Raw genomic sequence first — 72,089 nt, 5'->3', positions numbered from 1 at the left:
AATATATTTTAAAAAAAAGAAAGGTAGTACACACTGCTGCCTCTGAAGTAGTCTTGCCATAAAATCACCAGACTGTGATCAAGCCTCCAGCTCTAACTACCAATTTAATATATAAACAACAGAAGAACTCACAACATCACAGTTACCACTCAGCAAAATCTAGATTGTAGAAAATTCTACCAAGCAAGCTATCCAGTTTCTCTAAATTAATTGTAAAGGGAAAAAAAAAACAACAACAACCCACCAACAACAGATGGAGGGGGAGACTTTAAAGACATATCATCAGGTACAATGTATGGTCTTTATGGATCCTGGTTTAAATAAACAAACTGTAAAAGTAAGTTATAAGATAATCAGGAAACTTTGAATACTGACTGGGTAATTAATGATGTAAGAAATTATTGTAACTTTTAAATGTAATAATGGTTTTAAATTATATGTACTTTTGAAATTCTGGTATTTTAGAGAAATGTACCCAAGTATTCAGGAAATAATAAGATGGCTAGGATTTGCTCCAAAATATTTAGTGGGGGAGTAGTGAGGAAAGTAGTGATGAAGCACAATTGGCCATGAGTTGATAATTTTTGGAACCAGGATATTAGATTGGTGCAAAGGTAACTGTGGTTTTTATAATTATTTTTAACCTTTCAGACCGCAATTACTTTTGTACCAACCTAATAGATACATAGAGATTCATTACATTATTCTCTCTACAGAAAGAGGATGCCAAAAGCATGTACACACATTTTCAGAAAGGAAAAACTGTATTAAAATTGTAATACTCCATCTATACCAATAACAAGAGATGAATACAAGTCACGTTGACTTCTGCAATTGCAAGAGGTGCTCAAGGTGGTTATGATCAGCATAATTTCAATACAATTTTTTCCTTTCTTAAAGTGTGCATACATTTTTTGGCACCCTCTGTACTTTTTTATAAGTTTAAAACTTTTCATAAACCATGTTTTTCTTAAGGGAAACTAAAATGGTAGAAATAGAAGACACATACATATACAATCTAGCCTGCAGAAAAAAGTAGTATTGAAGGATAAGGTATATTTTTCTATTAGTTATGGTCTTAAATGCATGTATTAGAATGAAAGGCTGAAAAATAAAGCTATCAGCATTCAATTTAAGTTAGACAATGACAGTATCTTATCCTCCCCCTCCAAAAGTAGAAGAAAGTATATAGTAAAGGTAAGAGCAAATATTAATGAAAACAACAATTAATAAAGCCAAAAGTTGATACTTTGGAAAGGGTAATAAAATTGACAGGCCTTCGGTAAAATTGTTCAAGAAAAAGAGAGAGAAGGTATTAATTAAAATACTAAGACTGAAAGGGGGACATACTACAGATATAAGAAGAGATTTCAAAGAAAATAAGGGAATACTAAGAACAATTATGTCAATATATTTGAGAACTTAAATGTAATAATATACATCTTTGAAAAATATAGCTTGGAAAAGCTGGTACAAGTAGAATTGAAAGTGCGAATTGCCCAGTAATTATTATAGAATATGAATTAATAACTTTAGGGTTTTGTTTTTTTTCCACATAGAAAATATCAAGTCCAGGTAAGTTTCACAAATGTTCAAATTAACACGTTTTATTTCAATTTTGTAACAATTCTTTCAGGGAAAAGAAAAGAGGAACTATTGCCCAACTTATCTGACTAAGCTAGCAGACTTTCAATAAACAACATCCTAGATAAGATAAAATTTTAAAAGGAAAACAGTTGCCTCATCCATAAACACAGATGCAAAAATCCTGTACAATGCAAATGCATCATGAACAAACTGAGTTTATCCCAAAAATGTACAATTAATTTAACATAGAAATTTCATTATAGAAATTATTCCCATGACAATTTTGGAAATAGCCAATGCCTATTCATTCTTAAGGGAGAAAAATACTGCATATGAATATGAGGAAACTTCAGATAGAAAGAGAGAAGAAGACTTTCTCTCTCTTTTTTTTTTAGTTTCAGGTGTACAATACAATGTAATAGTTAGACATTTCACCCCTCAGAAAGTGATAACCTCCCTCTCCCAATCTACTACCCCTCTGACAACTTATATAGCTGTTACAATTCCATTGACTCTATTCCCTATGCTGTACTCCAGATCCCGTGACCATATATATATATATAATTATAGTTGACATACAGTATTATTCAGCTTCAGCTTCAGGTGTACAGTGCAGTGGTCAAGCATCTACACTGTCCATGAAATGGTCTCCCTCATAAGACATGAGCCTATCTGACACCCCACAAAATCTTTACAACATTATTGATTGTATTCCCCAAACTGTCTTTCACATCCCAGGGCAATACTGTAGTTACTAATTTGTGCTTTCTAATCCCCTCCCCTTCTTTCTCATCCCTACCCCACTTCCTTCTAGCAACCATCAGTTTTTCCTCTATATTTCTGAGACTATTTCTGATTACTTTGCTCATTTATTCGGTTCTTTGAATTCCACATACAAGTGAGATCATATGGTATTTGTCTTTCTCAGACTGACTTGTTTCACTTAGCATAATGTTCTCTAGGTCCATCCATATCACTGCAATTGGTAAGGTTTCATTCTTCTTGATAACTGAGTAATGCTCCATTGTATAAATGTACCATAGTTTCTTAATCCAGTCATCTACCGATGGGCAGTTCAGTTGTTTCCATGTCTTGGCTATTGTGAATAGCGCTGCAATAAACATAGGTGTGCATATATTTTTTTGAATCAACGTCTTGGATTTCTCTGGATAGATACCTACTGTGTTTCCCCGAAAATAAGACCTAGATGGACCATCAGCTCTAATGCATGTTTTGGAGCAAAAATTAATATAAGACCCGGTCTTATTTTACTATAATATAAGACCGGGTCTATATAATATAATATAATATAATATAATATAATATAATATAATATAATATAATATAATATAATATAATATAATATAATATAATATAATATAATATAATTAATATAATATAATTAATATAATATAATATAATATAATATAATATAATATAATATAATATAATATAATTAATATAATATAATATAATATAATATAATATAATATAATATAATCTTATAATATCTTATATTAATTTTTGCTCCAAAAGACGCGTTAGAGCTGATGGTTCGCTAGGTCTTATTTTCGGGAAAACACAGTAAGAGTGGAATTGCTGGGTCTTAAGGCAGTTCCATTTCCAGTTTTTTGAGATACCTCCATACTGATTTCCCAAGTGGCTACACCAATCTGCAATCCCACCAGCAGTGCATGAGGGTTCCCTTTTCTCCACATCCTCGCCAGCACTTGTTGTTTGTTTATTGATGACACCCATTCTGACCAGAGTGAGGTGGTATCTCACTGTGGTTTTTATTTGCATTTCTCTAATGATTAGTGAGGTTGAGCATTTTTTCATATGTCTGATGGCTATCTGTATATCCTCTTTAGAGAAATGTCTCTTCATGTCCTCTGCCCATTTTTTAATTGGGTTGTTTGTTTTTTTGGTGTTGAGTTGAATGAGTGTTTTATAAGTTTTGGATATTAACCCCTTATCATATGTATTATTGACAAATATTTTCTCGCATTCATTTAGGCTGCCTCTTTGTTTTGTTGATGGTTTCCTTTGCTGTGAAAAAAACTTTTTAGTTTGGAAAGACTTTTTTTTACTCTTCCTATTAATTCACTCTATCTTCTGTCATGTACCCCTCTTCCTTATCTATTTTTACCCATCCTTCAAGTCTGAAAGAAATCTTCTCCTCAGTTCCTTGTTGTAACATTCCCAGGGCATATTATAATCGGTCATTATAACAGTTCTCAAGCTTACCATACTGTAAACTTTTGGAAGGTAGAGATCATGTCTATTTTAGTCACCCCTAAATCCTTATCCCTAGCACCGAATCTGACACATTGAAGTGAATAAATGTACAACTAAATCATGAATAAACAAATCTTGAATGCATATATGAAAACTGGCCATTTCTATTTGTAGTGTTATTGAGTTCAATGTTTATAACTTGGGGAATGTAAACTGAAGCTAAATTTTTGCAAACAAGTTTATTATGTAACATTTTACAATATGATTTTTAGATTCCCATAATGAAATCTTCCATGGTCCAGGCACCAAAACCATCTAAAATGAATTGCCAGACTAACCTAAATTTGTCAAAAGTTTCATGAATGTGGTTGAGAGGAGAGGTGTGTTATCACCATTCAAAGTGCCAAAAAGAGAATTTTTTACTCATTTTGTGATTTAAGAAAAAATTTTAAAGTTGTGATTTTTGTCACTATATTCCTGTGCTAGGCATAAAGTGACAGTTAATAGCTTGAATTTCTCTAGGATAATAATATTGTTGACCAACAGTTGCTATTTCCCTTAACTCTGACATAAAATACTCTAAGCTGAAAAGGTATGCTAAAATACATTTTTGAAAGCATTCTAGGGAAGAGTAATTTTTCTAAAAGTAGATTTATAGTACAACTTTGAAGCCTGGATTCATTTTCACCAAGTAATCTAACAGCAAATAATTTTGAATAAAAAAATGCCTTCAAATGCAAGGTGTATTGGGATTAAGCAATAGCAATGTGACAGAATGGAAAGGACATCATTAGGCTATTTGCTTGAAGACCCAAGCTCTCATTCCAGCTCTGTCTCTAGCTATGTAACTATTGGGTTGGTGCAAAAGTAAGTGTGGTTTTTCTGATTGAAAATAATTGAAAAAAACCACAATTACTTTTGCACCAACCTAATACTGAGTCGTTTCAATTCTGAGTCTCAGCTTCTTGATATATAAAACAAAGAAGTTGAACATATATAGTTATCAATACATGCTTGCAAAAATTCAAAACAAAGTATGCTATAAAATTTCATTATGTATGTTTAGTTAGGCCCAATACCTTTTGAAAGATCTCTTCCAGTTTTGCTTAAGTTGGAAGCAGTGGTCGTCCATTCCATTTTCCCAGCAGGACCAAGTGTTGATTTTAATTCTTATAATGTGGCTATAACTTCCAAAGACAGAGACTCAAGAGGTTTGCATTGATAGAGAACCCTTGTGGCCACTCACTGGTGAGTCGTCTGGTCTCCCGCCGAGACATGAACCCATAGCTGGGAAGGCACGGGTGTTCTCTGGACTGCTCTGTGCAGGAGACTGGTTGCCAGACGTGCTTAAGGAGCCATTTTCCACAATAGCCATCCCATCCTGGAAACAGCTACAATTCCAGCTTTTACTAATTTGAATGCAGCTATGTGAAGTTTAAATTTTGGAGTGTTTATGTTTTTCCCCAAAGAGCTGTTTGAGCACAGAATCCCCATTCTATCACCAGAGACAAAAGAGAAGTGAGCTGAGGACGTTGTTTAAAATCTCTTTGCCTTTGCTATAAAGAATGCATCTAGTAAAGAGCCCATCTCTGGCAGTCAATTTTCTTTTGTCCCTTAAAGGAAAGGGAATATGAAGGGGGGACTGCTTTACAGTACTTTTGAAATTTTTATTTACATAGAGTGTCACTTGTCTTTCGAATGGTTAGTTTGGATTTTCAATTCTGGTTGGGAACCGTGGGGTGAGGGATAGGAGGAAGTGGGACAAAATTTCATTTTCAGAACTGGTGCACAGTAATTATATAAAAGCTTCTATCTTCTCTTCCTCCTCACATTCGTATTCAATGCCTTGGAATGATCAAAGGAAATTCACTATTCATTTTAGTTATTTCATCCTTTTATTTATTGAACATCCACTGTATGAGGTCAGACAATTAAATTCGCGAACTCATCCTAGAAAAAGTACATGCCTCATTGCTGAATATCACTATGGTCACTTTTGAAATACTCCCCTAGAGAAGCTATGCACTGACACCAGCACCTACTCCACCCTTCAAAGTAATTTTGAAACTCTTTTTCTGGAATGGCCATCAGAGTTGTCATCGTATTACCCTTGATGTCCTGAATGTCATCAAAATATCTCCTTTTCAATATTTCCTTTATCTTTGGGAAAAGAAAGAAGTGATTGAGGGCCAGCTCAGGTAAGTAGGGAGGGTGTTCCAATATAGTTCTTTGTTTACTGGCTAAAACAAACACAGTGCTGTGTGAGCTGGCGCATTGTCGTGATGCAAGAGTCATGAACTGTAGGTGAAAAGTTCAGGTCATCTAACTTTTTCACTCAGGCTTTTCAGCACTTCTAAATAGTAAACTTGGTTAACTGTTTGTCCAGTTGGTATAAATTCATAATGAATAATCCCTCTGATATCAGAAAAGTTTAGCAAAATTGCCGCAACAAGTTTGCGAACTTAATTGTCAGACCTCATATGTTAGCATTGCCCATAGTGCTGGCCAATAATATAATACAATAATTAATAAATAGCTACCATTAAAAAACTCACAATCTATTGAAGGAAAATGACAGACAAAAAATTAACAATACAACATTGTAAGTTCAGGTGTGTGTGTGTGTGTGTGTGTGTTAAAGTATATATACTTAAAATTTCTCCTGAGAGTCATGAAGAAGTTTTGAATAAATGCAAAGACAGAAACAATCTTTGTACAGAAAGGTTTACTATTCTAAATACAACCATCCTCCCATAATTTATCTACAAACTTATCACAACCCTACTTAAAAAGCCACCAGGATTTTTTAAACTAATTAAACTGTTTCCAAATACCATATAGAAAAGTATGTGTTTAAAAATACTGAAAAAATGTTTTTAAAGAAGAGTAAGGTAGAGGGACCAGCCCTACCAGATATTAAAATATATTTTCAAGCTACTGTAATTAGCATGAATAAACAAATCAATGGACCAGAACAAAGTCCAGGAATAGACTCAAAAACATCTGGAAAATTGGTATTGGCTAAGGTGGCATTTCAAAGTAGTGGGGAAAAGATGGTTAATTTTGCATCATTCACAGATTTAGCAGATATGCAATTACAGTGCATAGCTTGTGTCAGGCCTTTCACTGTCTGAGGGTTCATTCAAATGATCTTACTAAACTGGTAGATGCTTTTGGATTTAGACGCTCTTATTCACGCTAACAATCTGGATGGAAAATGGTCCCAAACTGGCAAACATTTTCGTTTATGTCATATTGAATTAGTCTTCCTCTGCCGATTGGATTTTCCAAATTAAAAGTAATTATTGCATTTCTTCTTAATCGGTTTATAGTTTGTAAATGATCATAAATGTCTCTAGTGTGAAAGGATTATTTTCAGTTAATTTTTTATATGTAATGCATGAAGTAGAAAGCTAAATTTAGGTCTTTCCAATTTAATTTCAAAGAGTAATTGGAACATGTAAAAGAAGTGTTTTATCCATGCAAATATATATATATATATACTCAGTTCCAATATGTGCCAGGAACTGTGAAAATGGTGAAATGGTGGAAATACAGCAATGGAAGTACTTAGTTACTCTTATTCTAGTAGGAATTAAAGTCAAGGGCACCCCAAAAATTATATAATAAAATGTGGAAGTGCTGTTAGAGAAGGGGGAGCTTCCATCTGTCCTATGGTGGGGCAAACTGGTGAGAATGGAGAGAAGTGTCAAGAAACAATTTCCCTAGTAGATGATACGTAACAGTCATGACTCTAAGTACATATCTATACTGTATGTATACATACACATGGGATAGTTAAAGCTCCTGAATCATATACTTACAGGTAATTCTTACTGGGTCTATCTGAGGGACAACAAACCATTGTGCACTGATAATAGTCAATGGCATTTGCAGAGACTAATAAAGGCCCTTTTTTACCAGACGAATGATGCCACTGTTTCTTGAATACTGACCAACCCCTTCTGGATCTCAGGGAGAAAGACTACATAGCACAAAAGGAAACAAAAAGGAAAACCTGCATCTATTTGGCTACCTTAATTAAGCAGGTTGCCTAAATTTTCTAATCTACAAATAAGGAATGGTAATACTTATCTGGCCCAGTAAGAATTAAATGAGGCACTGTATTTATGAGAGAACAATATTTTGAACTGTTAACCATTGGTATCTCAGTCACAGGAACCCCACTCCTACTCATCGGCCCTTTTCCTTTCATTGCAGGCCTGAGGGTGAGGCTCACTGCCTCCTGGAGACCAAATACAAAACAGTCATATGACTCCCAGCATAAATGTTGAAACCCCACAATGGTTGTGTGTGTGTGTGTGTGTGTGTGTGTGTGTGTGTGTTTCAGAAACAAGTTTTGATGGCCAGGGTTTTTGCCCATAAAAAACATTTTATGTGTTTTTATTTGCTTCGGAAATAGAAATGTTTTTTTGAAGAACAAACAGTAAAGGATCTAAAGAACTCAGGGAGATAAAGTTTGTACCATAAACACGAGTGTTAGAAAGATGCCTAGTGGTGTAAGAGCCAGTTTTTTCCTCCCCAAAGGAGGTAGAGTTTGGGACGGTCTGAGTAGAGGAAGAAGAGTTGAGATGGAAAAGGAAAATAATATAATTCAATGCTGGGGAGGCACTCTGAGATGTAATACTATTCAAGTCCTGAGGGAGAAGATTAAAACCTCAAATAGGCTTGGGAGTTCCAAGAACAGCAAGAACATAATTCTTACTTTCCAAGTAAAGCTAGGGACAGTGTGGAAGCGACTAGGAACAAGTGACAGCCAGGCCTGTCTATGCAGAGGGGCTCTCCCACAATCCCAGCAAGCTGTGGAATCACACCCAAGGGTGTTCTGTGCCCGGAAAGGGTCCCACGAAGGCTGGCAGAGGTTCTAGACTGCAAGGTCCTGCAGTTGTGCTGAAGGGACAGCAGCAGCAAAGGCAGAGTGAAGTTCATGGGCCAGAAGGCAGGGTGGCCTGCTGGCCTTGAACAGTGACCGTGTGGCCATTGACAAAGAACACTGAAGAAGTTAACACCAGTGATGGATTGAAAATTAATATTGGTCAGCTGTCTCTTCCCCAGATACCATAATACCTGCCAGCCCTCGGAGTTTAGATGTCACTCTGGGGAGGAAGGAGGGACAGAACCTTACATTTAAATCCTGATTGGGTGAATTTACCTAGAAATAACTAGACAAGGCTTTTCTGCTAGAGGGCAAAGTGGGAGTTGGAGGCGGAACTTAAATCCTGACAAAGTGACAGTTTTGCATGATTGACATAGTAACCGTTTTGCATGATTGAAGGACTGTCGCTAACATTTGCAGGCTTAGAAAGACCTACAGTTAAGGATGCAGGAGCTGTGAGATTGTGCGATGTGGTATTTGTCCCAGTTGTATATGTAAAAAGCTTTCAAAAGAGCCTGAAATTAGTAGATGTAACTAAGCAGTAGCTATTATTATTGTTGACATTTTGAATTTTAGATCAATGGTTATCAATATTACAACAACACCTATTAGAAAGCCGGAATTAGGCTTGAGCACAAGAATAATGGAAACAGAATATTTGCAAATACTTCTTCTTGGGTGCCTTTGGCATTTGAGATCTGTTACAGCAGACACTGGTTAGATGATTGACGGATGATAAGTGGGACAAGAAGGCCTGTTGGTCAAGTGCACAACATGACAGTTTCTTGTATACTTATCTGTGAACCACTGAAAATATATAAACAAAATACAGTGCTATAAAAATTAAAATTCACCCCAAATTGAAGGAAATATAAGCACAGCTCATTTTACTGTGCTTTGCTTTATTGCACTTTGCAGATACTGTGATTTTTACAAATTGAAGTTTTGTGGCAACCCTGAATCAAGCAAATCTATCAGTGCCATTTTTCCAACAGCAATTGCCCACTATGTCTCTGTTTCACATTTTGATGACTCCCGCAATATTTCAAACCTTTTTTCATTAGTATTATATTTGCTATGGTGATCTGTGATCAGTGATCTTTAATGTTACGATTGTAATTGTTTTGAAGTGCCACGAACAGTGCCCATAAAGACGGCAAACTTAATCAATGTTGTGTGTGTTCTGACTTCTCCACCGACTGATGATTCCCCCATCTCTCTCCCTCTCCTTGAGCCTGCCTATTCCCTGAGATCCAGCAATATTGAAATGAGGCCCATTAACAACCTTACAATAACCTCTATGTGTTCAAGTGAAAGGAAGAGTCACACGTATCTTACTATAAACCAAAACCTAGAAATGAGTAGCTTAGTGAGGAAGGCTTGTCAAAAGCCAAGACAGGGCGAAAGTTAGGCCTCTTGTACCAAACAGTTAGTCAAGTTGTGAATGCAAAGGAAAAGTTCTTGAAGGAAATTACAAGTGCTACTCCAGTGAGTACATGAATGGTAAGAAAGGGACACAGACTTACTGCTGATATGATGAAAGCTTTAGTGGTCTGGATAGAAGATCAAACCAGCCACAATATTCCCTGAAGCCAAACCCTAATCCAGAGCAAGGCCCTAACTCTCTTCAATTCTCTGAAGGCTGAGAGAGGTGAGGAAGCTGTAGAAGGAAAGTTTGAAACTAGCAGACATTGGTTCATAAGGTTTATGGAAAGAAGCTGTCTCTATAACATAAAAGTACAAGGTGAAGCAGCAAATACTGATACAGAAGCTGCAGCAAGTTATCCACAAGATGTAGCTAAGATAATTAATGAAGGTGGCTACACTGAACAACAGATTTTCCATATAGATGAAACAGCCTTCTGTTGGAAGAAGATGCCATCTAGGAATTTCATAGCTAGAGAGAAGTCAATGCCTGGCTTCAAAGCTTCAAAGGATAGACTGACTCTCTTCTTAGGGGCTAATGCAGCTGCTGACTTTAAGTTGAAGCCAATGCTCATTTACCATCCTGAAAATCCTAGAGCCCTTAAGAATTATGCTAAATCAACTGTACCTTTGCTCTATAAACGGAACAACAAAGCCTGGATGACAGAACATCTGTTTACTGCATGATTTACTGAATATTTTCAGCCCACTGTTGAGACCTATGACTCAGAAAAAACGATTCCTTTCGAAGTATCACTGCTCATTGACAACACACCTGGTCGCCCAAGAGCTCTGATGGAGACGAACAATGAGATTAATGTTGTTTTCAGGCCTGCTAACACAGCGTCCATTCTGCAGCCCATGGATCAAGGAGTAATTTCAACTTTCAAGTCTTATTATTTAAGAAATACATTTCATAAGACTATAGCTGCCATACATAGTGATTCGTCTGATGGATCTGGGCAAAGTAAATTGAAAGCCTTCTGGAAAGAATTGACCATGCTAGACGCCACTAAGAACATTTGTGATTCATGGGAAGAGGTCAAAATATCAACATTAACAGGCGTTTGGAAGAAGTTGATTCCAACCCTTATGGATGACTTTGAGGGGTTCAAAACTTCAGTGGAGGAAGTAACTGCAGATGAAGTAGAAATAGCAAGAGAACTGTAACTGAATTGTGCACATTTTAACAGGTGAGGAGCTGTTCCTTATGCATGAGCAAAGAAAATGGTGTCTCGAAATGGAAACTACTCCTTGTGAGGATGCTGTGAAGATTATTGAAATGACAACAAAGGATTTGGAATATTATATAAACTTAATTGGTGATGCAGCATCAGGATTTGAGAGGACTGACTCCAATTTTAAAAGTGTTTCTTCTGTTGGTCAAATGCTATCAAACACCATCACATGCTACAGAGAAGTAGTTTCTGAAAGGAAGAGTCAATTGATGTGGCAAACTTTACTTATCTTATTTTAACTTTACGTTATCTTATTTTAAGAAATTGCAACAGCTGCCCCAACCTTCAGCAACCATCACTCTGATCAGTCAGCAGCCATCAACCCTGAGGCAAGAACCTCCACCAACAAAAAGGTTATGACCAGCTGAGGACTCAGATGAGCATTGTTTAGCAATAAAGTATTTTTTAATTATGTTTGTAGTTTTTTTAGACATAACACTATTATTGCACACTTAATAGAGTACAGTATAGTGTCAGCATAACTTTTTATACAGTGGGAAACTAAAAAATTTGTGTGACTCACTCTATTGTGATATTCTCTTTATTGAAGTGGTCTGGAACCAAACCTGCAGTATCACTGAGGTATGCCTGTAATTAGATCAAGAAAATCTCAAATGATCTTTGATTCAGGAACATTTACTGCTAAATAGGTCCCTTGTCCTGACTCAGGATGCCATGGTAGATTTATGTTTTTAACTTTCATCACCAACAGATTTTCAAATTTGTACCAGAGGCAATGATCTTGTGCGCAATGGATGGGTTGAGGGGCACATGTTTCTCAATAATAGACCATATAGACTCCAAACTTAGTAGGTAAAGATGGACTCTTCCAGGAAAAGAAATTTATTTGTATCTAAATAGCATTCATGTGATGAACAAGAGATTAAAAGAAAACCCTTATGTACACATAAAGCAAAATGTCAGAAGAATACATTTGCCAAGAGCATGGCTTGCATGCAAAAATCAAACTTCATTGACAGTCCAAAAAATAAAGTTTGAGTAGAACAAAAGACTAACTCCTTTCATGTCTCTAAAAAATTAGTTTTGTTTCAGAAATATTATATTATATCTGAATCAAGCAATATTAACACATTTGTGTAAAACGTATCGATGTTGATATTCATAACATAAGAAACTGTACAGTCATCAGGTTATTTATGTTTCTTTTTGAAAGCTAAAAAGACATTTCTCAAAATGTTGTTTCAAATTTGACCCCTAATTACATGGAATCTTCAGGTTGAATATAATTTAGCAGTACCTAGACATTCTATAAAATAGCTGATTGCAAACTTTTCTTGTAGCTTAGATAGACTAAATACAAGAAAAAAATGAATTGTTTGGCCAAAGAAGATGTGGAGATGACAAGTGAGCAGGGAAGACAAGTTAGGGGGGACAAAAAGATTGAAAATATGAGATTTCAAAGTGAATCTGGCCCTTATACCTCACTCCATGAAGAACCACAATTCCATACTCAATTTTAAACTAGACTTTCTTACCATACACTTGTCTTTTGGAGAAAATGGCTAAGCCCAGAATGTCTATTTTCCCACTGGGGCCATTTGAGCCCTACCATATCTTCTTGGACTATTTAGTTCCCTAATCTCACCCTTGTTAAGACTCTTCTAATTACGAGTGTAAGTTTGACTGGATTTCGTCATACTGTACCTTTTATGCAATAAGTCAAATAATTATTTGAAAAGAAAAGAAAGTTAATAAATCACTAGTTATCTTAACTGTATTGTGGTAATCATTTTGTAATGTATACATGTATCTAATCATCACATTTTACACCTTAAACTTATATATGTTATATGTCAATATAGCTGAAAAAATATCTCAATAATATCTCAATAAAGCTGAAAAAAATGAATAAATCACTATGTACCCCGATAAAGAGCAAAAAGAAAAGGTACAAATAACCAAAATTAGGAATAATGATGGGTGAATCACTCATGGACGTGAGAAAATTAAAACAGAATCGTGAGGAAATACTTTAATAAAGCCATGCTAATTTAAAGATTTTGTATTCCATGTTTAAAGAGACACTGTAGACGTGATTAAATTAAAGGCCTTGAGATGGGGAAATTATCCTGCGTTATCCAAGCGGATCCAATCCTACTACGTGAGATCTTAAAATTGAAGAACCTCTCCAGCCTGTGGTCAGTGCGAGATGTGATGATGAAAGAAGGCCTAAGAGATGCATTGTTTCTGACTTTAAAGATGGAGGGAGGAAAGGGAGAGAGGAACAAGTGGTGTAGGTGGCTAGTAGAAGCTGGAAAAGGCGTGGAAACAGATTCTCCCCTAGAGTGTCCAGAAAGGAATGCAGTCCTGCTAGCATTGATTTTAGCCCAGTGAGACCTTAGTTAAACTTCTGACCTATAGAATTGTAATATAATAAATCTGTGTTGTTTTAGCCCCTATTTGTTACAGCTACATTAGGAAACAAATATACTCACTTCTGAGTTTTGAGTGCTTTACAGTGTACAAATTCTCCTATCTGTGTAGGCCTTTTTTGAAGAAATGGACAGATTTAAGCAAAAATTAGTTCAAAATAATAGAAAATTAGAAGCGGACAATTTCCAGAATCCTATGGTTAACTGATGAACCCATGCACACAAAAAAGCTGAAATTTCTGAGTGTGTCTGAGATGAAACGAAACAAAAACAAATTCAGAGAACATCTGTCTCTGCTAAGTGGCTGCACCTCAAAATGTCAAAGGCAATTTTTCTGCAGATATTTTTAAAGCTTACAAAGGGCTCTTTTATAATATAGAATCATTACACATAGGTCTTGGCTCCAGAGCCCTGCTGTAGAGCAGGCCAGTGGTCCTTGCTCTTTTTTTTCTTTTTTTCTAATGCTTACACATAGATCCTCCAACAGAACTTGCTTTTTTCTCTTCTTGGTAACTAACACCATCCAGCCATCCTGTAAGGTGCGATTCCCCCAACCAGGCTGCAGGGTAGCCAGTCCCCCCATGTTTCCCACTGCCTAGCTGCGTCTAAAGACAAGCACATGGTCTCATTTCATTTGCAGGCTCTTCCCTCTAGGTGCTACAGCAAAACAAAGAGGGAATGACAAAAATAGCAAACATAGCGAAGTCTCACAGTCTATGGCTTCTAACTGATTAAAATCATAACTGCTGAGAAGCAAAGCTGAGAGTGAACAAAAAGCTAAAGGGTCATAGACAGACAAAGGATATGAAATTGAAATTTAGTAATTGAGAAAATAATAAATAGCTGTGATGTTGTGCATGAATAGATATTCTGTGTGTGTGTGTGTGTGTGTGTGTGTGTGTGTGTGTGTGTGTGTGTGTGTACATATATAATAATTCAGCAGCCCTGGACTTTTCTCTTTTTCTCCATGGTACAATTGTACAATTATACAATGACAACACTGGAAGAAGCCATAGAGGTCATTTAGTTCAACCCCCACAGTTTGTCAAGGAAAGATTGAAAGCCAGACAGATGGAGACTTGTCTGTCCTTTGACTTCCTTTTCTTTGCTTTTCAATCTTTTCCCATCAGCAGCCCATCAACCAAATGATCAGATGAGATTATGCAGGCGGGGGTCATCCTATTCCTTATTCTTATTGACCAGGACAATCGCTTCCTTTAATGCCTTTCCTTCCTATCTAATCTTTAATACTATTAATCCATTTCTTTCATGATTAGCCTCTGCCTGATTCATCTTTTACAGATGAACTGAGTCATCTGCAGGCATTTTGCTGGAAGTCAGACTTGTTACATGTCTAGCTCATAGAATTCTGTGACTTTCTATCTTATCCTATCTCCTGAATCAGAGGTTTTTGTTGATCTAACTTCCTTATCATGTCAAGTGTTAATCTTCTTTTAGTGATAGAGGAATTGCCAAACTAAAGTACTTTGGAAAAATGAATACACTGACCTGTCATTTCAAAGCCCTCACACAACCAAAGTCCTACTTGTCCTATAGGCACATCTCTACTGAAAATGGGAAGAGTCTCCAGAGTCACAGAAATCTTGCAACCCTCGGAATGGATACTCTGAAAAAATATCAGGCCTGGCTATTTTACTCAGTGGAACAATCTAAACCTTGTATAAAAAATAATGACAGCTGATATTTATCTAATGCTTACAATGTGTTTGGTATTATTCTAAGCACTTTACATAGATTGTCTGATGAAATCCTGTGAGGTAAGTGCTATTATTGCCTCCATTTCATATATGGGAAATGCAGGCACAGAGCAGGTAAACTACTTGCCTAAAACCCAGAGACAATCAATGGTAGTGTCAGGATTCAGAAAATTGCGGTTAGCCTCCTTACCCTTCTGCCAAACTACCTCTGATAGAGAGGCTAACGTGAATCAACCTGCACCCACACTTTATATTTAGAAAGAGCAAATTTGGAGATATGGCCTATGGACGATGGAGATGCCATAGTTGCAGGCTCCAGGGAGTGTATACAACAGGTTTCAAGGCACCTGAAGCGGCCACACACTTTTCTGTCTTGTGAAGACACAAAGGAAAGTGTCCTAATGCTCTAGAACTGCTGGTGGGATCCATGATTCAGCAGTGTTGTCAGGAAGGACAGCTCTTAAACTGCCTTCACAACTTTAGATGCACTTTATAGAGCATTGGCTAATTCTTAGAAGTTCAGCTCAGAGATTGAGGTCTAACTTGGATGGGACACAGACTTCTGGATTAGCCCTTGCCTCTCCTTGAATGTATTGGAGTCTAGAGTCTTACTTTGCAGAGGCTCAGAATTGGAACAGGACCACCTGCACCTCTAGCTTGTAAGTGATGTCAACTGGGAAGTGCAGCTGCAAAACAACCTAATTTTCTCCCCTGGAAGTTAGTCCCTACGAAATCAGGAATAGTATGTAGGCTCACACAAGCTACCCAAACCAGCCCTGGGGCTGCCTTTGGCTCATTAGCCTGCCATGTTGGAATGTTCACCAATCAAACAAGGGTAGAAGCTTTGTCTACTGCACTTTTGAGTATCACCTCTTCGGAAATAATTTTCAACCCATTTCTTCAGGAAACGCCTCTCTTAATAGTATTTGATTCATATTTCCAAGTTGGTCTAAAATAAGAGACATTTTCTTTCTTATCTTACGAAAGGGCTCCAATAATCTCCACACTGGACCACTCCAATAACCTCTTAATTGCTGTCTGCCTCCATACCTTCTGCTTCCAGTGTTGTTGTTTTTTCTCTACCTACTCCAGCCATTTCCCCCAATTACAAAGGTAACTATGTGATTCCTCTGCATAATTACCTTGCGTATCTTCCTATGAACATAATCTACAAATTTTTATGAGGCATATAACTTCTCTCACCATCTAGTTTTGACCTATATTTTGGTTCATCTCCCACCACCACTCTCTATCACCTCTTCCATACTCTCCCAGAGAACAGTAATCATTTCCATCATTACGTTCTCATTTCTTCATTACCTCGTAGCATTTATCACATTATAATAGATCATTTTGTGTGTCTGTCTCTCCCATTTCTGAAGCATACACACTTCATGAAGGAAGGTCTTGTTTAGTACATTCAATCATGAATGCCAAGCATGGGACCTGGCATTTAGAAAGTACTCAAGTAACATTTTATGAGTAAATGAATAAAGGCAAGCAGTACGTAATTTTGTGTTAGCCATCAGGAGAAAGTTTATGTATATATAATACTCACATATCATTTAATCAGTTATTGAGTATATGGTAGGCAGTAGCAGGTCAAAAAATCATTTCCACAGGTGAATGGATAAAGAAATGTGACACACACATACACACACACTACAAAAACACACAATGAAACATTATTCAGCTATAAAGAGAAGGAAATCCTGGTATTTGTGACTGCATGGATGGACCTGGAAGGTCCACTTATGCTAAGTGAAATAAGCCAGACAGAGAAAGACAAATATTGTATGATATGACTTATATGAGAAACAACAACAACAAATGCTGACTGCATAGAAACAAAGACTAGAGTGGTGGTTGCAAGGGGCTGGGGGTGGCGATTAAGGAGATGTAGGTCAAAGGGTACAAACTTTCAGTTATAAGAAGAGTAAGTTTGAGAATCTAATGTACAGCATGGCAAGTATTGCTAATAATTTGGTATTGCATACTTGAAAGTTGCTGAAAGTAGATGTTAAGCTTCTTACCACACACACAAAAAAGTTAACTGTGTGAGGTGATAGATGTGATAGATAGACAAGATTAACTTATCTTGTTAATCATTCCACAATGTATATGTATATCAAATCATCACATTGTATACTTATTTGTCAATTATTCCTCAGTAAAGTTGGGGAGAATAAATAAATAAATGTAAAAAAAGGTCATGGACTTTGAAGTTAGATACTTGGTTGAAAATTCCAGCATTTAAAGTTATTAGTTAGGTGAGCATGGGCAAGTCAGTTAAGCTCTCCAGTACATTTTTTCAACTGTAAAATTTGGATAACAATATGCCTTATGAGTGGGGCAACAATTAAAGGCAAGTGTGAAGCAATTTACCTCTGTGACTAACAGAAGGGTGGTTTGTTTAAAGATGGCAGTATGGCAAAATGACTCCCATGAGTCACCTTGAATAATTTGCAGCCTTTTCAGTTCTTTTTAATCCGGCTCTTGTGATTTAACTGAATTAAACATTCTATAGCCAGTCTCTTAATAAGAAAAGAAGCTCATTTATTAGTGAGATGGACAACAAAGTAAAGATTAAAATGGCTGCAATTAACTAGACTCCCATTTTCCTACACCTGGACCCTGGATGGAAAAATAAAAACTGTGAGGGATCCACGCATTCCCAGTAGAATGAAAATATGATGTACCCGATATTTGGAAATCATGGGCTATAGATCCTCATATTTTCTGTGTAAGAAGTAGTAGGATCTTGGGTTATGGAGCCAGACTACTTGAGTTCAAATCCCAGCTTGCCAAGTGCAAGTGCGTTCCATGGAAAAGTTTCTTAAACTCTCTGCCTCAATTTCATCATCTATAAAATGGGGCTAAAAAGAGTACCTGCTTCATAAGGTTGTTGTGAAATCAAAGCAAATAATATATTATATTGATGACTAGTATATAATAAGTGCTCAATAAATGATTCAAGTGACTGTATCATTTATCATCAAAGTGGGACAGTTTTGAGAGGGAAAAGATGTGCTAGAATCTAAATAGATAAGAAAGAAATGGAAGATCCTACCAGCTGGGGAGGTAACTACAAGATAAGACAGTTAAGATTAAGAAAGACCTTGATATTATGGAATGAAATACACCTATTTTTACAGACTGGGACACTCAAGCTACTGAAGGAGTCGGGCAACAAGGATAGAACCCAATGATTCTAAGGCTTCATTCTGGGTTTATTTGATACCTAGCAGATCTGCCATTCTAACTGTAAAGGATTTTAAAATATTTAAATAGGCAACATGAGATTATTGTAATTGTTCCTTTATTAGCCTTGTCTCTGTTTAGAAAAGGTACAGGGGAAAATTGTCTTCTAGAGAGAAATTCCTTTCAAAATTAAGCACAAGCTCTAATCTGTAAGGTGACATCCCAGCAGAAGTCAAACAAGATCTTCCATTTCGAAATGCATCTGATTTCAAGCTTGATGTCCTTAAAACATAAAAACATAAAAATTGCAAATAGATTGGCTTCCCAATGAAGGAGAAAAGTTTTCTTGGAAGAACAGCTTTCAAATCTGGCAAATAACTCATATCAGTTTCTGCAATGTCTTCCCCTGGCAGTCATTCATAGAAATTTACTACTTGGCAATTGAGTCAACCACATATTATTGCTTAATTAAAAGTGCTTCTTTTAATAGATCAATAGACTTGCTTTCAGCAGCTGCCATGATAATACCTATACTTTTATTCTAAGTGCTAAAAGGTAGTCAGGAGGGATGACACATACAGGCTCAATGAAGTTTGAGCTAAAATGCACATGATACAACATGTTGTTTTGTGTCAGGGTGCACGTAACACAAATCATAGCTCTTTGAAACAGAAAGAAAAATCTGAGCCAATTCAAACTAATGACCTGGCTCTTGTTTCTGAAGTGGGTGGGGGTTTGCAAAAAACCTCTGCATGCCACTCCTGCTCAGGGAAGGGTTGGCCAAGGCCAACCAAGGAGTGAGAGAAGGTCACACAAAAGGAGGAATAAGATGACATGTACTTTTCCATGCTCTGAAAACCTCTGTCCTGTTCTTTCTTCCCTTTTATATATACTGTTCAGTCTTGCTCCTATCAGATTTTCTGTTCTTTCCCTTCCTGGAAAATTCGTTGTAGATAAGTGATCTTTCACCTTTTCTTGGGACACAAATCCCTTTTGAAAATCTGTTCCAAACTATGTAGAAAAATGAGCATAAACCCAAAAACTTTGTAGAAATTTTGAGATCCACAAATACTCTGAAATACATGTAGACCTCCAGTTAAGATCCCCTCCAAATATTCCCCAGTAACATTGAACGAGGAAAAAGGATAAGCCTTTAAAGTTACTCTAGACCTGCGTTAACTCTGAAACGTATTTTGTTCATGATTCATAGCTTAAACAGAGGAGTGAGTTCATAACTATCTGGCTGGTCAGCATGCCAAGTGTTGCTTCACCTAAATTGTATTCTGACTCTGGAGGAAGTCCTATGTATTTCTCTACCCCACCTTTAGGCAGTGGCCATAACAAAGTTTATTCTGAGGCCTGCCTACTATTGCCCTGCTCCCAACCAGTCATAGTCCATTGTAAGGAAAAGAAAGGGCATGTGTATCTAGGTAAAATTGTTTTACTCACTGAAAGAAGCTTTTCTGGAGGAAGTGTTAGATTAAAATAAAATTCTTTCAATTTTAATGTAAGCTTTCTGGTTGAATCTTAAACCCAAAGTAAAATCCAGGTTTCTAATCTTAACATCAGATGTTGGTTTGGCTTCTTAATATATGAAAGCCAATGTCCTCTTCTTCTTATAGACATACAATATTCAGCAAAACTCTGATTAATAGGACAAATGGAATGTCAGGATGTTCTTCTTACCTGTCAAAAACACCACCATGTGTGACATAATCACCTCATGAAACAGAGTCTTCTGTGACGCGACGTAGGCCATTCAGTAAATAAACTGTGCTTCGGGGAAACCTGCCCCACCCATGGAGAACACAGCCTCATTAAATGCAGAGCCATAAAGCCCACTGGCTTTACTGGCCCATATATTATTCCCCCTTCATCCCAGGGTATGATTCTACTAACAGATGAAAATAGTTAAGAGTGATAAATTGTTGAGTGCTTACTGTCAGCTTCCGTCAATGTACTCAGTCTACCACCTCCAGTTAAGATTGCCTATTCTGCCTATTATACAGATGAGGAAAACTGAGCTTAGTGAAGTTAAGTAACTTCCTCAAGGTCCCACATCAGTAAGTGAGGTTGTATGACTTAAATTTAGCCATCACTCTACTGCTTTCCCATGCTTTCCCTGGTCTAGGTTTCCAGTGACAGGAGATGAAAACCTTTCAGTGGTTTACACAGAAAGTTGACCTAGATGCCAAGTAGACCTTCTCTTCTAGCCAATGGAGAAACACAGGCATAAGGTGTGTGTTAGTCCTGTGGACCTTGTGTCTTTTCCTATTTCTATTTGGTAGAAGGTAAAAACAGAATCCCCAATGTGTAGTGATGTTTTGCATACCCTATGGAAGGCTTTAATTTGCTATTTCTTTTCTTTACAGAAAATTCCTTTTAAGTCATAGTAAATGATCTTGCCATTGACTAAATTATTTTTGAACTGAGAAACATAAAATCAATTTCTTTTTTTTTTTCCTGAAAGAAGTATAAGGCAATCCAAAAACTAGCATAGAGTAAGTTACTGCAACAGAAACAAAAAATAAAGGTTAAAATATCAAAAAATGGGATTCGATGGAATTTATCCTTATTCTATATGAGCCCCCAGACCTAATTATTTTCTTTTATTCCTTTTTAAGAACATGTAGCCTCTCCCTTTCACAGAACACCCATTCTAATTGTCTCCGCCACTTTCTTTGCTGATAACTATTATGTCCACCAAAAGAATAAATAATAATCATAACAAAATTTATTATTTAAAATAAATAATAAACCTTCATGGGTCTGTAGTAGTTTTTATTTCTGATGGTGCTTCCACACAACTTCTCTCATGCCTCCTTCCTTCAGAAATACTGTGTGAAAGACTTGTTTTACAGACGAGCAGAGCACCCTTCTAATTTATCTTGATATCAAACAGAAACCAAATCCTGGGGCAGAAGAACTTTTAAACAAAGTGGGAAATTGTGTAAAGGTACATTGCTGTCAATGTGCGCGTGTGTGAGTGTGTGTGTGTGTGTGTGCGAGAGAGAGAGAGAGAGAGAGAGAGAGAGAGAGAATATATTCACAGGGAGATGACAGGGAATGGTTATTATGAGGAATTACTGTTTGTTGTTTTACGTAGATCATCCCATAAAGAAAATTAATCAAGCCAGATTAAATATTCATGAAGGATATAATTTTAAAAACCACATCTGTAAAACCACATTTTAAATCCAACACTTGGGAAACGTGCACCTTTTGTCAGTATCCTGCATGACACATTTTCTCCCACACTGATGTCCAACACTACACACAAACCTGCTTTGTCCATAACGGGCAGAATTGCCTGCAAACTTGTCTGCAAGGTAAAGGAGGATTTTTCAAGCTGTTATTTATAAAAATAAACTTTCAGTGTTTTTTTCCCCCAAAAAGTCTACTTAAATGCAATCGCCATTGTTGAAAGTGAATTAAATAATTTTTGCTCATTTCGTTCTTCACTTATTAAATGAACGTTATTTAATATTAACTAGTTTCACTACTACCACTCAGCATATATAAAAGTGTTACAAAAATCATCCCTAGAATTTCTTTTCTTCCTAATTGGACTTTCTGCCAGAGTAAAAAATACCCTTTTTGGTTCAATGGGTGCAAAGTCTCAGTTACGCAAGATGAATGTGTCCTAGAGACCTGCTGGAAAACACGGTGCTCACAGTTAACACATATTGTGCATTTAAAAATTTACTGAGAGAGTATCTCTCATGTTAAGCGTTCTTAGCACAAGCAAGAAAAAAAAGGGGGACACAAAAAACCTTTTGGAGATGATGGACGTGTATTACTTTGTTGAGGTGGGAGTATCACGGTGTAGGCATGTGGCCAAACTTGTCAAATTGTATATATTAAACATCTACATCTTTAATAGCGATTATACTTCAATAAAGTTGTTTTAAAAAAAACAGCCTTTTGAATTTCCAGTCGACTTTAATGAGGACACTAGCCATCAGTGAAATAAATGATGGCATACAACAATCATATAATCTTTCCCTAGTCTACTTTCCCTCCTACTCTTCCTGTCCATCATTCATACATTCTCCTCTGTATCTGTGAGCTTTTGATACATAGCAAGGTATCCCAATACATAGTGGCTTAAAGCAGTAATTATTTTATTTACTTGTTTTTGTGGATCAACAATTTGGGTCAGGATCAGCTGAGTAGTTCTTTTGCTGGACTCACTTGGTGTCACCCATGTGGCTGCGGTCATTTGGTGACTCAAATGGGACTGGTTGATCTAAAATGACAATTGAAGGGGCGGCTGGTTGGCTCAGTTGGTTGGAGCGCGGTGCTCATGGCACCAAGGTCACCAGTTCGGTTCCCACATGGGCCAGTGAGCTGTGCCCTCCACAACTAGAGTGAGAACAATAACTTGACTTGGAGATGATGGGTCCTGGAAAAACACGCTGTCCCCCAATAAAAATTTAAATAAATAAATAAATAAAATAAAATAAAATAAAATAAAATAAAATAAAATGACAATTGAAAGGATATATCTTAGAAAAGAGTGACCTGAAGGATAAGGGAATTCTAGGCATGAGCCCAGAACATGCCTGTTTTGGTGTTTTCAGGAACAAGATGTGGAGCAATCTGGCTGTGATAGAGGAGCCATATGATGCAAAATAATATAATGGGACTATGGCAAATGCATGGGAAGTGTCATGTTTTGAATTATCATAAAACATGATCAAGCCCCAGGTCCACCAGATGTCCAAAAGAATACAGGAAACCAGACTAGTTTGACAATATGATGAGTTTTTCTTATGCATTTGGGTTCTTGCATTTATTCCTCCTACTGAATTACATATTATTTTCTTTTTCATTCCAAATTCTGCATATGTTAAGAAAATTGAAACCACTGTGCTAATACATTTTTCTGATTTTAATAGTTTCATCAAGAGCAGAATTCTTAGGGAATAGAGTCAATGGAATTGTAATAGACATATATGATGTCAGAGGGGCAATAGATTGGAGGCGAGGGGTTGTCACTTTGTGAGGGTTGAAATGTCTAAATATTACATTGTTTTGTACACCTGAAATAAAAAAAAGAGCAGAATTCTGGCTTAGTGATTGTTGATCTGCTATTATATTTCTAAAAAAAAAAAAAATAAAAAAAAAAAAAATAAATGATGGCATATAAAATAGAAATGTGCATATCCCTCTAACTGCATTAACCAGAATGAAAATGCATGTGCGGCACAGGTACACACACACCCCACTTATTCTTGAAACTTGCCTTTTTCTTGAAACAGTCCCTGATGGCAAGGAAACAAAAAGCTCAAGGAATCTGTCAAAGAGATGCCCAGGATATTTTATACTGTGTTTCCCTGAAAATAAGACCTACCGCAAAAATAAGCTGCAGTTAAGATCCTCAGCCAGACAGACACATTTAGTACATTATGACGATGTTCCAGAAGACGACATGACTGTATTTGAATAAATGTAAATTGTTGTACACGAAGAAATAAGACATCCTCTGAAAATACGCCCTAATGTGTCTTTTGGAGCAAAAATTAACATAAGACCCAGTCTTATTTTCAGGGAAACACGGTACTTTTTTAGATATCACCTTTTCTGTGCTTTGATTTTTTTTTAATCACCAGCAGGCCAACCTTTCACAAAAGCGTGACACTCCCTTAGGTCTTGGTACATAGCAACTTTCCCAAGTGCCAAAGAGCCCCTGGAGAGCAGTGTGCGGTCCTCTTGAGGTGTACCTGACAAGAGGAATGCGTAAATTCAGCGGCCAGCCTGTTGGTGTCAGAGTGTGTGCACGTGTGTGCATGCACACACCCAACACGCATAGGCAGACTCGGTATTCTCAGTGCTGGGCGATTTCATTTCAGTAGCCAGTTGTGACTTCGGTATTTCCAAGAAGAAAAGGAAAAAATGGCTGATACAAAAGGGAGTGAAAGTAACCTCACGGAACAAATAAACTGGCAAGTGTATCTAATAATTGCCTGGGTTCAGCATTTTTCTGCGATAAATGAGTAAACTTTAAATGTATCTCTGAGATGCACTATCACAGGCATTGCCGTGGGCAAGTTTTATCCAATGATGAAACAGCAAGGCCTAGTGAGATAAAGATGATAGAAGGGGTACTATCAGGTGGCAGCTGGGTAATTACAACTCTCTATTTGGGCTCTGCAGTGATGCTGCATGTGATAAGTGGAGAATAATGAAGAAAAAGGAGTAGTGATAATGCAGGAGCTAAATGGTAGAAAATAGCCTATCAGCCCACAGCCCTCGGAGTGCCTGTGGGGACTTTGAACTATCTTCTTCAGTTTTCATCCACAGAGAAAAAAATTCTCTCTTTCTTCTTCCTTCGCTAAATTTATGTCTGCTGGGACAAAAGGAAAAACTGAAAAGAAATCAAGGGTATGTGAAGAGAATATGACCTTTACAAATAACTCTGAAGGTCAGTATGTAATTATTCTAAAATAAAAGTATCCTGTAATCTCGCCCATACTCACAAAAGATGCAAGAGCATTTTTAAAATGTGATTTGGCACAATTTTGTTGGGGATCATGGCTTATGAAAGGTCAAGTAAAGTATTTCTAATTATAGCCTGTCAAGTACAGCCTCAGAACACTCCAACCATTTGTTACTATTGAGTCAAACTTCACTTATAGCAGAAGACAGGCTGAAGACAATCCATTATGGGTAAGAAAAAGGACTGCTTCTGGCTGATATTTTAGGCCCAGAGTTCTAAAACAAAAAACCCTGTGTAAAAGTTGAGGTTTTGTAACCTTGTTCCTTTTGTCATCTAAAGCAGGTTAAGAGTGGACTTGACTTGCACATGGGCCTGAATTTGGACTAATTTTGTGTTTTTGTTTTACTTGGAACCATTTTGAACCTCACACTGATGATGAATTAAATCAAAGGGGGGAAAATGTATGTGTGTGTGTGTGTGTGTGTGTGTGTGTGTGTACATATGTGCGTATGTGTCTGTGCATGCACACGTGATGGCTAAGGCCCTTTTAAAGGTTTTTTTTTAATTGTGACAAAATAGACATACCATAAAATTCACCTTCTTAAATGTGTAGTTCACTAGTGTTAAGTACTTTCAGATCATTGGGCAACAATTTCCAGAACTCATTTCATCTTGCAAAATTGAAACTCTATACTCATTAAACAGCAACTCCACCTTCCCCACAACTCTGGTAACCACCATTCCTTTCTATCTATTTCTATACATTTGACTCCGCTAGGTACCTCATATGAGCAGGATCATAGAATATTTGTCCGTTCATGATCGGTTCATTTCACTTAGCGTAATATCTTCAAGGTACATCTATGTTGTAGTGGGTGTCAGAATTTCCTTCTTTTTTAAGGTTGAATAATATTCCATTTTATGTACGATATACCACATTTTGTTTATCCATTCATCAGTCAATGGACACTTGGGTTACTTCCATCTTTTGACTATTGTGAATAATGCTGCCTTGAACATGAGTGTACAAATATTTCTTTGAGCTACTGCTTTTAATTATTTTGGGTATAATCCCAGAAGCAGTATTGCTGGATCACACGGTAATTCTATTTTCAATTTTGGGGAGGAAATCACTATACTGTTTTCCACAGTGGCTGTACCATTTTACATTCCCACTAGAAATGTATAAGGTCTTCAATTTCTCCACATGCTTTCCAACACTGGTTATTGTCCTTTCTTTTTTTTTGATAGCCATCCTAGTGGGTGTGAAGTGGTATCTCATTGTGGTTTGATTTACGTTTCCTTAATGACTAATGATGTTGAGCATTTTTTCATGGGCTTATTGGCTATTTTTCTTTGGAGACAGGTCTATTCCAATTCTTTGCCAATTTTTAAATTGGGTTAGTTGTCTTTCTATTGTTGAGTTATAAGAGTTTTTTATGTGTTCTGGATACTAGACCCTTAACAGATATAAGATTTACAAATATTTTCTTCCATTTTGTGAGTTGTCATTTAACTTTCTTGATAGCAATCTTTGCTATTCAAAAACTTTCAATTCTGATGAAGTGCAAATATTATATATATGTTATGTGCAATTATATATAATGTATATATTATATACATTATATATAATATATAATATGCAATTATATATACATGTATAGATCTATAAATGGTACCCTGAACAGACATATATATATATATATATATATGTATTGCTTATGTTTTATTATATCTAATCCAAAGTCAGAAAGATTTACACCTAAGTTTTCTTCTAAGTGTTTCATAGTTTTTAAAATTATTTTTTAAAGATGCAATTTAAAATTTTTATCTTGGCCTGAAATAACAGTCTTGGGTTCCATATCGAAATCTACATAGACCGATTTTTGCATAGCTAAACATACATGCAGTAGGTCACTCACCATCGTGACAAATATCAGCTGGACTCCTGGGTACAGAAGGGACTAAGACACCATTACAGCCTTGAGCATGCTCATAATGTTGTGAGAGAGAAGGCTTCTGAAAAAATCATAATTGTATTAGTCTGTTCAGGGTAGCATAACAAAATACCACAGACTAAGTGGCATAAACAACCGAAATTTGTTTGCCCAGAGTTTTGGAGTCTGGAAATCCAAGATCAAGGTACCTACAGAACTGATTTTTGATGAGACATCTCTCCTTGGCTTGCAGACCGTGCCTTCTCACTGTGTTATCACACGGCCTTTTCTCTGTGCTTATGCAGAGGGAGAGTTCTTTGGTGTCTCTCCTTCTTAGAAGGACACCAGTCATATTGGATTAGAGTCCCATCCTATAACCTCATTTAACCTTGATTACCTCCTTAAAGGCTCTATCTCCAAATACAGTCACATTGGGAGTTAGGGTTTCAACCTATGAATCTGGGGAGGTGGAGGGTGGGGCACAATTTAGTCCATAACCACCATATAAAGGTCATATACATTATTTTCTCTAATCCTTACCTTCCTTTTAAGATAGGTATTACAGATGTGAATATAGCCTCAAACATTGAGTCTTTACTCCAAAGTCACAGAGCTTGATGGGATTTGAATCAAGACGTGCTTATGTAGCTGATGACATGGTTAGCCACTATTCTCTCTCCTCTGCCTCACGCTATCCAAGGCACCATCATCTCTTTCTGAGATGCTTGCACTAGACTCTTAACCTCTTCTGCTCTTACTCACTACCATCAATTTTCCTCTTATTAGCTGAACTGATCTTTCCCAAACATGTATCAACGCACTGTTCTCCCTTCTTAAAATTCTACAATGACTTCCCATTGCAACTAGAACAAAACCCATACCATTACTGTGGCTTACAAGCCTTTACATGAGCCAGCTTCTGCCTATCCCTCTGATACCAAGTTGGACCATTGGACCACTCGCCCCATGCTCTCTACTATGAGGTATGGATTTTCTTTGAAGCTTCAATCCCTTTGGCTTGAACCCTCCCCTCTTCCTCCTCCCCCATCCCCCTGCTGCCCAAGCTCTTCACCCAGCCCCTTTCTTCTTCTAATTTCGGTCTCAACACAAACATCACCTTCTTCGAGAGGCTGCTTTAGACCGCATTATGGAAAACAGCTCCCTTCCTCCCTCTGAGTCTCTCATGTCATTCCTATATCTTTTTCACAGCACTTTTCACTATCCCAGAATTTTTAAAAAATTGATTTAGTGGTTTATTGTCTGCCTTCCCCTACCAAATTATAAATGCTATAAAAGCAAGGACTTTCATTCTTTTATCCACTGCTCTTCCACCCATTCCTAGAATACTGTCTGGCACGTAGTAGGTGATTAATAAATATTTGTTGAGTTAATTAGTCACAATGGTCATAATGCTTAGGAGAAGGGAACAATTAACTACTGCTGGGGCAGGAAGGGAGAAAGAGAAAATGCCTTTACCAGGTGTTGAAAAGTCTTCAGAGAAAAGACAGTGCGAAGATTTGAAATTGATGGATAAAGTTGAAAGCTCTAAGAAAAGAAGTGGAATGAGGACATTCCAAAATGAACAGCATGTGTGTTATCATACAGTTTAGAAATACTTTCATGATCTTAATATTTTACTTTTTTTGCTCTTCATAGTTTGAAAGCACTTGAACAGATATGATTTTATTTTATCTTCATTCCGATTTTGAAGATAAAATCATTTGGCTTGCAAGGTTAAGTGACTTCCAAGTATATACAGAAAGCAGCCAACAATACAAACTCTATGTTTGGCTCTTTAAAAAAAAAATTTTCACAAGACAAATGATTACTAAAAAGAAAATGATGTTTACTGTTATAGTTAAAAAACAAAACACTAACTGCTGAAAAAAATAAGCCCCCAAATTATAGTGTCTTTACACGATGCAAGTTTATTTCTCATTCACATACAGGCCAAGGTGAGTGTGCCTGGTGCCTCTCCTCCATGTGGTGATTCAGGGACAGTCTTATTCTATTCGGCAACTCCACCATACCCTAGGACCTTGCCATTGACATCCAGGCAGCAAAGGGGAAAGAGTGTGGATGAGGCACAACATCTTAAAATCCTTGACTCAAAAGAAACACACCTCACTTCCACTCGCATACCATGAGTGAGCAATGGCTCTATCTAGCTGCAAGCGCAGCTGGAAAATGTAGTTTCCAGCTCACCAGCTATTTTCCAGTGTCAACATTACCCTATGGGAAGGAGAACATGAATTTTGGTATACCAATAGCCATCTCTGCCTTACTTATTTCTTTTAGAATCTGAGTTTAAGATTTAACTGTCCCAGCAGGTAACTATATGGACCGCAACCTAGGGAGTGGGTGTTGGGGGAGGGCTCTCAAGGTAAAGAAGGAGGATAGAAACAGTAACTTATAACGCCTAAACATTCTAACTGGTGACGGGACATTGTAGGAATTTTCTGGGGCTGCCGTTAAAGGTACATTATCCTTCTTAGCTATATTATGAACATACTATACACAACTGTTCATTAATACTCTACATCTCTATCTCCCATAGTTAGTTTTGCCATTTTTATTAAGTTGAGCCTAACTTATTATCAACTAGTTGTGTGCCTGAACAGACTGGAACCATCCAAACCTTCAAACCAACTCTGTATATCTATACACGTTCAGTTTTCTTATTTATTAAATGAGTGCTACTCTACTCAACACAACTATTCGCAATTAATGGAAAGAATTTTAAAGGACTATTGGAGAACTAGGACAGGAATTATTGATCATTCCATTGATTCTTCATCTTTGCCTTCCTAAAGCTTGTGTCATCTTATACATTTCATAAATATTTAAGTGAACAAATCCTTACCTCCAAAACTCAAATGACAATTTCTCCCTTGGCTTTATTTTTTCTTTCAAAACACATTTCTCATCCTTAGCCATGTTGAGGTATTCTCTTCAGGAAGTAAAACCTCACACATGTCACAATCACTCACCACTCCTTCACTGGTACTTTGCCAAGTTTTTTCTTTTAAATACACTTTAGATAGGAACAAGTTTTCCCCTCAAGTCTACATTCTTTCCTCAAGATACATACGCAACCTTATTTGATTTCAGGGGAAGATAGAGACTTCAGAACACAAATAATAAAGTCATGGTTCTTTTATGAAATTTTATTATGTTTTTCTAATCAACGAAAAGCTTAAACTATGTTTGACTGAAAAAAAGTTGTTTAACCTTCTTAAGTTTTTAAATTTAGCCAATTAATAGTGTGTGCTCCTTATGAGAAATAGAGTTGATGATGATAATAATGATAGCTAACATTTTCACACAACTTATTATGTACCAGCTGATTTTCTAAGTACTTTATATACATTTAAATTATTCCATTCTCACAGCAAACTTATGAGGTAATTACTATTTTCACCTCCATTTCCAGATGAGAAAACCATGATACAAGAAGTTAAATGACTTTCCCAAGCCATTTGACTAAGAAGTGGTGGCGCCAGGATTTGAACTTAGGATGTCAGTGTTATTAACTTCTATGGAACCTTGTATTTTGAAAAAAACTATAAAATTATTAAATATTAGATGTGGAAGATTATTATATTCCAATCTTTCTCTATCCCTACCCTCTTCAAGCCATCCTTTACAGTTGAAATGATCTTTCTCAAATGGTGTTCTCTAAATCTCCACTTAAAATTATTTAATGAGTTTTATTACCTCTAAGATAAAATCCAAGCTCCTTGGCATGGCATACAAAGCTCTTATGTTCTGGCCCATATCGTTTGAACAGTCTCATTTACTACTATTTCCCTTAAGTCTCATTGTTCTTCAGACACACCAAATATCTTAAACTGTGTCGTAAAAGTCAGCACCCTTGTTTCCCTAGCTAACTCTTACACATCTTTCTTTTCTCGGTTCATCTACTCTGGGAACCTCTTCCCTCGCTTTTCCTATCTTATCATCTCTTTGCAACAGGTACCCCTGCTCCAAAGTCTAGGCGTTTCTCCTCTGAGTTCCATTAGTGTTCTATGTGTTTTTCTACCACAGTACTTATCATAAAGTATTTTAATTGTTGGCGTATTTTTCTTCTCTCCAACTAGGGTGGGAATTACTGAGGGTAGAAACTCCATGTACGTAAACTATTTTTCATTCTGCAGACTGACTGATAAATAGTCTAGAAATACAGAAATATGGAAAAATGATAATATCCATTAAAAATATCTCATTGAGTTGGATATATAAATTTAGAGAAGTGAGAATCAAAACCTATAAACTGTCAACAGAGTAGATTTTTGCCAAATTATTTTCCTTAAAAGATGATTGATTTCCATAGAGTAAAAATGTTCTGTCTCAGCACAGTGATAAGAGAGACATAAAGAGAACCTTTCACTTTTTTTTTTGAGGGTTATCTTGCATCTTGTTCACAAAAGCTGATGTCGTTTATACTCCAACTCTGCTAGAGCTATTTTCACTAAGCTCCAATAAATCAATTGGCTTAAATCCTTAATAGTTTAAACAAAGGTATAGATCAACTAGGACTGATAAAGGGGAGCTAAACATCCTGTTCTTAAGAAACTGTAAGATCATCAGCATAGCCATTACTCCTGAGAGGTTCCAATAAAACTATAATAATAACCAGCAATCATAATAATAACAATAATCATGATTAATAATCATAATACTCTATACTTATCTCATGCCTTTTATCCATGAATCTGAAAACTCTTTTTATAATCATTATGAATGACATTCTTGTGAGCTGAATATTCACAGTATGCAGAAAAGCAACTGAACTACTTTTGATGATAACATTATTCTAACAGGTTTAAGATAGGATGTCACAAAAGGAATAAATGACAAGCTCTAGCTTTCCAACCAAATTTTAACTGTAAACTCTGTTTTCCATTACATTGAATGGCCTGTGATTGCCAGGATACTATAAATTGACAAAGACAATGGCTGACAGTTCTATGGAATTCAGGAATTGTGTTAGGAGTGATTGCTGAAGAAATCCCTGATTATGAGAGTTTCCCATAAAAACAGTTCTGCCAAGGAAATGAAACTTTGTCCTAATTGGCCCAAATCCAACCTGTAGATACCCTCAACTTTCAATACACCAAAAATTTGGCCCTGAAAAATTATTTTCAGTATTGGTTTAACTTAAAGAAAATTTGAATTGGGTATTTTTTTATTAGTTTGCAATTGGCATGAACAGACATACTTCTATTTTCAGAATGAAGTCTTGGGGATCTTTAATGGAAGAGTTTCATGTGGGTCATCAAAAGCTTAGCTGAATGGATGGGTTAGGAACTCTTCCACTAAACAGAAACTGTCAAGGAAGGAACAGGAAGGTGCCTAGGTGATCAATTTCTTATAATGCTGCTCCCAAATCTATAACATGAAACAAAACAAAACCCAAAAAATAAAAATAAGAACAAACCAAAAATGGACTGATGTAACGGAAAAGGGAAGTACCTACTCGTATTCATCCAACCAACCAATCTTTTTTGAGCATCTACCAAAAGCAAGTCAGTTTGAAAGTTTTGTGTATATGTGTTTGTGCATAGGTTCTAAAAATAATACAACTTTTTACTAAATGCATCGGTCTAGCCCCATTCTCATTATTTTTGAATAGCAATTTTTGTCTAGGTCAGAAGTTTTGGTACAAAATATCAATGCATTAATCTGTTTCTTTAAGAATGCCATTTTACTCTTTATGTCAGTTTCTTCTAATGCAGGATATCAAGGGGATATGGTACATCTTTTGGACCTGCACTTACAACAATGAATAGACTATCATCAAGTTAATTGATAGAATTCATTTGACATATGTACTTAGGCTTTCATGAAACCTCATCTTAAATCCTTAATTCTGCTTAGAATGAAGAGCACATTCGCCCATACTCTTTGGTCTCGCTCCTCCCCCATCCCTGTGCATCCTGTAGCAACTTTATCATTCTTGGCTTCTTCATTTACCTAGAAGCGGTATTTTAGTGTATGCAGGTGTTTTATACATCATGTTGCTCAGGACTTCCGTGGAACAGAGGAAAAAACTGAGACTTGTGGAGACTGGGGTCTTACCTAAGGCCACAGGCTAGTTGAAGTGAATTTAGACTAGAAATCAGAACTTCAGCTCACCATCCTCTGTTCATTCTGCTCTACTGAATGAAAATCATGACTGACTCCCCAACCCTCAGCCTGGAAATTAGGAGATTTTGGCAACCAGCCTCTCTATAGGCTTCAGCAGTAAAAAGTAGGATGAACTGATTAATAAAAAGCGACACAAGCAGAGATCATCCAGAAGCCCCCACAGCCAATCTGTGTTGCTTTGATAAATTTTATTTGCCTTCAATTAATCCCTATACTTGTCCCAAAGAGAAAAAGTCCAGTTTACCTTCAATTTCCAGACTCATTAACCAAGAAACTAGTCTTGGTAAACATGTACTAATCAAGATTTTAAATTCAGACAGACTTTCACATCTTTTTTGTTCTTCAATATATTTCTTGAGTATTTTGTTTTCAGTTTATTCTCCTCCTTTATTGAATAAACTGTTTAAAACACTAGTAATTTTCACTTCCCTGGATACCCAATCTATGTTTCTAATCTATCTCTTTAATCCCAACACGTACAGATTTTTGGCATTTGTTTCTTTTTCTCTTCCACTTACATCAAACTTTCTTGACAAGCATATAGCCATGTAGCTAAAGGATGTACACGCACGTGATTTTCTTTTCCACAAAGTTTCAATTTTCCATTAATTTAACCATCTGGGCAGTTCAGTTCAGAATGTCTTTTCATTCAACTGTAACTTTATGAGATTAATAGTCCATTGGAAGAGTACACACACAAATTTATGGAGGAAGGTTTGTGCATTGGTTTCCAAGTGCTGCTGTAAAAATTGCTATAAACTAGATGGCTTAAAACAATAGGAATTTATTGGCTCACAGTTCTGGAGGCTGGAAGTCTGAAATCAAGGTTTCGGCAGGGCGCTGCTTCTTCTGAAGGCTCTAGGGAAGAATCTTTCCTGGCCTCTTCCGAACTTCAGGTGATTGCCAGCAATCCTTGGTGTTCCTTGGCTTGTAACTGCATCACTCTAATCTCTGCCTCTGTCATCGTGTGGACATCTTCCTTCTGTGTGTCTCTGTGTCTGAATCTCCCTCTCCTTTCTTTTATAAAGACACAAGTTACTTGGGTGTAGGGCCAACCTAAAACAGTATGCCCTCATCTTAACCAATTCTATCTGCAAAGAACCTTTTTCCAAATAAGGTCACATTCTGAGATTCTGGGTGGACATGAATTTGGGGGAAACACTATTCAACCCAGTGCAGTTGCTTCTCCCATTCCATTGTAAAATTCTGCCAAGGCCTTGCAGATGCACAGGGTCCAACATGGCCACACAAACCTTCTCAGGAAACGAAGAAGTCAACTTAGGAGGTGAAGCAGCACAGAGTGTAGAGAGTTCATACAACTATGGTTGGAACCTACCTCCGCTTGTTCCTGGCTTTGGGACTTGGCACAAGCCCCATCGTGTCATTGGCTCTCACAAATCTCATATTCGAAGTGTAGTAACATGTCTATCACAGTGGCTGCTGTGAGCATCAAATGAGATTGTAGAACCAAAGGACTTACATTTAGCATATGGTGGTGCTCTGTAACCTTTAGCACCCTACCTTCTTTCAAGAATTAGTGAGCAGGTAACGTCCTGGAGGAAGCAGAGACAAGAGCCCCTTAGGTACCCTATTCTGCCTAGGAGTAAGACATGTTCTGGAAAGAGGAAGACTATAGACAGCATGCCTGGGAAAGTTGACTGATGTTTGTCATTTATTTTTTAAAAGGTAGCTAGAAAAAACAAACTGCACTCGTGGTGGATGCTTATTATATTGCTACATTGTATTTACACCTGACACATGGTACCCAACATCTGAGAACCTCAACGTTTTAAGGGAGCGTTAACTCATTATTCCTTCTGGGTTGGTAGCAAGTAGTCATCAAATCTACTTTATAGCTGAGGAAATTGAAGCACAGGAACATTAAGTGACTGTTTCAAGGTCAGTACCCAGCTAGTTGCTACGGGGACCAGCAATGGCCATTGGAGGATTGAGTACAAGGGCTTGAGTACAACAATTTGGCTGTTATCTTTATATGTTACCAACTCACGGATTCAGTAGTATAGGCAACATACTTCCAGAAATAAGAACAGAGTGTCTTAGAAGAGAAAATAAAAATAAAGAAAATACAATAAATAAAAGGTGGCATATACATATGGTGGAACATTATTCAACGATAAAAAAAGAATGCAGTGCTGGTACATGCTACAACGTATATGAATCTTGAAAACATGATGCTAAGTGAAAGAAACCAAACACAAAGGCCACATATTATATGATTTAATTTATATGAAATGTCCAGAACAGGTAAGACCACAGAGATAGAAGGCAGATTTGTGGTTGTCAGGGGGCAGAGATGGTGGGGGAAAGAGAAGTAATTGATTTAATGGGTTTGGAGTTTTCTTTTGGGGTGATTAAAATATTCTAGAACTAGATTGAGGTGATAGTTACACAACATTGTGAGGACACAGAATGCCACTAAATTATACACTTTAAAATGGTTAACTTTGAAACAACCAAAATGTCCTTCGATAGATGAATGGATAAAGAAGTTGTGGTACATATACACAATGGAATACTATTCGGCAGTGAGAAAAGATGATATAGGAACATTTGTGACAACATGGATGGATCTTGAGAGAAAACAAGTCAGACAGAAAGCAGAGAACCATGTGATTTCACTGATATGTGGTATATAAACCAAAACAACAAGAACAAGACAAACAAATGAGAAATATATGGTGATGGAAGGAGAACTGACTCTGGGTGATGAACATACAATGGGATTTATAGATGATGTAATACAGAATTGTACACCTGAAATCTATGTAATTTTACTAACAATTGTCACCCCAATAAATTTAATTTAAAAAAAAAAAAAAAAGAAATAAAATAAAGATCCCTTGGAGTACAAAAAAAAAAAAAAAAAAAAATGGTTAACTTTATGTGAATCTTACCTAAATAAAATAATAATAAATAAAGAGTCTGGGCATCTGAAAATGAATCCTAGCCACACCACCTGGTTCCCAAGGACAGACATATGAAGCAGATTACCTGACTCTGTAGAGGCCATATATTCCACTCAACTAACTGTAACTGCATGATCTTGGACTAATTTCTGAGTCTATTTTCTCTACTGTACGATGGTATCTTCTACCAAATTAGTGGTGTTCAGACTGCTGCTGTTAAGGCTGCTTAGTGTCTTTTTAATAAAACCCTAACCTTAATATAAAACAGAAAAACCAAACTGAGCGAGGAGGTCTGTCCAATCTGCTCCCTACTCTGATCCGTGGTGGCCCCAAAGGCACCCTCTGAACTGCAGTACTCTTGGACAAAGTTGCAAATCCCTGGAATAGATGATTTCTAAACTCATGATCCCATGGCTACAAGGGAACACCCTCCCTTCCTGTTTAAAATCACAAGAGGAAGATGAGATGTGAATGTCAGTATCACGTATGCTGTAGTTGATAAATATGTGGCTTAGGAAGGAAGTACCTGTCAAACTGAGCATGACAGGTAAGCAAAATGCAGCCTGACCTGGGACTCCTGGCAGCTTTGGGTGTATTGGAGGCTGTGAGGAAGCCCCACTGCTTCCACACCATCCAAAGTCTAATACAGCTTCCTGGGTCCTGATCCAGGAGACTAAGAACTTAGTGAAATTCGTGATAGGTGCCCAGATGCTTTGCAATGTGACTGGATTAATGTTAAAGGGAAAGACATTGTCACTTGCTCAGGGTTCAAGATTCCTCTGCGCCACCAATGAAGACAGCTAAAGACTTTTCATGCCCGGTGTTGATCAGGAGATTGTGACTGGATATAGGGAAATTTTACATGAGTATGAAAATCAGAGAACAAAACAAGCCAAAGGACGTTGATCTGGTCACAGTAATTTCTCCAGTTTCTGCTCACATGTGGCATGTATAAAGCTTCATTCTAGAGTTACCATGCTCCACAAAGAAATCAAAACATCTATATACAGAGCCCACAGATTGACTTTTAAAACCTGCTAGATTATATAAAAACTCTTCGATCTGACCAGAATTGTACTGGCTTTATCAATTTATCAACGTTCCTGCCCAACTTTATGTGCTAAGGAAATACTTTTCTCTCCCCTCTCCCCCAAAGACTTGTGATCTGACAGGAGGACAGGACAAGAAGGTGGGAGGGGGAAGGAGCTAAAAGTTGAAGCAGAGTAGAGCTGGATTATCACTTAATTTAAATAAACCGTGGATCCAGAAATGAAAATGACTTTCATGTGTTCTTCGATGTGAGGAAGCTGCTCTGACTCTCGCAGGGTTGAAATTTCAAAAATCAACACTGGGATGAAGGAATATCAAATAAACTTTCTAGATGCTAGTTTGCACAGTCTAAAGTGGAATTATCATAAGGAAAACTCTTCTGAGGAAGTTAGAAATGGGAAAGTTCATGTTCCTGTCATATTGAAACACATTGAAAGTCAGCGTTATGGGTAGATCGAAGTATTCTAGACCAGTGGTTCTCAAAGTGTGGTGCCAGGGTGGGCAAAACCTGGGAATTTGTTAGAAATACAAATTCTCAGCTCCATCCCAGACCGGCTGAATCAGGAACGCTGGGAGTAGGTCCAGCAGTACGGTTGTTATCAGGCCCTCCAATGATGACACTGTGCATGGCTGTTTGAGAACCCCTTTGAGTTCTTTTGTTCCAATGGATGCACTACATTTAGATGAGGAAAACAAGGCCCAAAGTAAATAAATGGCTTTCCCATTATCACCCAGTTGAATGGGTGAGCTAGAAAAAAAAGATGAAAGTTTGGAAGTGTTACAAATTACATTTTAAAAAAGAAGTTATGTTTCTTTTCTCCCAAAGATTGGGAAAGAATTGATGGTTCCAGTTCAAAACCTGCTTTCTGATTCATCAAATGTGAATTTCACGTGCCCAGTTCTGAGTAAAATCCCATCAGAATTCCCACGCCCACCGCTGTGTCCTCAACGCCGGTGACAGATCTGGCAAATAATAGTCACTCAATAAATATTAGTTATGATATCAATCAGTTCACACAAAGATTGGCAAGCACTTTATCCATTTCCTTGTGTGATTAATGGGCCTCTGCCCAACTTGTAGAAACTTGCCCAAGGTGTAGAGATCCCAAAACACCATAGTCTCTTGCAGGGAATAAATTTGACAAGTAGTTCAGTTTTTCCTCATCTCCACCCAAATGCCTCCAAAGTGTACTGAAAAGGAGAAATCCATTTTGAAAACTGAAAATCTAAGAGAAGTTTTTGAAATGCTAACCAATGTATAATTTTTCCCCTAAAATGTCAACTTTCATAGCATCTGGGCAACTTTCACTACATAGCTAAAATTTTGTTTGTTTGTTTTTACTTTACCAGGGAACAAATTGAAAATGCAGACTTAGCATCTGTGAAAGCTTTTGTATTTAGAAAAAGAGGGAAAGATTGACATTAAGGTGAAAGGATATCTCAGGGTAAGAGGGTTTCAGAAACAAAACAGATTTTTTTCCAGAAAAGAACTCAAAACATAAAAACACCTATATAGAAAGAATAACTTCAAAATTAAACAATTATTATTAGTGTATCTATCTAGCCCATCTTTTTTCTCTGTAGCAAATTCTTGACTTCTTCACTTGAAATGTTTAATTCATAATTGTCTCTTATTTTTTCTCTGAATTATTTGTCCTACACTAAAAATGTTATTTTAAAGAGTTTTTCTTTATAAAATTTTTCTTAAGATTATTTTTCCTAAAAAACAAAAAAAGGTAATGTCTGTACTAGGAGACATTAGGGGCATGTTTTATTGGTCCAATAATACTTACATCTGATGGTTAAAGCCTTTGGCATCACCACATACTCAAGGCTTACATTAACATTAAAAGTCTTTATTGAACAGCAGCAGCAACCAAATTACATAATACAAAATCTTACAACTATACCTAATAAAAAATACTATGCAATTAAGCCATTTCCCTAAGAACCACATGAACTTCGTGATCAAATAATTTATATCAAACTCTCTATATGGTACACCTTATTTACTGACAAATTCTGAACCACATAAATATTTTAGAGACGAAGCAAAAAACTTTTTGTCTGTTCTTTATACCATATCTTGTGCCACACTTAACAAAATAAGCTATTTGGAGACACTGCAGATCAGACTTTTTTTTAACGATATGTGAGTGGTTTCTGGACCTTGATCTGGAAATTGCCACTGTAGCTATCACACTCAGAAGGAAAGAGTATGTCTAGGAAACCAGCTATGCTGAAAAGTAAATTTTCTCAGGGGTCAATATTTTCTACCAAGGAATCATATCCGTGTTGAGAGCAGCATGAATTCTTCTAGCCTTAAAGGGACAATGATTTCTCTAATATGTGAATCAAAGCAAGCAGTTCACTTCTTGGAAAAAAAATTATCAGCCATCTGTCATCAGCAATGCAGCAAATTCTCCACCTAGGTGGCAGAGATTCAGGTTGCCCAATTCTCATTGCCCCTGGCATTTTGGGATCTAGGACTACCACTATTTGCAAAGCGCTATTAATGAAACAACTTTCTGTACACTTTCATAGTAAAATACAAAAGGAGGAAAAAGACACCACAAAAGTGATAAGTAAAATAAGAAGAGAAAGATCTTAAGGAGAGAATGGCCAACCTCATGAGTGGCAGTTCTAAAACTAATCTTACTACTGGCCTTCTAATACTTTAAGAGCCTTCCTAATTCCCACCTTTATGAAATGGAGCTAATAAACATACCTGTAATCAACTCAGTTCTTCTCTGACCTGCATATTTTAATGGCGTTTTTTCTGAGCCTTGGGCGAAACTCTCTTAGTCCTCTTTGAATATTCTGGTTTTGGGAAATGCATGAAATCCCACATAGTATAAAAACCGCAAATAATATTGTAGTAGAGGTGCAAATGTACTTATATTAATTAGGTATGGAAAAAATGGATTCTTCTTTCTCCTCCTATAATCAATCTGCTCTTCATTGTTGGCAATACAATTAAACTCAGCCTGATGCACTCACCTAAGCATATGCTTAAGGTCTCTTTTAGATAAATGTTGATTTTTCAGATTTTCTGTCCTTCCCTCTTCTCCTGTTCAAAATGGCAGCTAAGTGTGTATATCAAGGTGACGGAAGAGCAGAAGCTTGGGTCTATCAATGACCCCATGTCCATTCCTGGCACTGGGGGCTCAGGTGGCTCATCCTGGGCCCGGATCTCCTTCCGTTGAGAAGTCCTCCTCTGAGCTCTGTGTGCTGTGGCCTTCCTGAGAGATGGCTGTAATTGGTCTCTGTTGTAGGTGGGTCTGCGTGGGAAACCACCAAATCAAGGGCCTATCACTCTAGCACAGTAACCGCCAAGGAGGCTTACAGGCAGTCCATCGGCCAACATGTGCAACCCTCCACAGGCCCCTGGAGAATTTGGGGTAACTTCCCTGCTTCCACAGTTGACTGAGAGACACCCTGGGGACCAAACCCAGGTCCTCCCCTGCCACCTGGGAGAAACGGGACCAAAGCCCCTTTCTGCCTCTACTTTCTCTACCTGTGTTCTCCTGTCTCATCTCCTCCTCCTTCCTTTTCCCCATCTTTGGGGCTGTAATCACGAAACTTGACTTATCAGGAATAGAATACACCTGGGATGAAAATTTTCAAAATATTATCCTGATGACAATATGAATTTTCCATACTATGCTTCTTGTTTTGTGTTTTTCAGTCATTCTGATAATGGCCACGTTTGGGAGGGTCTGAGAGGGATTGCCTGAGAAATCTCATCACATCACACCACTAAAACCCTTCCATGACATCCAATTATCTTTGGGATAAAATCTAACCTAGTTAGCATGAACCATGAGGCCATATTTTGATCTGTGCTGTATTCCCACTCCCACCAGGCATTCCAACCACCCCTTCATTTTTTTTCATCCTCCTTCCTTCCTGCCTCCTTCCGACCCTCTCCCCACAACTTCATACTATTTTCCCTGTAAGATGCAGTGGGACATCACCCTTTCTACGATCTACCCTCCCCAGAATTCACCAGCATAAATAAGATTCTCCTCCTGTCACATTACACAATTGTTTTGTAGTAGTCTTTCTCCCCTTCCATCTCCAGGACAATGGCATCCTGCGGTGTGGTGTTTGTTGAATAAATGATTTTCAGTGTTAATGAAGAGATTTTTAAAATAACAAAATTTACATAAGGGAAAACTCATTAGATAACTTAAATCTGTGATTTTTAAAAAAGATACATTGTGTGTGTGTATTTTAGTAAGCAAACATAGCAAAATTATGGTCAGGATAATGGGCTATAAGTGTTAAAGAGTGTCTGCTAAGTCTGTTAATAGGTAGATAAGAATCATTGGTAATTGGCATGTTCTTTGTATGCCAACAATGCCACTAACTGGTTTCTCAGGCCCTAGACAATGTTAGACCTCACTCTGAAATAAAGAAAGTATTTCCCTTGTTTACACAATGAGTTTGCTTAAGGAGTTCTGTTTTCATGGGTAACACAATGGTGGTTTTACTTCTCTCTTCACACCCAAATTATCACAAATTAGAAATGAATCCAAATGAGGTCAGACAGCATTTATAAACATGATATGAATTCATTTCACGATGAAATGTTACATTGTGATCTACAGAAGAGGACAATAGTTTATTACTTTCTCTATGAAAAATCTGGTAAAATTTTGTCACTTCATTTTTTTCTGTCTTGCCTTTCAGGAAAATTTTAAAAACACACAATTTTGCAATGATTGAGGAATTGTGGCTCTTTATGGAATGTTTATTTTGTGATTCTAAAAAGAAATGTTATAATCATCAAAACATGAATGTGTGATCTAACCTTTAGATAAGCTCTTCATCACATTAACAACTCGTAGCTTTTCAAAATAGACTTATCTAGCTAATACCCTGCTTCCTGAAAAAGAAATTAACAGTTACTTTTGAACCAGGAAAATGCTAAACCTGGTGGTAGATCAAAAAACAAGCAAATAAACCAGATAAATTAATGGTGCTTTAATTCTTCAAAGAACATATGTTATTTCAACTGAGCAATCACCTGTAAGAAGTGTGCCCCCTTTCTGAAGTTGAACACTAGTCTGCTAATTCTCAAATACTGATTGTCATGCAGGGTGTCATGTGGGGTCTCTGGTCCCACTCCCCACATAAGAATGCAGGACATGGTGAGGCCAAAAAGGAACACCCACGGAGCCATAGACAGGGGAGTCACACCACTATAGTCTTGCTGGCAGCTGGGTTGGAGACACAGGAAGCAGGAGCCACACTATCTGCAACCTGCAGTCCACTTCTCTGCAATCTGCTACCCACACTCCACTGTGCTAACTGCAGTCCGCGCTTGCTAGCTCAGCCACCATCTTCTTGCTAGCCTCCATTTTCTGCTAGCGTAGCCACAGCAGTTATATTAGTGGCCAGTGGCTCACTGGTTACAGCTGATGGCCAACTAGCCACAGCTGATGGCCATCCAATCACAGTTGATGGCCATTTACTACCTGAGCCAGCACCTTTCACGTGAGGCCGAGAGCCTGGAAACTGCACTCCTGTCTCTGTCCCCACACTGATCCACAAGAGAGAGAGAAAAAAGTTACCAAGAATTGATTTAGTTCCTTGCCATGTATTAAATATGGTTCTAATGAGAGAATTAATTTTTTTGCAAGCTATGAATCCTTTGAAATTGGAATCCAGAAAATTATATGTGGGAGACACTTCTTCCTTTTCTAATTAAGTGGGGAACATTGTCTTCACTATCCAGCTGTTTTCTCAGAAACTGAAGCTGGCCTTCCCTATAAATATAATTTCATTTTATGGGAAGTAAGTTCTCCCACACCACATGCCTAAACTTCTTTAGGCATGGTCATGAAGGCCTGTCTTCCCAATTGAAATGTGAAACTAACCTTTCCAAATGGCTTAATTTTTAACTATTAACTATTAAGTCCAACAACTGCTTAAAATAAAAGTCCTTGGCATAGTAACCATTTTCACAAAACTAATTCCCTCAAATAGGTATGTCCTAATGGACCAATAAAACTTGCCTTGTCGTGTCTGAATGCAGCATTATGGCCATTTAGAGTTGGCTATAATTGGTAATCAGTGCTCAGTGAAAGTGGGAGGTGGGGAGGCTTTTATATAATAATACATTATACTGGGCTTCCACAGGACCTTTCATCTGAAGATCTCAAAGTATTTGACAAACACTAATTAATACTCATGACACCTCAGTGAGAGAGGTAAGTATTATTATCCCCATTTTACAGATGAAGGAATGGTGAGGTTAATTTGGGTAACCTGGTGAGTCAGGGGCAGAATGAAGAGTTCCTAATTCTTAGTCTTGTGCTCACACAAGCATTACAAGGGGCTGCAATTGGAAAGATAAAAGGAAATGTACCTCATTTTCAAATACCTCGAGGTGAAAGCATCAATTATAAATGGGAACACAATTAAGTCATCTGATCTCAACAACAGTAACACCATCTTGTAATCTTCAAACTTTATTTTAAAATACCAAAAATGATTAAAAGTAGCTTCTTGGACTCTGAAGTATAAAATAAAAATTTTATCATAGGAGAAGCAATTGTGAAAATTCTTATTGAATAATTTGATAAAGTAGCCAAAAAGTTGTGTTTTAATTTTTTAGGATGATGGATCAGATTCTTGCAACAGCTCTAAACTGCCTGAGGGCAGAGATCCATCTTTTTAGATTTTGTATCCTAGTGAAGAGTATAAATGTTAGTTAAATTGACGAAACCTACTAGAGCAAGGTGCTAGGGGAGCTTGAGAAGATGAATAGGATAGAATCCCACCCTCAGAGGGACGAGGCATTTAATGAGAAACATGGAATAAAATAAATAATTAAGATCTAAGAGAAGAGAAGATGGAATGGGCCAAGTAGTGTGAAAACACCAACGTTCTAGGTTCAAATTGGAAGGTTTTGATGAATTCCCAGATAATAAAACTGCCACTTTTGGAAGCAATATTAACTCTTACAAACCATTATGGCAGTTTTCTTCAGTTAAAAGTCAGTTGGCTTCTAAACAGGATATTGGGTTTTTTAACTCATTATTTAGAATATAGACTATTACAATAAATATTATTTGGTCCAAGAGAAGGCTTGGAAATAGCTTTCAGATGAGCAGGGAGCCAGCCATATTGGCCTTCTTTTGGTTTTTCCAAAATCTCTCTGCCTCAGGGCCTTTGCAGATGATATTTAGTCTCCCCAGGAGGCCCTTCCCACCTCCCATCCCCACCTTTTTCACCTAGCTACCATGTTGCCCTGAAAAGAAGACCAGATCTTATATTAATTTTTGCTCCAAAAGACGCATTAGGGCTTATGTTCAGGGGATGTCATCCTGAAAAATCATACTAGAGCTTATTTTCTAGTTAGGTCTTATTTTCGGAGAAACATGGTAACTCCCACTTATTTGGATTTCTGCTTAAACATTATTTTCTGACTCTTTAGATGATCTCTGTGGTTACATCTTCTGAAAACTCTTTGTACTTTTCCTTCATAATAGCTATCAAATTCATAATTAAATATTTGTTTTTTTAATTAATATTGTTTAATTAATGTAAACTCCTGATTCCCTCTGTCATCTGCCCCTGTGGCTCCAATTTTCAAAAAATCTAATGTCTTCTTTGACCACTATTATACCCCCAACACATAGGAGGTCCTCCATAAACGTTAGTTGAATAGAAAAACAAACACATATTGCTAATTACTGAGAAAGTGAATTAGTAACATTTTTGGGAGAGCTCATACTAAGAAAGACAAAAGCAGCCCCCACCAGTAAGAGCAAGCCTAATACTATCACTTAGGCCCCAAGTTAACTCCGGCTGGCCTGATACTCAGTGAGTCCATGGTGCTCTCCTGTTGAACATAAGCAATTTCACTGGACACCAATGTCATTCAAGGCCACCGTGTGACCATGATAGATCAAAACAAACACAAGACCACTCTGTAATCATGTCTGAACTCAAACAGAAACAAGAATATTGTCAAAACCACACAAATATCTGAACATCTTCTGTTCTGGATAATATGAACGACTGCTGCTTCTTTGCCAACAATAGCTTTAGTCTTGCATGTTTCATGCCACCTTTGATGAGAAAATTCCAATCATAGAATTGTCCCTTCTTCCTGACAGCATCCTGAACTCTCCCTAAAATCACCTAATATAAGCCCGAATCCTATAAGATCTTTCTAACCTCCTCATACTGAGATGGCCATAATTTTCTTTAAACTAGGGAGATTAGCCCTTTGTCTTATTAATTGCAAATTGCATTTTTTGTTTTGGTTTGCTATTTGTATGGAACATCACATATAAACACATCTAGCAGTAGGTTGTGGGGTTTTCTTTTAAATGGAGTTGAAATTGTTCATCTCTTTTTAGTGGCTCTGGAGTTTGAGTCATAATTAGAAAGAAGTTCCCTACTACAAGTTTATAAAGGAATTTCTGAATGTTTTCTTCTAGCACTTCTATAACTTCAGTTGTTAACGTAGATCTTTGGTCCTTTTGAATTTTTTTTGTGGTCTACACTGTGAAGCATGAGAATCCAAGTTGCTTGGATGGCTAGACCATGGTCCGAACAACATTTATTAATTAAAAAAGAAAAGAAAAGAAAATCATATCACACCTATTTGAGTTTCCATTTTTTCATATAACTTTTAAAAAAGTAATATAATTTTAAAGAAAGAAAGAATACTCCATGGGAGCTTAAGCAAAGAGCTCCTTCAGGTTAAGTAATTTGTAGTACAAAGAAAAATAATGTTTTGTTTTTTTAATATTTATTACATTTTTCTAAATGTAAAGAAAAAAAAAGATCACCTAAATTGTGTTATGAACAACACTTTGGTATATGTCCAGTGTTTTCTTCTATATCTTATATAAATAAATATATTACATATATTCATATAGTATACGTGATTCATACATACCAAAGGTGCCAAAAAATGTATACAAGTGGACACTTTGGTCAACGTTGCTCAGGCAGTAGTTCGCCATAACCAGAAGTGTCTGGACGCTGATGGCAACCACTTCGAGCACCTCTTGTAATTGCAGAAGTCTTGGCTATTGTAAATAATGCTGCAATGAACATAGGGGTGCATATACCATTTCAAATTGGTGTTTTGTATTTCTTCAGATAAATATGCAGAAGTGGGTCAACCACTATGCTTTACACCTGAAACTAATATAAAATAATAATATATGTCAACTGTAATTGAAAAAAAGAAAAAGCCTAACACAACGAGAGTGGTTCAAGTCATTAAAATCATTTAGAGCAGTGGTTCTCAAACTTATCAAAAATCAGAAGTAACTGGAGGGCTTGTTAAGCCATAGCAGCCAGGGTGGACCTCACCCCAAAAGCTTCTCTTTCAGTTAGTTTGGGGTGGGACGCAAAAATTTGCATTTCTATTGAGCTCCCAGGTGATGTTAATAGCACTGGTCTGAGGGCCACAATTTAGGAACCACCAGAGTAGAGCAAAACCTAACTGAGTGCTTAAAGATTCCAATAACATAATTATTTAAATTTAGGTTGATTAAAGGTCAGCCAGAAATTCCTTATTTGATCCCTGTGGAAATATTTCCAAAAGGTGTTAATCCCCTTTCCACCTAAGAAAATGAAGTGCTGTCAACCTAACTGAGGGCTTCTTTGCTGAGTGAGGATCTTGCCATGCTATAGGGACGACGAAGTCCCCGAGAGCAGTTTCCAGGCTCTCAAGCTCACATGGAAAGGTGCTGGCTCAGGTAGTAGATGACCACCAGCTGTGATCGGATGGCCATCAGCTTTAGCCATTAGCCACTAACGTAACTGCAGTGGCTATGCTAGCAAGCATGGATTGGGGCTAGCAAGTGCAGTTAGCAAGTGAATTGTGGATTGCGGATCGTGCTGATCCTACTTCCTGTGCCCCTGCCCCCGCCCCCGGCCACCAGCGAAACTGGGGTGCAGGGAGACCCCTCGTTGAGGTACTAGCGGATGTTTGCTTTTGTGTCTCTACCAGCTGCCATTGAGAATATAGTGGTATGATTCCCCTATCTATGGCTCTGTTGTTGTTCCTTTTTGGCCTCACCCTATCCTGCGGAGCAGGAGCTGAGTCCCTGCATTTCACATGCCCAGGCGATGCTTCTGAAGGCACCCAGGGTTTCATCAAATTGTAAATGGAGACGATACCCGAACATGGGCTGCTTTTGTTCAGATTCCAGGAGCTACCAGAGAAGTTCGTTTTAAATCCTACACTCCTGATATCCACCTTAACTTCCTCACTTCCTCACACACACAAAAATACAGTGATCCAGTGGCACTTACATTCTAGTGCAGTGCAGGGAGACAGTGAATCTATAAACCACAAGTATATAATCATTTTCATCATGATATATTGAAGGTTAACTAGTGTCTTCTGGGAAAGCGTATCTGAGCAGGGGACCCACAGAGGCTCTGGCGTACTCTTGGAACCTTGGAAAAGCTTTCACTCCAGCTGCTGTGAGGAGGTGGCTCTACAGAGGGGCAAGATGAGTGGGGGGGGACAGAGAGGAGGCTATGACAAGCATAGGGGTACAAAACGATGATGTTTGGACCATAGTGGGAGCAGCAAAGAAAGACATAAAGAAATTACAATCTGTTTTGAAGGGAGAACTGAAAGGAACTGCTGCTGGATTACATGAGGGTGGTGGGAGGAAAAAGCAAGCAGTGATTTAAAAAACAAGTCCATAAATGAAAAATGAAATAAGTAGATTGCGCACTTTCAATAAAATTAGAAACTTCTACACAGACTTAGTAGATGTGGTCCAAAACATGGACTGCCCACCCCTCCCCCCAGAAGATGTCCACTGCAAATCTCTGAAACCTGGAAAGTAACCTTATTTGGAAAAAGGGCCTTTGCAGGTGTAATCATGTTAAAGATCTTGACATGAGCTCATCCCAGATCTCACTTAGAGTGGGTCCTAAATACACTGATAAGTGTCCTTATAAGAGAGAAGCAGGGGAAAGCTTCACACAGACAGGAGAGGAGCAGGCAACGTGATCACTGAGGCAGAGATTGGAGTGCCATGGCCTCAAGGAATGCTGGCCACCACCAGAAACTGGAAGAGGCAAGGAAGGATTCTCCCCAAGAGCCCTCAGAGGGAGTGCGGTCCTGCCAGCACCTCTATGCAGACTTTCCAGTACGGTCAGATAATGAAATTCTGTTATTTTAAGTTACCCAGTTTTTGGTAATTTGCTACAGCAATCCTGGAAACTAATACAGGTGACATGGGAAACAGTTTCATGAACATTATTTTACTTCTTTATTTATTCATGCGATGTCTTCTCCATCCTCCCCTCACTAAAATATGCTCTGTGAGAACAAGGGTTTCTATTTGTTGTTTCACGTTTGTGTCCCAGAATGTAGAAAAGTTCCAGGTACATAGTAAGCAGTCCATATGTATTTTCTCAACAAATTAATAGTGGAGAATATGATGTGACATATATTTGATATAAAGACTGAAATGAGGAGAGGACATTTATTCAAGGTGGAGGGACAGATCTTGATAAAAAGGCAAGAGGCAGAAGCCCTGAGCAGTGCAGGCTGACCATGGTTCTGCCTGTTTGGAGGGTTCTGGTTGGTGGAAATACAGCTCCTGGAGAAGGTGGGACTGGATAATTTAGCACAGACACCCTCAGACACTGAGGGTTTTAAGCAGGCAACTGACCTGATAGAAATGGTATTAAGAATTTTATGTGTATTCCACTACCTGCCACAGATACTATTCTTTCGATCTTACATGTTGGTAGGCTCTTCTTTTTCTAAGTCTTGTTGAATTTCGCTATAACTGTTCATTATAATTAGTTCTTATTTAATGCCAGCATAACTCTAATGGAGAAATTTACTGTTTTCCAGTTCTTTTGATTTAGCATTTATTCTACTTTCTCCACATTATATGCCATCCACAATTTCCTTATATTTTCTCTCAATATTTTCTCTCACCTGTCCTAAATACCATCCCCTCTATTTATTTATTTCTATCTTTTTTTGGGTTTTTTTTGCAATTAATAAATGCTCTTTTCCCTTTATCCAATGCTGAGTTGGTCGTTTTGCTTTTGTCAGTTCTTTCAGTTACAAAACATGTGGCTTTGCCATGGTTGATTATAACTGACTAGCAATATTTATATAACATTTCATCTCCAGGGCTTTTTCAAATTTCCTTAAGACCTCTTTTGTGGGCTTTTTTCCCCCTTTTGCATGCATCATATTCAAGTACCAATTTATTTTTCACTTCAAACATTTTTCCTATCATCTTTTTTCTCTTAACTATTCCTTATTAGCTATTTTTGAATTCCAACTCTTTCCATGGTGTTTCAGCAATGGCAGTTTATCAGTTGCTTAGAATACCTCCCCAATTACCCAAGTTCTCCTGCTTTACTTGGTCCGCTTCGCAAATATCCTCATATCCCCGAGTGGCACTAAAACAGATGAGACCCTTGTAACGAATCACAACACCATCAAGGCAAAGAGCTAGAACAGAAAGTTGCAGGACTTAAAAACAATCAGTAGCCAGGCACAAAGGACCTCAGTGATACCTACGTGAAATGACGATTGGGATGGGACAGTTGGGAGGACTAGATTGGGTGCTAGTGACTGAACAGTAATAGGACCCTCACACTCATAGCGCTCTATAGCTCCTCCTGTGTTACTTAGGAATACATTCAGCTGCAAGTAGCATAAAAGACAATTTTAGGGACTTTTAACATAGGCATTTATTTTTCTCATTTACTTTTTTGGATTTCTTCTAGGAAATTCAAAAATAAATGATTACTCAAACTGGTTCTACAGTTCAGTAATTTGTCTGTAATTTTTTACATTTCCTACATGGTCGCAGATCGCTGTTCCCACTCCAGGCATCACATCTGAGATGAAAGCAGGAAGAAGGAGGGAGGGAGGAGCTAGCATCAGCCCAAGTGGAAGCAAACGCTTTCGTAGAAAGTTTCAGCTCGCTTCCTCTTATGTCTCATTAGCCAAAATTGGTTATCCCAGCTGCAAAGGAGGCAGAAAAAGGAAGTAGTAAGTTGGACACCTTGCTGCCCAGTATAATACCAGCATTTTGTTAACAAGGAAGCTGGGTGAGTTACATTGGTTAATAACAGTATCTGTCACAACCTTGAAGTTTAAAAATGACCCCAGAGAAAGGGGGAATCCTGAAGTATCTAAGATAAAGCATCTACAATCGTGGTCGAAAGGGGTCTTGAAATCTAGATTAAATGATTCTAAAGAAAAACAAAGTTATGTTCAGCTGCTATGATTAGACAATGCCTCTAAAGGGTTAGTTCCGGTACATAGCAAGTGCTAGTAAATGTTAGCTGCTGTGGTTAAGCTGCTGTAATAGTGGTGGAGATGAAGATATAATTATTACAACTGCCATGAGATAAATTAAGTTTTAGCCATTCCCCCAGCAAAAATTTATTGAGCTTTTACTTTATGCAAGAACCTTTACAATTCAAATCCCAGGAAGGAAAGCGTTTAATGGGTGATTCAAATAATCAGGAAAAACACAAGCATTTATTGTGGATGCAACATTAGGAGAAAAAGATAAGTACTTTGGGAAGACATTTCTAAAAATTCAGAATGCAATTCATTCTCTTCAAGAGCAAAACTATGGCTATGGGGAAATGTGACCTCAGTAAAAAGATATTTTTTGTTGCAGTAACAATTACAGTAAAAATAACAGTAAACACTTGATTGAAGCAAGGAAATATGGATACAAAACAGAACTGAGGCAAGTGGGACTATGACTGTTAAAAATTTGTCAGTTTTCTGTTGTCTTGTGGTTTTGTTTGATTTGGTTTAGTTTTTAGAGTCAGCAAAAGAATAAAGTTGATGCAGAAAACCACACATAAAGAAATTCTTCTGCCAGAATGCTTTTGCGTGAGGATGTGTCTGCTCTTTGTAATAAAAAAGGACACAGGTTTACTGCTAAACCCAGGCAGGTTTGCCAGGCGAGCACTTAGGTCCCAGAAGGAAAATGTTGAAGAAAAACCAAAACAGGTGACATAAACCGAAGGAAGTACATGGAAGTTCCCTGGATATAAGAGAAGGAAACGGAGAAGAGCACGAGGTACAGTGGTGGGGAATGTTAATAAAATAGATTTCATAAAGGGATATGAGAGAAAATGAAATACAAGCAATCATTTAGAAACTAGTTAAGAAAACAACAGACAGATAGACAGTACATACATGTTACTAAGAACAAGATTAAAAATGCTTCCATAAAGGAAGAGTTTAATCTTAAGTCTCCAAAAAGAGAAAAGGAAGTAAGGAAAAGGAAGAGAAGCAAAAGAGAAGGGAGGGGAGTTAAAGGGAGGAAGCCATCAATAAAGGGGGAAAAAAAAGAACATGCAAAACAAGTCTAATACAGTAAAATCTGAGTCCCAGAAAAAGAAAGAACACGGGAAATAGCACACTGCTAGGTAAGGAGAAGAGATGCAATACCCAGACTAATTTTAAGAAGAAATCAAAGAGAGCTGTTTGAAATCACAAAATATGGTAAAGGAGTAATTTAAAGGTGCAATCCATCTTAATATCGATACTATGTAAAAATTCTGTCTCAAAGATAAAGATAAGTCTGCAATGTAAACTTTAGTACAGGAAATGAAGGTAAAGTAGTTGTTGAAATGTTGGTGTTAAAAATATGTAAGATCAGGTAAGATATAAGATCATTAATAAGAATTGGGGAACAGAAAAGAATCAGATTTCAAATTTAACATCTCTTAATTAAGCATCTACTATAACTCAGGTCTGTGCTAGGACACACACACATGTGGTAAGGAATTGCATATGTGTCTTGGAAAATGATGAGAGTTGGGAGTAATTTAAAAGCAACCTTTGAACATGAAATATTTAAAATCAATATGAAAGAGAGTAGAATTTTAGGATGTCTAGTAATATAAAATATACTATATATACTATTATATAATTAAAATAATTACTATATATAGTATATATAATACTATATATAAATACTATATATATGCTATTATATAATTACAATATGTAATTATATAATATGTAATTATATAATACATAATTATATAATAGGAATTATATAATATATTTACATATTATGTAATTATATATTATATATATTTATAGATATGCATATTATATAAATACTATTATATGCAGAGGGTACCAAAAAATGTATACACATTTTAAGAAAGGAAAAAACTGTATTAAAATCATTGCTGGTAACCACTTTGAGCACCTCTTGTAATTGCAGAAGTCAAATGTGACTTGTTCATCTTTTGTTATTGGTATATATTGAGTATTACAATTTTGATATAGTTTTTTACTTTCTTAAAATGTGTATACATTTTTGTCACCCTCTGTAGATACTATTACATATACTATTTATACTATTATATATTATATATTTCACATATATAATATATATTATATAATAGTATATATTATATGTAACATATATAGTATATAAATTATATATGCTATATATAAATATATTATATTTATATATAAATTATATATACAGTATATATAACATATACTATAACATACACAATATATATATTATGCATGATTTCTCCCTTTCCTTCCCCTTCCTTCCTTTTTGCTTCTCTTCCTTTTCCTTCCTTCCTTTCCTCTTTTGGGAGACTTAAAATTAAACTCTCCCTTTAAGGAAGAATTTTTAATCTTGTTCTTAGTAACATATGTGTACCTTCTATCTGTTGTTTTTCTTAACGAGTTTCTAAATGATAATTTGTGTTTCATTTTCTCTCATGTATCTTCATGAAATCTATTTTATTACCATTCCCCATATATAATGTACTATATATCTATACTATTTTATATATAGATGTATATATACATATATATGTGTATATATACATCTATATATGTATATATATATGTGTGTGTTTATATAAATGTGTGTGTATATATATGTAACTATATAAGTGTGTGTGTGTATAAATAGTCTGGAACATAACTACAGAAAAGAAAAGTGGTCCAGCAGAATTGGTATGGGTGAAGTAGAGAAACACTCTGGCAGGGTCTACCCAGTCTAACCCTTCTTCAGGGACAAAACCTGGAGGAGTTTTTAAGCTTGAAATTATGGAGGCAGCAAAAGGGTTTAGCAATAGTAAATGACTCAAACTACAATGTATGTAAAGAAGATAAAGAATATTTTATTACATATAAAATATTGTCGCTCTATATGTACAAAATATTGTTATATCTATATGTATACTTATATATAAAGTATATGTTAGCATCTGAAAATTATAGAGTGGATTTTGGTGTTTACCTTCAGTTTCTCTTCACTGAAAGGCTGATAGGGAGAATTATAAGGCCCAATTAGGGCCAGTTTCTGTTCTGTTTGCCTTCTCTGTTTCTGTTGATCCTCTTCTATGTGTCCCACTGTTAGTGTCTTCATGACACATGTTCTGGAATCGTTATGTCTATATCCTAACCATTATTTTCTACATTTTAATGAAAGTGTTACATAAATCAATGACATCTTGGCACCATTATTGATTGTCAACATTTGATCACAAACATTTATGTCTTCCTAAGGAACTAAATACCAGAATGAAATGATAATTGATATGCTCATCAGAGCAAATAATTAAAAACATTGTGTGTCATCATAAACACTTTTAGATATTAGAAAAACAAAGCAATAAATTTTACCCAGGTACTTTGGATGCAAATAAATATTAAGTCAACTATAATTCATGCTTCACTAAAGAATAACGAATAGTAAAAAGTTCACCAAACTGTGACATAGTTATTGAACCTTGTCAAAACCCATATCTTTTTTTCTCCTCTCATGATTTTTATTTCTTCTGCATATTAGTAGCATAGTGTGGGAGTGAGGGGAAAATAATAAATTACTTTAAAGCAATGAAAATTACAATTTTGTCACTCCAGTGCTTATTAAAGCTTTTAACCTGGTTATTATTCCATATGTGGAAACTGCAAGTTAAATATGTATGTTAACTATGAGTGAAGTTTAAAATTCAAAACCAGTAGCTAAGAAAGATGAATCAAGCACACACAGGTATGATCTTTTAAAGTATCAAAAAAATAAATTGTATATAAAAATAAAATAAAAATAAAAATATGAATAAACAAAACAGATCACTTGCAAGACTGGAGTTTTTAGCCACTGGTCTTATTACATTCCAGTTTATTCTAGAATGTATGTATGTGTATATATTTTCCCTGCATCAAGAATAATACATTTATAAAATAAACTGGAATAGCTATCTATTATGGTGACTGAAGGTTTAAGCACGGAGTCAATTCTAGAGACACTTACAAAACATGTTTGCTAGGGAGAAACCCTGAAAACAGTGCTTGGTACCCTAAGACCCAGTTTCATGGGTTGTTACATTCCAAAGTATTTACTACTTGGTGATCTATGTGGTCTAGTGTGACATCATTCCAGACCTGGTTCCCTCTGCTTCTGTAAGTGATCGGTGGGCTGAAATCTGCCAGTCCTCTCTTCAGTTTGGTAAACATGGGCTTGCCTATCACCCTTCATTGTGCTTCTTCAAAGAACGGTTGCCACCTTATCCGGTAACAGCTTTCTTTACGAGTGCGACTCATGTGAAATAATCTTTTACCAATGAGGCCACTATTTCCTTAGCACAAGAAGAGACATTTATCTTGCCACTAATGGATAATTAATTTTAAAAATGTATATTATGACACAATTAGAAAAAGAAAAAGAAAAAGGCAAGCTGGACAATGGAACTAAATGTCCCTTCTTCAAATTGACTCCTATTTAGTTCTTCCAATGTCATCCCAAACACAGATAACTTTTCTTTCATGAATTGTTCTCCTGAATGATTTATAAGTGTCATGTTATCTGAGGCTCTCTCCGAGTCCCTTGGTGGATTTAGCCAGCCATCAGCTGCATAATTGTTAATTTTAACACTATAAAAGGTTCTGATTCAGAAGAGATAAGGTGTTGGTGGAAGAATTAATTGAAATGTATCTCCCAATCACACTAGGCTCCTACGACTTGTTTCCCACATACAAAAATTATACTTTAGATTTAAAGTTAAAATAAATTTACATCTTTGCCACTCACAAAGCTTTGGGTCTAGTTGAAATGGAAATATTGTTTCTAATGCTCATGAAGGTTTGTCACCCTGAGAACAATTCTGGGGACTGCACAGATCACGGTCCAATGCACATTTTCATAGATAGAGGAGCTCCTACAGTCAAAGGCAGATAAGACATAGGGTGGGATGGGAGGTTATGGGAAAGGAAACGAAGGGGAGAGAGTAAAGGAGGAAGACTGAGTAGAAATAAAATAATATGGGTTATTTATTACTTCATCTGTAACTCTCTTTTTATACCTCTCAACACTAATTATAATTTTCCAGGCTTTTTGTGCAGCTAAGGAAAGCAACATAAGCTAATAAGGCAACACTTTGGCCCTTACATGTCCTTTCTAAGAACATAAGTGTGTGTTGGTATGGTCTAAAAACACTTTGAGGCAATTATATTTAGATATTTGAAGTCATAAAAAGCAAAAGCATGTAAAATATTGGTCACTTTTAGTTTCCACTTTACAAATCTGAATGCGTCTAATACCATCTGAATGCTCTGGATACTCCCTTCCGTGAATCAAGCAAAAAATTTATGAGTGTATATGATGTGCTAGGTACCGTGAAAGGCTTGATCCATGGAGCTCATAGGTGGATGTAAAAGATTATTTCCAAAGAAGCTCGTAGTATTCATTCATTCACTCACTCATTTCATTCAACAAACATTTTATTAGGTTGGTGCAAAAGTAATTGCAGTTTAAAAGTTTAAAAATAATTGCAAAAACCACAGTGACTTTTGCGCCAACCTAATACAAGCACCTTCTAAGTGCCTGGCACTAACCAGCCACTGTGATATAAACTGGATCGTTGCCCTGAAGGAGTTCACAGAGTAACAGGGCAGAGGAGCAAGTAAGGAAACAATCACGAGGCATTGGGAAGCCCCAGGGAGGGACACCAGAAACATTTAAAGTCACACTTCTCATTGTTGCAAATGAAAATGTCACTGGATTTTACAAATTAGGCCCATTTCCAGGCATATTTTCCTACATACCCAAACTTCCACCAGTGCCCATTTCTGCCCAGTTTGCAGTTCTAAATTGACATACCCAGTTCAGCAGACTGTAGCCAGATTGTCAACACTATAAGGAAGAGCTTTCAAAGCCCCCTTACCTTTAGCTAGATTTAACTAGTCAGTCCATCTAGTCTGTTTTTTTCTTAAATATGAAAGTCAGAAACTGCTAAATGGTAAAGGGAATTATAACTTGAATGACATTTTATCACTTAGTAAAATACTAAACACATCACTTTCATATTGTGTATTGAATCTTCAACAGACTAAGAGAACATGCTTCATTTTTTTTTTTTGGCCACACAGCACATTCAAGTATTTTAAGACAAAGGCTCAGCTTCTTAAAGCCAAAAGAAATGCCAACTGGTCTATGAACATGCTTATACATTATGTATTGTGTTAAGATATAAGAGTATCATCCAAGTCTTTCTATAGTAAACCTCAAACATGGCCTATGGGGTCAGAAATGGAGAAAGTTTACTCATTACTGTTGATAGAATGTAATTCCCCATTCAAGGCAATCTGTGTCTTTAACTGCATTTTGTTTTTAAAACTCAATGTAGGTAGGTAGATCTATAGGCAGAATTACAATGCAGCAATAGAGAACCAATGATTTTCTAAGCCAGAGATACTGGGTATTTAATTTTGCTTTTTAAATCTTTGCTATGGTAGCCTCTTACAATAGAGAGGTAGTTATGTCCTAATCAGTTTATAAGATAGTAGGAAGAAAATGCATAAAAGACCAACCAGATGTATAAATACAATAATACAAAGAAACCTAATCTACTGCAAAGCTATAATTTAATCCTTCTATAACACAGGGTATTGAAAACTGTCTTATGGATAGCTCAAGAATGCGTAAATTATACTTTAAAGGCTTGGCTAAGTTAAATAGCTTCAATTCTAATTTACAGTTTATACAAATTATTGTTTAATTTTACATAAAGAAGAAATCATGGATCATACCTAATTAAGAGTATATTTATAAATAATCACCTATAATATTAAAAAATAATGCAAGACCAAGTTCTTAATGTCAGCAAGAGTGAAAATGATTTGTACATGCATTAGGATCTGCGTGCACATGTGTGTTTGTCTAACAAAGGGTAAAAATGGATAAATATAATGTAAAATAGCAAAAAGTCCCCTTTAAATATTTTGTTTTATTTTTTTTAAAGATTTTTATTAAAAAATAGCTAGCATACAATATTATATTAGTTTCAGGGGCACACCATAGTTACTCAACATTTATATACCTGAAGAGTGATCACCGTGGTAAGTCCAGCAACCATCTGACACCGTACTACATTATCACAATATTATTGACTGTATTCCCCATGCTGTACATTACATCCCCATGACTTATTTGTTTTATCTCTGGAAATTTGGACCTTTTATTCCCCTTCACTTTTTCTCCCCTTTTAAATGTTTTAATTACAGTTGGCATTCAATATTATTTTATGTTAATTTCAGGTGTACAGCATAGAGGTTAGACATTTATATAATTTAAGATGTGATCCCCCTGACTAGTCTGGTACCCACCTGGCAGTATACATAGTTATTACCATATTATTGATTATATTCCCTGTGCTTTCTTTACATCCCCATGACTACTTTGTAACTATCAGTTTGAACTTCTTAATCCCTTCACCTTTTTCACCCTGACCCCCAACCCCTTCCCATCTAACACCTCAACAAATCTAGTACTGTTTTAACACCATACATAGTTAGTACAATATTATCAACTATATTCCTTATGCTGTACCCTACATCCCCATGATTACCATGTAGCAACCAATTAGTACTTCTTAATCGTCCCCATTTTCACTCACCCCAAACACCCTCCCTTCTGGCAACCATCAAAATGTTCTCTGTATCTATGAGTCTGTTTCTGCTTTGTTTGTTAATTTTATTCTTTAGATTCCACATATAAGCAAAATCACACTGCATCTTTCTTTCACTGTCTGACATACTCCATTCAGCACAATACCCTCCAGGTCCATCCATGCCGCTGCAAGAACCTGTCCCCTCCCAACGCCGAGCAATATTCCATTGTATATATGTACCAACTACTCTTTATCCATTCTTCCATCAACAGACACCCAAGCTGCCTCCATATCTTGGCCATTATAAACAATGCTGCAATGAACATATGGATGCACAGGTCCCCTTGATGTAGCATTTGGATTTCTTCAGATAAATATCAGGAAGTGGGATTTTCTTTGTCTCTTGTTATAGTCTTTGTTTTAAAGTATATTTTGTCTGGTATAAATATTGCTATCCCAGCTTTCGAGGGGTTTTGTTTGTTTGTTTCCTTTTTCATGAAATATCTTTTTTCATTCCTTTACTTTTGTCTGTGTGTGTCAATCAGAAGTGATTCTCTTGTAGGCAGCATATGTAAGGGTTTTGTTTTCTTATCCATTCAGCCCTCATATGTTTTTTGAGTGAAGCATTTAATCCATTTACATTGAAAGTAATTATATAGATATTACCATTTTATTATTTATAATTTTGATCTTATTTATTTATTTTTTTTCATCTTAAAGAAGTCCCTCTAACATTCCTTGTAATACTGGTTTGGTGGTGATGAACTCCTTTAGTATTTTTCTTATCTGGGAAGCTCTTTATCTGTCCTTCAATTCTAGATAGCTTTGCTGGGTACAGTAATCTTGGTTGTAGGTCCTTGCTCTTCATCAGGTTGAATATTTGCTGCCAATCCCTTCTTGTCTGCAGAGTTTCTGTTGAGAAATCAGCTGACAATCTTATGGGAGCTCCTTATGAGTTACTAGTTGCCTTTCTCTTGTTGCTTTTAGGATTCTCTCTTTGTCTTTAAACTTTGCCATTCTAATTATACTTTGTCTTGATGTGGGCCTGTTTGGGTTCATATTGTTTGGGACTCTTTGTGTTTCCTAAGTTTCTATTTCTATTTCCTTTGCCAGGTTAGGAAAATTTTCAATCATTATTTCTTCAAATAGATTCTCAATCTCTTACTTTCTTCTCCTTCTGGCACTCCTATGATGCTAATATTGTTACACTTCATGTTGTCCCAGAGGTCTCTCAAACTATCCTCATGTAGGGGGATTCTTTCTTCTTTTTGCTGTTCCAGTTGGGTGTTTTCTGCTACTTTATCTTCCAAATTGCTGATTTGTAACCCCTGCTTCACCTAGTCTGCTGGTGATTCCTTCTAGTGCATTCTCCATTTTAGTTATTGTATTCTTCACTTCTGAGTGGTTCTTTTTTATATTTTCTATGTCCTTTTTTATGCTTCCTATCTCTTTGTTGAAGTTCTCACTGAGTTCCTTGAGCATCCTTACAACCATTGTTTTGAACTCTGTCTCTGGTAGGTTGCTTGCCTCCATTTTGTTTATTTCTTTTTCTGCAGTTTTCTCCAGTTCTTTCATTTGGGATATATTTCTTTGTTTCTTCATTTGGCTGCCTCTCTGGGTTTGTTTCTATGTATTAGGTAGATCTGCTACATCTCCCAGTGTTGGCTGAGTGGCCTTATGTAGTAGTGCCCTGTGGGGCCCTGGCACATTCTCCCTGGTCACCTGCTCTGGGTGCTTTAGGGGTATCCCTTATGTGGGTTGTGTGTGCCTTCCTATTATAGTTGAAACTTGATTGCTATTGGCATGTCAGTGGGTAGGATTGACCCTCAGGCTGATTGGCTGTGGGGTTTGGCTATGTCTGCAGTTTATAGGTTGCTGTGCAGGGTGCTTAACCCACTGAGTGGGATTTACCCCAGTGAACTCCGGTGCTTGTTGAGACTGTCCTTTGTGTTTGCCACTACTGGGGCTAATTGAGTGGTGCTCACCTGTAGTCTGAAGCCAACATCCAAGTATCTTGGTTCTGGGGCCTTTTGCTCCAGTGCAGACCCAGGTCACTCACTGTCTGTGACTGGCTGGCAACTACCTGGTAGGAGCTACAAACCGACCCATGGTTGTTCTGTGCCTGTGCTAATCCTGGAGGCATGTGCAGAGGCCATGCTGTGAACTGATGACAGCTGCCACCAGTACCAGGCCTGGGGTAGTTCCTCCAAAAGCCAGGACACCCCAATGCCTGCTGCCAACTGCCGGCTCCTTTAAGTTTCAGCCCCTGATAAAGCCTCATATGGTACACAAGTTGGGTGAAGCAGGGTCACTAGAGTGGGAAAAGTTGTGGTCAACAAGTTAATGTAGATCTACTTTGGTGCCAATACTGAACCTGAAGCTACACAATAAAAGTCTCAGAGCATACAGAGGCCAGCTGCCACCCACCTGAGTCCTGAAGATTTTGATAGTTTTTCAAGAAAGAGTGCAATGTGGGTGGGGCTGGCTGCTTGCCAAGAAAGTGCCTCCAGCATTGGGGAAGTTGGGTGGGTCAGGGTCCCAGTGAGTCAGCAGGGTGGATCAGCATTGCTCTCCAGACCAATCAGATTCAGATTTGACCTGTGGGGAGGGTTCAACACAGCAAAGATCGTGCCCACCTGCTGGCTGCATGGGAGAAGGACCCCTCGCAGTGAAAATGGTAACTGTCCTCCAGCCCTTAAGTCAAAGCAACATAACTCAGTCTGCCCCCTGTATGCCTCCGACATTCCCCAAGCTTCTGCCCCTCCACCAGAGCCCAAGGTAAGTGCCTGCAAGTGATTGTATTTTTTTTAAATGTGCGTGGGCCATTTAAGAGGATGTGTGGGTTTCCCGCCATCTTCCGTCCTATCCAGATGGTTGGAATCCCCACTGTTTTTCACAGCCAGATGTTATGGGGGTTCCTCTTCCCAGAACCTATACTCTGGGCTGGGGATCCTGGTGTGAGGCTAGGTAGGGTCCCTTGCTCCTCTGGGGGGAAACTGCGTGGTTGTTTCCTGGTTCTCAACTGCCACATGGAGGTTTGGGGTTAGCCGGTTCCAAGTCTCTGCCCTTCAGAGCCGTCTTGACATGGCTTCTCCTTTATATCCTTAGTTATAAAACTTATGTTTGGCTAGACTTCAGATGGTTCTCCAGGTTGACTGTTCTGTAATTTAGTTATAATTTTAATTTGTTCACAGAATAAAGCAGGTACAGTGTATATCTACTTCATCATCTTCGATGTCTTCCCCATAACTCAATATTTTGTTTATTATTTGATGTGAGTAATAATAATAAAAGATAGCCAAGGTTACATTTATAACATAATATCTACAAAACAAAATAATCTTGTAACCAATGAAAATTCTGACTTTTTTTTCTTAAAAATAATGAAAAGCTGAGCTAGTAAACACAATGGGACTTTAAAATAGGAGCATAAAATAAAGAGAAGTCTGTTATGATTTTAGCAAAAATTATCTTTTAATCAAACCCAACATTTGCAACTTATAAACTTCTGTTAGTGAGCTTTTGAGTTACTCTTCCTGAAATTCAAGTCCATGCTAACAGTAGTTTATTTTCCTCATAGTCCTTGTCTCCATTGGTTTTCTCATTATTTACTCATAATCTCTCTTCACTCTCTTCTTTTTAGTCTTATTCTCTTTCTTCCTTTAGCCCCTCTCTGACCCCCTAACTAAATGAAGTTGTAACAAGCATTATTTCATTAGCTTTCAACAGCATTGCCTTGTGTCCAAACATACTGGAAACATGGAGAGTAGATAAAGAATAGAGTGCCAAAGAGAAATATGCTTCTGAATTGCACCTCCTTGCTTTCCTGTGATCTCTTTCTCAACTCCCTATATATAAGGAAGTTTGGATATGTTTTATATGTGTGTTTCCAGTAGCATCTATATTGCATATTTACAGTTATTTGATCAATAATATTGTACTTAATGAAAACTGATTATGTGAAAGTCAAACATAGAAGCTGTTGTGTTAGTTTCATTTACTGGATAATGGTACTGCCTATAATAGAAGGAAATGTTCATGGTATGAAAATTTCTTAAATGGAATAAAATCATAAATGTTAAGTGCATCAGAAATAGATCCTGGCTGTAAAAGCAGGGGTGGAGGGTAGACATATGTAGTACTAATTGGAATAGAACGGCATGTGTTTATGATGGTGGTGAAAGGAGCAATGTATAAGGATTTTAGTTTCTGCAGATCATGGTCATGTTCTGTGTTCTATGTTCAGTACACAAGTGACTCCTGATAACTTTTTAATGTCTTCATATCAAATTTAAAATATACCATGAGTTTAGTAGATGTTCCATTTGCTACCTTTACACATGTTTCAGAGACCATCTGCCTTGCACTTTTATTTGCTCATAATATTCTGAGCAATCTAATGAGAGAATTCAATGCCATCATAATTAAGAAAATATAAAACAATGGCGACTGATACACCAATATGATATGGTGGAATTTGATCAATACAAAGTAACATGATTAAACTCTATAAATTATGTTTTAAAAAATATGAATACCTACATGGAAGTTGAAACAAAAAGGGGGGGTTATAAACTCAAGATGTGGCGATACGCGCAAATCACTTTATAAAAACCATAAAATGTAAAAAACATCTTTCAAGTGGCTGTTATTGGGTCTCAAAACAATACAGCAATACTAACTGAACTGTAATTAAAGTCGTTATATGATGACAAAGTACATAATATTTGAGATGTGAACAAGCAAAATAACTTTATTTATCAGCCATTTAAAGGTATAAAATTAAAAATGGGAAAAGAATTCAGATATCTCTGCAAATTGGTTGGTTGTCATCCCCAGTCCCAATTCCTCTCCAAACAAACCACCCAAGAAATAAGCAGCATGAAAATAAACAACAAGCAACATGAAAACAAGAGAGAGGGACACTGTTCAGATTAAAAGACACTAAAGACACAGCAATCATGTGCAAAAACAGGCCTTGTTGGGATTCTGATTTGGGCAAATCAACAATTTAAAAAAATGTTTTCTGAGAGAAAAATGGATATAGACTAGCGTTAGATTATACTGAATAATTATTACTAATGTTATTGACTATGCTAAGACATTATAGTTTTGCTAATTAAAAAAATGTCTGTTTTTTAGAGATGTGTCCTAAAATATCACTAGTGAAATTGCATGGTCTCTTGGATTTGCTTTAAAATACGATGGACCAAAAAAAAAAAAGTGGGATAATCTAGACTTAAAAAGATGGCAGAATGTTGATAATTATTGAAGCTGGGTGATGGGCTCATTGTACTATTTTCTCTGCTTTTGTTTATGTTTGAAAATTTTCGTACTACAAGATTAAAAATAAATAATAGCTAAAACTCTTGTCAATCTTCCAGGGCAGGAGTAGAATCCCGTGGTGCTGGCAGGAAAGGTAGGATGGGTGATTATTTCCAGGTCCATCGTTAGAGGACAGAAGCACAGTGGCTGCATGGCTGCCGTTTCTCAGGCAAGTGCTCAGCTTCTTCCTCTACTGACATCATTATGGGATACATTTCTAGCATTCCTCCAGCTTCAGAACCATGTTGCTTAGCTTCCGAACAACCAAAGCTTTCTCCAGACAACTTGTTGGTAATGGATAAAACAGTATAATGAACAAGAACAAACACTAGCTGTGAGGTTAAAGGTTAACACCTTCACTGAGCGTTCACACCGCAGATCTCTCACACGCAGCCACACCTCAGGACTCTGGTGGAGTCCTTGTGGATAGAAAACGAGATTAGTCTGTCCCATGCCTACTAATCCTCACTCTAGGTTTCCATACCCCTCCTTAAAACAGGTTTCCATACCCCTCCTTAAAACAGTTTAACTTCTCAGCCCAAGTAGTTGGTATTTCTGTCTTTAAAAGCATCTCCCTTTATGGGCATAGCAGCATTTGGTATGTATCATTGTCTCTTTGAAGATGGAAGGTCGGGCTGCCAATCTCTCAAAGGTGGGAGCCATGGGCTGTACTGAAGAAAACTGTGATGTTCACCACATGATGCTGAAGACAGATAACCACACCTTCTCTCTGAGATCCTGTACACTCACTATGAATAAAGTGTCATAGAGTGTCACAGAGTTGATCTCTAATGCCTGCTTTCACCTTCCCTATGCACTGAGGAAGGAAAATGTCCCCCGATTGTCTGATTCATGTCCTAACAACTTGTTTGTCTGTCTGGCCATGCCCTGGTCAATAGTTCTGTCAGAGGAGTAAAAAAATAATAAAGGCTGTAGCTCATTATCTAAATGTTGAGGCTTTGGTGAATGGGTAAATTTGGAGCTAGACTATATAAACAGTATGAACTGTGTTTTTCCTCCCATATTTTAGAATTTTTTACCTGGACTTTCAGAGTCTGGGTCTCTTTCTTATAGATGAATATATATATATATGAATATGTATATGAATTTTCATATATATACATATATGTATACATATGTATCAGGTATTTAAAATTCTAAGAAGCAAAAAACTTATCCATCTAGAAAATATAAGAAAGATAATTGGTTCAGACGTCACAATTATCATAACAAATCTTACGACATATGGCAACAGCGTTTTTTTCTTTTTCATTGTAATTTTCAGAGAAGCCAAAAGCTTTCAAGTCATTTTTATCAATAGCCAGATGTGCTGACACATTCTGCAATCAATCACAAAACTCCGTTCTTTCTGTGTGGGAAAGAGTGTGAATGTTCTCTGCATCAGATACCTTTCTCTGTACCACATCACCATGGAAATACTGTTGTACACCCCTTCCAGACATGTGACACAATGCTTTCCTGTGACCCACGTGAGTGTAACAGATTGAACTTTAAAAAAATGCTTTCTAATAGCCAACACTTCTCAAATTGCGTAGTGATTACGGATGGTGCATTCTCTTTTTCTAATTGTCTGTAGGTTATATTACATATATGAGTACAATTTAAATGGCATGATGATCAAGTACATTAGGACACAGCTCAAATTTTACTATTTCCCTCTTACAGAACTGAGACCCTTTTAGCTGAGAAGAACTGGACTAACCTAAGAGCACCTTTCCCTGTTCCTGGCTTAGCCCTGAACTATTTGTCAGTTCAACTCCATACCTTACACCCCAATTTGTTCTTAAAGCTACCTTCTAACCTCAAAACTCATTCTTTTTTTCATGGCTCCCCTCATGGGATTAGGCCCTGCTTTTCTACATCTGACCTTGTCACACACTTTTTGATTCTCATCCATATTTTGTGAAGTTGCCTTGGGGTCTGAGCCCAAGACACCCTATTTCAGTGCATTTCAGCCCCTTACTCCACCGTATTACCTCAGTTGAACCACAATGAGTTCCCCTTGCAGATCAGTCTTTGATGGCCATTAGTATCTATGTTGTTGTAAACCTGACTCCCTCCAGGTTTAATGGATACTGTCAAAAGCACCCTTCTAATGGTACCATACCATTCATAGCTTAGTCAAATGTGATGAGAGTCCACTGATTCTGAAGTATAGATCAATCCAAACTGCTTAACATTTACCTCTGCAACAACTTTTTTCACAAAGATCTTCAAAAATTAACATCTCAGACAAAATTTCAGGGTGCATTTTAAATGTTATTGTTAGCATTTTGTTGCTCTAATTGGTAATATATATACAGAGGGTTCCCCCAAAAATGTATATATATTTTAAGAAAGGAAAACTATTAAAATTGTAATGCTCAATATATACCGATGACAAAAGATGAATACAAGTCACGTTTGACTTCTGTAATTACAAGAGGTGCTCAAAGTGGTTACCATCAGAGTCCAGACACTTCTGATTATGGTGAACAACTGCTTGAGCAACTTTGACCAAAGTTTGGCACCCCCGTATGTGGTGTGTGTGTGCGTGTGTGTGTGTGTATTCATATACATACATATATACATAATTGTCCTTAAATGATGCTCAGTGAACACTATGCCACTTCCTGGTAGCTTCATTGCTGCAATCTTTAAAGTAACAAGGACTGCACTATTCAAATGCCACCATGAGCTGGACAGTTTTAAGCAATGTTTCAGGAATTATTGCTTCTGAAGGTGGAAATTGTTTTTATCTTTTATTTTTCCAAAGGCACACTGTGCATTCATGTAGCATCCCAGATTGTTTTTCTTTCCTTAACTTTTTCCCTGGAAGTGTACAGGAAAGAACACCGGTCCTAAGCATGACTTAATAAATTACACAAATTAAACACACTTCTGTAACACCATAGACTTCAAGAAATAAAACATTACCAGCACCAGCACCACTAAAAGCCCTCATTGTACCCTTCCAATCAATATGTTCTCCCACCTCCCACAATCTTGACTTTTTACATCATATCTTAGATTTTTAAATTTCATCTATACAGAAACAAACAACATGGAATTTTCTGTATTTGAATTCTTTTGTGGCTGAACACTTTCACTCAGTATTAAGTCTGTAAGGTTCATCCAAGTTGTTGCCTGTAGCAGCAGTTCATTCCTCTTTATTGCTGTGTGAGAATCCATTTTATGAATATATCATGATTTATTTATTCATTCTACTGTTGATCAATATTTTAATTGTTCCCATTTTGAACTGTTACAAATAATGCTGCTATAAATATGTCTTTTAGTGGACATACGTATTTTTTGTTGTTGTTGAGTAAATACCTAAAAGAGAAATTGCTGACTCTATGGTAGGTAGATAATGAATTTTAGTAGATACTACAAAAATTTTCCAAGTAGTTGAATCCATTTATGCTCTTACTAAGATGAATGAGTTTCAGAAGTTGGTGTCTTCTCCAGTACTTGGTAATTGTCAGTTTTTTTAAATGTTAGCAGTGGGGGTAGGTGTGCAGTGGTATCTCGTTGTCACTTTTAACTTGTATTTCCTGTGTGCTGATGACTTTGAACACTCTTCACATGTATATTGGCCTTTTGGAGTTCCTCCTTTGTGACATATCTCTTCAAGTTTCTTTGCCCAAGTGAAGACTAAAGACCACTTAGATAGAAGAATCCTTTTATTTTGTTTTTATGAAATCATTTGAGCCCTGCTTCCCAATAAACCCAGTTGCCATTCTACAGAGAAGCACAGAAAGTGGGAACATTATGTAATTACCTCAGAGGATTGATCATTATCTAAAGGAATTGCTTAAATTATTGGTCAAGTGTCTAAAACAGATTAGAAATCCTAGGAGGTGAGAGATCATTAGATTGATTTTAAACAGAATAAAGAAACTATATCTTTTACATACATCTATGTTATAGAGTAAGTAAATTTGTGTCCCTGTCACAAATCTCAAAATCTTTCATATTCTATTAATTTTGGAACATAGACTTAGTAATTAAACCCACCCACACATTTTTGGATTAAACAGTAGGTTTTTTTTTAAAAAAGCCTGTAATCCTCAAAAATATATATATCAAACTCCTGATTTATACCAATATTTCATTTCCTATAAGTTTCAAAATAATGATATTCCGCATAAACTTATATTCTTAATAAGTATGATATCAGTGCATTAAAGATGGAATTAAATGTTATCCAATTCTACTATTTCTGAGTTTATAGATAAATCCACCTCTTAAAATTTACTACTCTGCTTAAAATGTACCTCTGCCAACATCTTTTTTCAAAAAGATCTTCAAAAATTAATATTGTAAATAAAATTTCAAGGTGCCATTTCAACTGATACGTTTAGCAGTTTGCTGCTTTAATTGCTAATATGTAAATATGTCTATATATACACCAAACTGTTTACCTTTACTATTCTTTAAAGGATGCGTGGGAGGACCTTCTCCTGAGGTTCTGTTAACAAGATCCAGTGGATAGGCAGGTCTCATAACGGTTAGAACTGCAGGCTTTGCCGTCTCCAAATGGCCTCCAAATGGCAACTCCATTCATACTGACCATACCGCTCAGATGGAATATGAGGTCTACTCATTTTATCTCTCTATGTCTCATTTTTCTCATCAGTGAAATGAGAATAATAATCTCCAACTCATTGAGTTCTTGAGTGAATTAAATGTAATTGGTGCTTGTGCAGCTTCCAGCCCAAGGAATGAGGCTCAGTTGTAGCCACACAGTAAATGGTTGGTATAGTAGTTTCCTCTTTCCGCTGTAACAAATTGCCACAAACTTACACAAGCAACACAAAGTTATTATCTTATCTGCATAGTAGTAGTCTGAAATGAGTCTTATGGGCTCAAATCAAGGTGTCAGCAGAGCTGCCTTCCTTCTAGAAGTTCTGTGGAAGTGTTTCCTTGCCTTTTCTAGCTTCTAGAGGCCACTTGCATTCCTTGACTCTTGTCCCGGCATCACTCCAGCTTCTGCTTCTATGGTCACATCTTCTCTGACTCTGACCCTCCGGCTTCCTTCTTAGAAGGACTGTTGTGATTACACTGGGCCTACCCAGATAATCCAGGATAACCTCCTCATCTCAAAGTCCCTAGCAATCATATTTGCAAAACGCTTTTTCCATGTAAGTTAACATATCCACAGGTCCAGGTATTAGATTTTGGACATTATTGGGGCCATTATTCATTCTACAACAGCCAATATTATGAATGTGGTCACTGTTGGCTAATCTGCTATATTACAGAAGGTAACCTCTTGTTTTTCTTCTTCTTCTTTTCTGTGTAAGAAGGACAGAATGCAAATGTTTACCCTCACCTGGATCTGTCCTCAAGAAAAGAACTAGTCTTTTGTTTGTGAATGATTCAGGCTCTGGTTCTAATGAACATCTGAATGAACATCTGGTTCTGGATGATCACAAGGAAGAACAGAGTTGAAGCAGCATTTGATAGACTTTGAAAAGTCAGTAACAGAAACCAATGATCATAGATGGAGGGGAGAGAATGGACTGTAGGAAGGAGACAGGCTTAAGCGTCCTACAGCAGCAAGGCCACCAAGAACATGGTCCCCTAGGAAGGCTGTTATTCACTTAATGCATCTCAGTTCTAAATCACCCTTCTATATTCTACCTATGATGCTGGAACAGGGGTTCTGCAAATTTCATTTCCCAGTCTCCTTTGTCCACTGGCATCCTTGCTACAGTCTTCCAATAGGAGGCCTAGGGGCAGCTTGAAAGATCAAAGGAAGAAAGAAAAATCTCCCTCACCCCCCTTCTTTTAGTCTTGTCAGCATGACCCCAACAACAGCAGTTGGCTTCAGCTTCTATCTTCTTTTTATGCAACCAGAACCAGCCTCATCATTCCAGAGATACCAGCAGCAGACCAGTGGTACCCCCTACTTAGAAGTCTGAGAACCAACTCTGCTGGACCCCTCCCAGACTCCTAGATTCTGGTAGCCCCCATTTTCCTTTCATTTTTTTAGTTGTAAGCATGGTAGTGGCTTCCTGCAGTTAGTATCTCTGGTCACTCATTGATCCCCATTGGCTCTTTTAGTCTTTCATCATCTGTGTAACAAATTCCATATCAATAGTCCTTTCTATTTGAAAAACCTAGTAGGGTTTCTGTTTTCCTGATGAGACCTGACTTCACTCACATTCCTGAGTCCCAGGCATAGATCCCATAGTTTCCTCAGATTCCTAACTCCCAACACATGGAAACCACAGAGAGCCCCTGAATCTGAAGGGATGAATAGTATTGCACAAAACCCAGACATTTGATGAAATGCCCACACCAACTAATGTTAAATGTCCTGCCACCCTGGCTGCCCTCAAAGCCTAGAACAAGTTTATTCATAGAAAACAGAGAGAAGTATTTCTTATATACCAAAGAAAGCAATTGAGATTAAAACCAACTATATCATTATTAAAAACCATCTCTTCAGGCAAACGCACTTTCTTGCATCTTAATTCTCCAGCCAATCACAAATATGCCCAAGTTTCCCAAATTTGCTATCCATTTCTAAAAAAAATAGGAATTTATGGCTTTCATTTCAAGGACTAATCTTTCTTCTGGCTGCTACTTTTTAAATTCTTATTTTCCCTTGTCCTCAGTTTAGAATGCATGTAAATATTTTTGTCCAGCTAAGTTGTAAGCATCTTGTAAGTTGTATTAAATCATTTTAAGCACAGAATAAAGTTTTAAATTTATTAGCTAGTTAATTAGCTTCCACATCCAATCTATTAACAAAAATTATCCATTTAATTTTGTATATATCTTTCAAACCATCTACTTCATTCCATCCTCACACACTGTAGTACAGACCATCTGGATACTTCATAGACCATCAATTTCCTCTCTGCTCCACAGCCATAATAATTTTTTAAAGACAAATGTTTAGCACCTTTAGATAGGTGCTAATGTCCATTGGTGAAGTATCAATCTCTTTAAGTGGCTGATAGAAGACTCTCTGTGATCTCCGTTTCCAACCTCATTTCTATCCATTTTCTGCTTTGAATTATGGCCATACTGGACTTTTATGAGTTCCTCAAACTCCTTAGGCTATCTCTTGTCTGTGAGCTTTGAATATGTTTTTACTACTTTCTAGAACTTTCTTCCTACATCATCCTCTTTTCAACTGTCTCATTTCAGTTAACTCTTATACTACAAGTTTCAGCATCAACTTTATTTCCTCAGGAAAACCTTTTTTGAAAGATTCCCTATATTACCACGGTTAGTTAGAAGATCCTTACTTATATCTTTATAGTACCCTATGCTTTATCTTTCATGAAAGCCACCATTTTTGCTATGATTTGTTTAAATATCTGCTACTTTCATGAAGGTAGGAAATATGTCTACCATGTTCACTGTACCAAATGCTTCATACTTAGTAGATAATCAATAAATATTTGATGAATTAATGAAGAAATGATTACTTCAACTATGTCATTTATAATCATGGGATTTTAGAGAAGAAAAAATATCCTTAGAAATGGCCAGGGCAGGCCTGGTGGCTCAGGCGGTTAGAGCTCCATGCTCCTAACTCCGAAGGCTGCCGGTTCGATTCCCACATGGGCCAGTGAGCTCTCAACCACAAGGTTGCCAGTTCAACTCCCACAAGGGATGGTGGGCTCCGCCCCCTGCAACTAGAAACAATGGCAATTGGACCTGGAGCTGAGCTGTGCCCTCCACAACTAAGACTGAAAGGACAACAACTTGAAGCTGTAAGGTACCCTCCACAACTAAGATTGAAAGGACAACTTGACTTGGAAAAAAGGCCTGAAAGTACACACTGTTCCCCAATAAAGTCCTGTTCCCCTTCTCCCCCCAAAATAAAATGGCCAAATACAATCTTTTTATTTTATGAATAAAGAAGTTAAATAGTTTGTTTAAGAAAATTCACATAGTTCCTCACAGTTACTAAGTGTATTAAGCATAATGAGTAAATAAACGAGTGAGGGAACATAGCAGAGGTATATCTAGAATCTACCTCTAATTTTGAAATATGATCCTTGGAGATTCCATAGAATTCCATGGACATTGATAAATTACCCCAGCTCTAAGATAATAATTATGCCAACTAGTAACTTGGGTTCTTATAGCTTTTATAAATTATATGTCAACTTTCCACAGACAAATAGTCCTTCTTAAGTTAATTCTCAATACATTCAATCACAATATTTTTAATCTTCAAGCACAATTTCTTGTCTCATATAATAAGGTCTGTATTTCCTCTCTGTATTCTTTCATGCCCTGATAATAGTGCTGTCTCTTATTTTTTACCTAATAGTATCTCCTTCCCCATTGATAGAAAGTGCCTAAATAATTCACCCAATAGTAGTGGTAGATTTATACATATGCATCATCCTTTCTTAGCCCCATCCCAATTGGCAATTAATTTAATATAGGGAATTGAAAGTCTAGACTAGAAAATATTCGGTTAGTACAAAAGTAGTTAAGAAGGAATAGACGAATGAAAAGATATGAGGCATAAAGAAAACAAAAAGTATATTGGCAGACATGAATCCAAGTATATCACTAATAACATTAAATTCTAATTGGTTAAGTTATCCAATCAAAAGGCAGAGATAGTCAGAGTAGATTAAAAAATAAAA

Source organism: Rhinolophus sinicus, linkage group LG04 (assembly GCF_036562045.2).
Source record: "Rhinolophus sinicus isolate RSC01 linkage group LG04, ASM3656204v1, whole genome shotgun sequence".
Taxonomy (NCBI): Eukaryota; Metazoa; Chordata; class Mammalia; order Chiroptera; family Rhinolophidae; genus Rhinolophus; species Rhinolophus sinicus.
Note: the sequence above shows the minus strand (reverse complement) of the source record.